Source organism: Phyllostomus hastatus, unplaced genomic scaffold (assembly GCF_019186645.2).
Source record: "Phyllostomus hastatus isolate PE091 unplaced genomic scaffold, TTU_PhHast_1.1 phas_contig_29, whole genome shotgun sequence".
NCBI lineage: Eukaryota > Metazoa > Chordata > Mammalia > Chiroptera > Phyllostomidae > Phyllostomus > Phyllostomus hastatus.
The window spans coordinates 29,047,159-29,118,504 of record NW_025333835.1 but is presented as its reverse complement, the minus strand read 5'-3'; the positions used below and the strand labels follow the sequence as shown (position 1 = coordinate 29,118,504).

At 44.2% G+C, this 71,346-nt stretch overlaps 2 protein-coding genes across 2 annotated transcripts; both read left to right on the top strand.

Moving 5' to 3' along the window:
* The first annotated feature begins 13,346 nt into the window (after nt 1–13,346).
* On the top strand, nt 13,347–52,071 carry OBI1 (ORC ubiquitin ligase 1). Its single transcript, XM_045839306.1, has 6 exons — nt 13,347–13,461; nt 24,061–24,196; nt 26,590–26,681; nt 29,893–30,141; nt 33,528–33,616; nt 48,446–52,071. Exons 1-6 carry the CDS (start codon nt 13,390–13,392, stop codon nt 49,956–49,958), a joined length of 2,151 nt encoding a protein of 716 aa, XP_045695262.1. The 5' UTR covers nt 13,347–13,389; the 3' UTR covers nt 49,959–52,071.
* Nucleotides 52,072–60,296: 8,225 nt separating this feature from the next.
* Nucleotides 60,297–62,387, top strand: POU4F1 (POU class 4 homeobox 1). The gene is made up of 2 exons (XM_045839230.1): nt 60,297–60,595; nt 61,245–62,387. The coding sequence occupies exons 1-2, from the start codon at nt 60,473–60,475 to the stop codon at nt 62,385–62,387; spliced, it is 1,266 nt and encodes a 421-aa protein (XP_045695186.1). The 5' UTR covers nt 60,297–60,472.
* Nucleotides 62,388–71,346: the final 8,959 nt, after the last annotated feature.

Sequence of the window (71,346 nt, the reverse complement as noted above, 5' to 3'; positions counted from 1 at the left end):
TAATGTCTTGCATATACTAAGAGATTAACAAACAATTCTTTCCAAGACAAGCTCCCTCTTGTCCTCCAAACAGAGACAACTGGGGCGGAATTTGTGAGAATTTGAGTCTTTGTCCCAATGTTTGCTAGTTCTGTGTCCTAGGGCAGCCATTTAGCCTTAGTTTTCTCAGATGTAAAAGTAAAATGATATCATCTTCCCCATCTTCTCACTGGGTCATAATGATGAGCTAATCAGATAATGTGTTGATAGAGCTTTGAAAAATTGCAAAATTCTACACAAGGCATACATTCCCCAGAGTTGGCATCTGGCATATGTGTTTGGAGTGCATACATTTTTATAACTGCATTGAAAACTTTAGGCACATAGAACCATTACAAAATTAGAGTAACCCAGTAATTTTACATCTGGTACCTGTAAGGCCAGAGAAGCTTGGGAACTTGCCCCAAAATAGTGTCAGAGACACAACTATAAGTAAGCCTAACTCTCCATCTTTTGCCATTCCCATTAATCCATGCACAGTAGACACCCAGAAAAACTTCTGGAACCAAACAGATTCTGTGACATTCTGACTTATGGTTCAAAAGGCACAATAGACTGAGGTTTCCCTTGGAAATTATGTGACTGAGAAAATCATATCGAAACAGTCGTTAGTAGCACACAGTCTAGGTCCTACCTTGTGCAAGGCCTCAACAGCTCTCTGAACCTCCGACAGAATGGAAACCCTCAATGGGTGGGGACTTTGTATCTTATTCATTGCTGTGCAACCAAATCCAGATCAGTGCCTGGAACCTATTATACGTTCAGTGTGTGTTAAATGAATGAGTGAGCTCCAGCTTTCTCAAAAGTAAAATAGTAACAAACTCATAACGTTGTACTACTGTGAATTAAGTGGACAGAAGCCCTAGAGCTCTGAGCGGTGACTGGAATCCAGTAAGTGGAATCCAGCACACTGGCCATTGTTACTATCCCAAGAACAAATCTCCCATCATTCCTTTCAACTGGCAATGGGTGAAAGGAGAAGGCTCGAAAACAATGGCTTCTCTAATCTAAACACCCAGCCTTAGTTACAAGGGATTGCAAATCTAGTGAGAATTAAAAAGCATATTCTGTCAAATGTTGACTTCCCAGATATGCCTCTGCCAAACCAAGCATCATCACCGAAGATCAGAACTTGGAACAACTAGAGACAAAATGAGCTAAGGAACAAAAACGCTAATCCGGGGACTAAAGAGGGCTCACTGATGCCATGCACTAACACGACGTGTCAATTGTTTTTCATGAATCAAAGGAACACCTTTTTTCCTACCAAATACCTCAGAAATTAAATGTAGAAGCAACTATATAAATTTGGCAGAAGTAGGGCATGTAGGTTATATTCTTTTTGTATTAAAAAGATATTTTATTAAATGCCACATTTATACCCACAGCTGATGACCAAAGGAGCATATTAACTTACTTTTTCACAAATATTCACACATAGAAAATGAAAACATAGTCAATTAACTATTTAGTCCAAATGACAGCAACAATGCATCATACAGAGGGATAACCGATATTCAAATAATATAATAAAATCTAATTAACAATAATATTGAATTTGACTTAATTTAATATACCCTTGAGGATTCTAGAGGCATCTCAAGATCCTTTCAAGTCCTAGAATCATCATTAAGTTTTTTAATTATAATTGTGTAATATTGGTAGCAGTTATCCAAGCTTCCTAATTATTTGAATTCCATATAATAGATATTTGTTATGTAAGTATATAAAAGCAAATATATGAATGGAGGGTATAAAAACACATATAGCATAAACATAGTATGAATACAGAATTTATACATTTCCTTAAGGCCTTGTTTTTCTTTTCTAGAACACTGTTCCATGTTTCCATAAAAAGAAGAGCATATTCTAAATAAAACATTTTCAACAGTTTAAAAAAGGGCTTTAGGCAGTGCTTTAAAGTTTTCCATTTAGCATACGTTTTGACTCCTAAAAACTTGTGCTTTTGTACTTTTAAAAGTTTATTTTAAAACAGCAATGTTTTATCCCTTGCAGATCCATCTGAATAATGGTTAAAATGACAAAACAATGACAGAACTACTCAAACATTACTAAATTCAAAATTCATTTTTAACAGCATCCTGTTATCATTCAATGAGACTGCATCTTCTGGTGATAATATAAGAACATGCTACACCTGAACTTTCCTATTTCATTATTGTTTAGATATAGATTTTAAATCAAGAGACAAGAGTCCTTCATGGAAAGGTTTGAAAATGAAAGTATACCAAGGTATACACATTGTTTTTCAAAAATAAATTCCTGCAAAACAACAAAAAAAACCCACCTCTTTTTACTTCTGAGCTTTTTCCACAACTTAGTTATGCATGACAAATATAAACTTTACATTTAGACAGTGTCTGTTCTTCCAGGAAGAAAGTTTCTATGTTAAAACCACAAAACTGAATCTTGAGTGGACTTATAAAATTCAGTAATTGCCTCTATATTTCACCACCATCAGCCCCCTTGCTGCCCAAGCTAGGAATTCTGGAGTTTTCCTGATTGCCATTCACCCATCACAGAGCCAAACCCTTACTCCCATCTCAATAACAACAGCAGGCTGTCACTCACCCAGCCAGTTCCTCTGTACACACACAGCTCCCACAGCTCTGAGGAGCCTTATCGTCCCCTTTGGCTGCTGGGTATTCTAACTACTCTTTCCTGGTGATGGAAACACTTAGCTGATCCTTACCCTGAAAGAGACTTTCTCCTTAGGGTTGGACACACAGCACTGGGTAAACTGGGACTCACAGCTCACCCAAAATAAGCAACCCATAAGCGGTGGCTGTCACAGCTATATTATTTTACTATATTTGATCGAGTTTAAATGGATCTCTAGGCCCAGAGCGAGTCAAGCCCCTTAAGGACAGACGCCATGTCTTGCTCAGCATAACATCCTCCAGGCATCATACACGTTTTTTGAAACACAGTGTATTCTTGACAAATGACTGTTGAATGAGCAGCCACTGAAACATGAGTTAGAAAATCCATTTATGGCATTTAATAGTTCTGCAGTTTGGCTCCCTCTCTGAACCTCAATGTTCTAACCATAAAACTGGAAGAATGGCAGGCTATCAGAGCGGTTATAAGAAACACGCAGCACCCACTCCAGAGATGTCTGCTGGGCTGAACCGCCATTTTCTTCAATCACCTTTTACGGCTCTGCTAGAGTCACGTGCCTGAGGAGGAAATCACAGTAATAGTCAGACCTGTTCCTTTTGCTTTCCCTCAGTTTTTGCAAAGCCAGAGCAATAAGGCAGAGATTATTTTTTGAAAACATAAAATGTTTAACTATATGCATTATACAGAGGTAAGAAGAGGAGGGAAAGGGAGCAGAGAAAGGAGTCATCAAAGCCTCTTGGGTTGGTAACATGCCTTCTTGCTTAGGGTGGGTGGGGAGGGCAGGACTAGAAGATTCATTCCTCCCAAGTCTTACCTTTACCACATGACTTAAATTTTGTCTTTTAACATTATCTCAGACAAAAATATAAATACTTCATCTTAGACACACTGATGATATTAAAAGGAGACATCCATCATTCAGTCTAAATATCTACATTAGGAGACTAGTTCTCAAACTTTTTACTATAAACCTTAGTAAAATATCTATTTTACATTGCAGCCCAGCACAAAAAAATATTTATTGCTACCATACTAATGTGTTATATATTTGTGTTCAATTGAGAGTTTCTTAGAATGTTGGTTGGTTGCAGCCATGACAGATGGAGGTAACGCGGAGGGGATGGAAAAAATGGAGAAAATCAGTATAAATTCCTGAGGCCCTGTGGGCTGGAAGGGAGTGAATACGAATGCTACACGCAGAGATTTTCAGCCAGTTTGCCCTGGCTAGAAGGAGAGAAGGTGAAGGAGTTTTTCATGTGTTGGTGGCCCAGCTCTTCACCCACTAATTGGTTTTATGATGCATTAATGGAACTCACAGATTGAAAACAAAAACAAAGCAATGATTTTATAAGATAACTGTGCCTATAATGGCAGGAGTTAATATTCTGTGATACATACTATAATTATTTTTGGCAACACAAAACTATATTGTATTATATTTTTGTGTCAAAGAAATTAATATGTTAAATGTAAATTTTCAAAATACACAGTATTTGTGATACTATACAGGCATTATTTTCATTTTTAATATACTGAAAAATATTAAAAATAAATAAAAACAAAGTGGCCCAGCCGTTTGACCTCTGAGAGGTTCTTCTCATACCCAATGACTTTAAACAAGGAAACTAAGTCACCCCCTGAAAGTTGAACTTGCACATCTGACACATCCACTGGAAGAAGACGGACACTCTCTGAGGCCCACAGGAGTACAGTTGACTGCAGCTAATTAGCAATAATGGCACATTTGCAGAACAAAATGAGGAAAGTGGGGAGCCAGTAAGGCGCAGGGACCCTTCGGCAGCATACATGGGTGCACGCCTGCACACCCCTCTCATTTTCTTTAAAGATTCACATGCTGCTGCAGAGTGGAACGTGCAGGAGGTTTGTCAGGAAGTGCCCTTGTGACCAAGGCCCGCAGAAGAGAAGGGAAGGAAGCAGGACTGGGTGAAGGAAGAGTCGAGCTGGGATGCAGGCCCAGCAACACCTCAGCAGATTCCACAGGGAGCTCTGGAGCTAAATGGCCCCGGAGAGTTGCTCTTCATTGACCAGGCCTTTATATCCCTACTTCCATCGTTGACCAGATGTGGGCCAGCCTAGGAAGGGTATGACCGTGGCTGAGACAGTTCTCTCTCTGTAGCTGAGGCAGAGTCTGAAGGCATGGGGGTTGAAGGATGTCCCAACCACTAGGACACCGAGAGCCCTCTGAAAGAGAGAACAGGGTGGGTTATCTCTGGGTCTATCACACGTTCAGTCTGAGAAAGAGCTAACCCCGGCTTATCTTCGGGCCCAGACAGCCCACAGAGTCTCGTGTAAAATGAGCACTTAGAGGGCGGGCTATTCCATCAGTGAGGAAGGGCTAGGATGTATGGCTATTAAAATAAAAAATAAGCCCTGGCTGGTGTAGCTCAGTGGATTGAGTGCGGGCTGTGAGCCAGGCATCGCAGGTTCGATTCCCAGTCAGGGCACATGCCTGGGTTGCAGGCCATAGCCCCCAGCAACCACACATTGATGTTTCTCTCTCTCTCCCTCTCTCTCTCTCTCTCTCTCTCTTTCTCTCTCCCTTCCCTCTCTAAAAATAAATAAATAAAATCTTTAAAAAATAAAAAATAAAAAAAGAGACTCCAAAATCTCAGTGGTTTATAACAGCAAAGACTTATTTCTAGCTGACGTTTCAAGTCTGTTGCACAAGGTCTGAAGCTCCGATCCACTCGTCTTCACTGCAGGACCCAGACTTAGGGGGCAGCTCCGCGGAAAGGCTTCCAGCACCCGTGGTGAAGGAGAAGGAGGCGTGGGGAAGCAAGCATGGGTGGGCTCTCACAGCTTCAGCGTGGAAAAGAGCTGCGTTCCTTCTGCTCACATTTCATCGACCAAAGAAAGTCACCTGATCGAGCCCAGCTTCGATGCAACTTTAAATAGAATCCTTCTCCAGGAAGTGGAAGAGACACTGATTTGGTGAACGGTGCTATGTGTTGGACTCCGGCCAGCAGAGTCCGCCTGTTGTGGCTGGAAGAGAAAATAAATGCACAGGTGACTGCAATCCTGTGGAGAAAAAGGGGGCACACGGCTACTCTCTCAAGGGGAGAGTGCCTATGAGCGCCTCGGTGACTCCCTCCAGAGGAGAACGCCTCAACCATGCCTAGACTGGCTTTTATTGTTTTTCTCGGGTCTTACATCAGAGAGAGATTTATTATCTATTACATAGAATATTGTTGTCTGCACTTTAGGTACAATCAAGGGAATGAAAATAACATGCAGAGGGGAATGGCGACGAGGTGATTAGCTCTGTCCTTGGGTGAATTCACACAGGCTTTGGAAATTACCTTGAAGACAGACAATACACATTTGTTGTTTTAGACCAGGGTGGGGGAGTTTTAGCAAGAACAAGCCACAACGGTCAGAATGCATTTTCTAGGCCTGATTCCCGTGGGAAATCTCGGTTTGAAGGTCTGGCTCCTGCCCACCACCTCGCTTCTGTAGGTTTTCCACGCAGAGCTGAGTCACATTTGCCAGACTGAAACAAACCAGTCCCCTACTGTACTAGGATTTACCACAGCTAATCACCATTTAAGTTCATGGAGTACAGAAGTGATGGATATTACAACGAAGTCTGTAACAGCAGTGAGGGAAGATTGGACATTTGTGTGAGGGCTTCGGGAGAGTGATCACGAGAGCTGTGGCTGAATGCCTTGAGCTCCTGACACACCGGACAAGAGGGCCAGGCAGGGCAGGCCTTCTGTGGGCTCAGGGGGCAGAGAACTGGACGTCGCTGTAAACATTATTCACGGCAAGAGCTGCAGGTTGAATTATGTCCCCGGCCCCCAAATCCGTATTGAAGTCCTAACCCCCGTATTACCTCAGAATGTGAACTTTTACAGAAAGGAGGTCATCATGTACGTAATTAAAGAAGTTAAGATGAGGTAGGGCAGACCCCTGATCCAGTATAAAAGTCCTTATAAAGAGTAGAAATAGGGACACAGACACATGTGCAGGGAGAATGCCCGCCACGTGAAGAGGAAGGCAAATGTCAGAGTGATGGTTTTATAAGCCAGGAAACGCCAAATGTTGCCAGCAAACTACTAGAAGCAGGGGGAGAAACGTGGAACAGATTCTTCCTTACAGACCTCAGAAGGAACTAGCCCTGTCGACACCTTGATTTCAGACTTCCAGCTGCTAGAAATGTGAGCCAAGAAATCATTGTTTAAGCCACCCAGCTTTGGTAATTGGTTATGGCAGCTGTCGCAAACGAATACAGCTCTTACTGAATTCAGTCTCAGGGAGCAGTAACACTTGTCCACTGCAAGAAACAAATTCAATTACTCTGTTGATTTACGGTGAATTGGACTGCCTATGTGCTCACGCCCTTGCCCCCCTGGACAGTATCTTCCCAAGTCACGTGGCTGTAGCAAAGCCGCCGCCGTGCCTTCCCTGTGAAGCTGGAGAACGAGAGGACTCTGGGTAAAGTGTTCCCAGATAACCGTGATTATTCAACCATTAAATTACCTCAACTTCAGAACTGGTTTGTGGATGTGACAATTCAAAAGTACTCACATAACATCCTGCCTTGTTTGAATGGCAATCATACCCTACTCCTTAGAAGGAGTCCACTGGTGGTGTGGAGGCCCCTTCAAGTTTTGCGAATAGAAGGCCAGTACGCTAAGAGAGGGGAATGCAGACAGTGGAAGTGGTTGGTGGAGTTAAAGGTGAGGGAAAGCTGCTTTTATGCTATGGTCCTCACAGCTGTTTATGAGGAGTTATCTTCCATTACCTGTTCTGTGATGTGGACGCACCTTTTCTTCCAGGTTGAACTTAAATACTGTATAGCAGAAGGGGCCATTCCCCGGGCATACCCCGCAGGGCTCTTGACCATGACCTTGCTGTTTTGGATAGATCTTTCTATTTCTTGCAAAGAAACATAAATTTGTATAATAGTTTGAAAACATCATTCTCACATAAAAAAACACACACACATACACTTGTTCTTTAGAATCCTAAAATTAGATGCTCAAATAAGTTATCATACATTCTAAAATGGTGACATGGAAATCCCAATAGAACAAGACAGAGACACAGAGCTGAGGAAGGATTAGATTGCCAATCAGTCAGCCATCGTTTGCTGAGATTCACTGTGTGCTCAGCACTGAGCTGCCTATGAAAAACGGGCCTGCAGTCTCATTAGGGAGATGTTTTTCAAAAAAGCAGAGCCCAGTAGAGGCATCTGTGCCTTTGGGCATGGCTGAGGTGGGTGCTCCTCCTTCTCTATTCCTGCAGGAATTAACTCACTGTATAACTGGTGACTTCTTAATACTTTTGCCTTCCTGCACCTAAACAGTAAACTTTACCAGGACAAGGCTGAATCTTTCAACTTTTAACTTTAGCATTTGTGGTAGTGCTTGACCCACAGTAGATGTTAAATAAGAATTTAAAGAGTAAATGCATGAGGTAAAAAAAAAATGGTTGATCTAGATCATAAATGAAAACGAATTTGAAAGGCAAGGGGATTGCGAAGAGGCTGGAGCAGACAGGGAAAGCATGAAAGAGATGAAACTCGAGCCTTGGTTGTAATGAATGGTGTTATGGGGAACAGAAAGAAAAGTCATAGATCAGAGTTGAGGGTGGTGACGTGGGGAAATGAAGCCGTATCTTAAGTAACACTTGTAATAAATGACTCGGCTGCTAAAACAATGACTGGGGGAGTTGAGTGTGTGCAGGAGGTACTGATGCCTTACCTAGAAGAGGTAAAGCAACTAGTGGGACTCCAGCCAGCTGCTGAGGATGCCATTGCCAAGTGCAGGGTGATTTTGTGGAAAGGGTGTCTGTCCTCAGACAGAATACAAATATTTACAGGGCTTCAGTAAATAGCATGAAAACAGGGTCCTGACTTTGAGTTCCGGGGGGAGAATCTCACCTTGGAAGTCATGCTCACACCTGAACTAAGGGCAGGAAGAAAAGCAATGTGTTCTGTCAGGCAAATTAAAGACAGAAACAGTCAGGGCCTCAGAGGTGGGTCCCCTGTTCTGCTACTTTGGCAAATCCCACAACCTGCTAGTGTTCCTGTTACGATATTCCCAGAGGTGGTATTTCCTTCGTTTATTCTCTAGGACTCAACAACCATTTGTGAAGCACCACTTAGCCTTAGCTGGAACTAAAACATATTTTTAAAATTACCTAATTTAAAACATTCACTCAACATGCAACATTTAAAAATATTTAAAATGATAACTTGTTGTGTCCCAATCCCAGGGGCTAACCAACGGTAAGAGTACCGGAAGGTGAACGACTGTAAACATGAGCATGTCAGGGTGGGCTGGAAGAGCTGTGCCATTGATACAGTGGCTCATAACAGTGCAGTGACTGGCACATCACTGGTAGTCCATCAGACATCTGTTGGAAGGCCCTAACTGGTGTGGCTCAGTGGGTTGGGCGTTGTCCTGCAGATCAAAATGTCACCAACCCAGACGTTTGCTGCTTGGGGCACATGCCTGGCTTGCAGGCCAGGTGCCTGGTTGGGGGCATGCCAGAGGTAAGGGATCAACGTTTCCCATCCATGTTTGTCTGCCTTTCCTTCTCCCTCCCATCCCCCCTCTCTTAACATTAATAAATACAATCTTTAAAAATATATTTGTTGAAAGAATAAATGCAGGCAGGGACCTTGTCTTACAGCTATATTCTCAGACCAGTGCCTTCCTGAGCACATTTAAAAAATTATATTTTGGTGGAATAACTTATAACTAGTTACATGTGTTTATTTCTTCTGCAATCCTTACCTTGTGATTACACACAAACGTGATGTGTGGATTCAGGACTAAAACATCAACTGCTCCTTAAGGGACCAGGATTTGGTTCCAAGACAGTGTAGCTTACTTTTTCTACCAGAATGTAAGCTCCATGGAACAGAACTTTGATTTAGTTGTTCCTTAATGTCTTCAATAAAAACACATTAAATAAATGAATGCTCATTTCCAACAGCCTATTAAAAAAACGTGCAAGGAAAAGCCAAGTTCCTCTGCTGTAATAACAAACATATCTTCAGACCTTTTTAGCTCCTTTCCAGCCAGTGAGAAAATGGTACCATGTGAAGAAGACATCCACGCAACTGGGCCAGCACCTCTGATTAATTTTTAATCCAACTTTTATGAGTTTTCTCAGTGTTAACCACAATCCAAGTGGGGGTGTATAAATTTAAAACAAAACAAAATGAAAAGATGGTCTTTCAGGAATGAAAAATAAATGTAATCTGAAATCAATATTTATGAAGTTGTGATTAATTGACTGATGACCAAATGATTGCAAAATGTCTGTCTAAACAACTACTCAAATTTATTAGCTTTGATCAAAAAAAATTAAAAAACAATCTGAACTGGGTCAATGAAAGAATAATGCATTCCTAATCAATTTTTAATAGCACTTAAGATTTTATATTTTTTTAAACTTGCTTTTAAATAATTTATCATAAAAATGATTCTGATTTAAACAAGGGGTAAAAGGTGTTCCATAGCTATGTGATGGTTTTCTTAGAAAAGAAATTCAATTATGACTGACTTTTTATTACTGAGTTACTTTATTAATAATAATACATCTTGCACTTAACACAAAGGCAATGGGCCAACAATCTCAGAGTGTCCAAGACAGACCTAGGATTTAGCTCCAATACTACCGTTATCTGGTGGTTTACCTTGTCTGTGCCTCAACGTCCTCCTCTGTGCTAGGAAGACCTCTGTGAGAAACCCCAGGATCCACTCTCGTTCTAGAAGTCTATGATTCTAAGGGTTTAGGAGTTTTTGCTCATCCTCCGTGTGGTGTCTGATAGAACTCCTCAGGTCACGGGACTCGCCCTAGGCTGCCAAGGCTTTGAGAAAGTGACCAAGCAGAAAGTCAAGGAGATATAATCTTTGTTTTCCTGTTAGAGTAATGTCAACATTATTTAACAACTTTGGTCAAATAATGACTATTTATAACATTATTTGAAAAAAAAAAGAAAAAGAAAAAGAAGAGGGGAATCCTCTCCACAGAGCAGAGGGAAGACACAGTTCCTGGCCTTCAACCATCTGCATTATTAAAGGTGAAGCCTGGGAATTGGCCTGGAATCAATCTGGACCTGGACAGAGTCCTAATCAGCTGGTATTGCTAACAATATTATTTAGATGTGTATGTGTGTGTACTCATCCACAAAGCATTAGTAAGCAACAGATGTATGATACTATTTGTGCTTATGCATACAGTAATATATGAATTAAAGTGTTTGTAAGGATATGTGCCTAGAATATTAATAGTGATTACCACACAGGCTAGAGAGGAGAGGCACAAGTGTAGAGGAACTTCTCATTATTTTACACATGATTGGGTAGCTTAATTTTCATAAGGTGAACCTTACTGTTTTTATACTTAGCAAAAAGAAATAGTCTTCCGTTCTGATGTGAAAAACGAGGAAGGGCAATATTTAAAAGAGCCTGGGCCTATTAAAGAAAAGCAGTTTGTAGCTAAAGAAAATTTGGTTTGTGAAATAGTCACTTAATACAAGATACTAGATAAATCAGATACAATCCCTGACCTCAAGAAACAGAAAGTTTGTTATGGGGGCAAACACATAAACAACCCACTATAATGCAATGTGATCAGCACAGAGATAGACATATGGACACAGTGTTAAACAGTACTGAGAAGCTGTAACAATGATAGTAAATGTGGAAACAGATGTTGGAAACACTCTAGAATTGTCACATTCTACCTAAAATGTAGGTTGCGTTTTTTCAGGTTTATCTTTGTGATTGAGTGTTAACACCAATCACCAGGATGATTAACAAGAACTGAACTAGTCCCAGCAGCAATGAAAAAGTCTTTTTAAAAAAAAATTGTCTTCAACACATCTTCCTGCTGCACTGTTTCCAGGGATGGATGCCAGAGGCAGAACATTCTCAGTCCTACACCCCACTCAGAGAAGGGGAATGACAGGTCCTGAAATACCACCTTAGGTATCAGAAAGGTGAGAACAGGGAATGGGCAGGGTGAGAATGCAGAACACAATGATAGGGGGAAAGGAACACAGTTAAAAGGGGGAAACTTTAATGACCTTGGGCAATGATCTGGAGCTTTCTCACTCTGAAGCCTGAGGTCTGAAGCCAGGAATGTGAAAGATGCATTAGCAAGCATGGGCCTTCTAGTCCCCATATGAATGTGACTTTAAACAGCCAGGAGATAGCCAAGCCAAATGACTTTTATGCAGGAACTCTGAAAAAGTGACTATTACACAGACAATCAATATGACTATTTTGTCCAGTTCTCTAATTCCAAGCACGTGATAGGCTCCAATGCTTAGAAAGTGAAGTTCCTGAGCTGGTTGGAAGAATTCTCTCTGTCACCCATGCACTTGTTTTGAATTGGACTTGGGCTTCTTCAAGTGAACTACTAGCTGCTCCAATATCATTACTGTCTGTTCCTTTTATAGACCTGATAATAGGCATACACCGACATCATTTAATACACACTCACACACATTTTACCAATGAGTAAGCTAAGAGGCAGAGGTTAAATAAATCCTCTGAAGCCAGGAGAGCCAAGAAATTGTTCCCGCAAGGATTTTCACCCTCACACTCCAGATGCAGAGCCTCTGTCTTTTAACCACGAAGCTGCTGCTGGTGATGTATACTGCATCTTTTCCCGAAAGATTAGTACATGTAATTCCATTGGTTTTGTTTCTGAGTTTCCTTCCTTATTGATTCTAATTGCATAAATTGATCACATTGGCTCTTCCTCACTTAAAGTTGCAGTTCAGTTTCAAATGTGTAACATTCAAGATTCATTTAGGAACTTGCAGTTTTTCCCTTTCGTCTGAAGGAAATGGAAACATAACCTCCCAGCGTTCTTTTTTCGGAAGGAGTTCAACAGCACAGCGGTACACTTCATCTCCAACCGCGCACCTGAAAGGAAGTCTTTGAAACGCTTCAAACTCCAGTGCGTCGCGTCGGGGGAGTGTGGGTGGTTCACACTCTTCGCGGCTCTGTCACCTGTGGATGTAAATAAGAGTCTGTGTCTCAGACCCTTAAACCTCCTTTTGGGTAGAAACCCCACGAGGGCCAGCAGTGAAAGTGCGCCTTCAAGGAAAGCTGTGATTAAATATATCCGCAACGTTCCAGAAACAGATACAGAGACACTCACAGTTTGTTGTTTCTACGTGACATTACATCATTTACGAGGACAAAGAGAGCCGAGAGTGGCAGAGAGTTGTTTTGAAAAACTAAAATGAGAGCTCGTCTTTTCTGTTTTGCCTGCACCGCCAGTTTGCGGACTAGAATAGGGTTTTATCCAATCTCCCCGACCCCACCCTCCGGGAAAGATTAGGGGATTTAAAATTGCCTTTACTTATTTCTTCTACTCTCACCACTATTACTTTTTCATTTAAACTTTCAAGATCCTCGATCCCTGTAGTCAACTGCCTTCCCTTCCATTCTCACAAATCTTGAAGCTTCAGGCTTCCGAACTGTTGGGGGGCGGGGTGGAGTTTTTTGTTTTGTTTCGTCGTTTTTTTTAAGCGAAAGGAATGAAGGAAGGGAAAAGCTTAGGCGACCGCGCGTCTCCAAAGCGCGTTTTCGTTTCCCGTCCCGGCGGGCCGTGGCCCTGCCGGGCCGCCGTAGCCGGCCTCGCGCCGCCCCAGTCGCTGCGAGGCTCTGCGGTCGGCGGGACTTCCGTGTTGGCGGGATTCTGAACGCTGCCATGGCTCACACCGTGCAGAACGTTACATTGTCGCTCACTCTGCCCATCACGTGCCACATTTGCTTGGGGAAGGTAATGGGTGATTCCGGGCACAGCTGCTGAATGGGATCGGGTGTGAAGTCGCTCGCCGGAGTCCGGGGCGGTCTCCGTGTGTAGCGGCGAGACGGGTGAAGACGCCAACCCGTGTTCTCCCGCGTTGGGAGGCTGCGTCCCGGGGGACCGAGGGACCGCACGCTGATTCATGGGTTCCTCCGTGCGCCTTTCGAAGGGGATGACGGCGGCCTGGGGTCTGAAGGAAGGGCGGCGAGGCGGCCCTGCCACTCCGGCGGCCTCACCCGGCCGAGGCCGGCGTGGACCGCGGCTTGGTCTTTAAAGGATCGTAGCAACGCTGTACGCCCCTGTGCAGCCCCGTGTCGCGGGTGGTGAAGTCGATGAAAGCACATTTCCTGGAGACCCCGCTTGGGATTCCTTCGTCCCCTGCACAGCTCGAGTGTTCCTGTCCGCGGCCCTGCAGTGCTTTTCCATTTCCAAGCTCATTCTCCTTTGCCTTGAGTTCCCTTTGCTCTAGGTTCAGCATTAGGAAAGCAAAAAGCACGTGCTGCCGAGTGGTGCTTAGAATGATAGGTACGGCCTCTAATTCCAAGAACAGATCTGTCACGAGTTAGAATCCCCTCTCTATGGATGCAAGAGGTGCCTAAAGTATGAAAGGAGGTGGAGAAAGTAGTTCTGCCGTCAGTCTTAGCCAAAAGGCCGAGAAGCGATAGAAAAAGCTGCTCTGAATCCAATCTGTAGTTTTAAATATTCTGATACATTCGTCTCCACTTTCTTTTCCGTTTGTGGCTCTGATTCGCTTTTTAAAAGAGCATTTCTTCACGGTGTAGATCTAGAAGAGAGAAGATACTGTGAACAATTAGTTCCCCCCTCCCCTGAACTGTTGTCATGTTTGTGGGGTGTGTGTTCACCCCCAGGTTCAGGCTGACTCTACAGCCACAGGTTTAGATTTGAGAAATATAAACTTCATAGAGCAAGTATTTGAGTGCCAGCCAATATGATCAACTTCGTTAGGTGTTTGGGGTTGTGTGGGAATTTACTGAATTCAGGAAATAGTAGGAAGTTAGACTTGGGAGCAACTAATAACTCTTGATGCCAATCAGTGAGATGCCACAAAGTAGCAAATGTGCTGTGAGGACATACAGGGGGTGGCTTGATCACGTCTGACTGGAGAGATGGATGCTGTCTTGGAGGGTGGTACTTGAACTGGCGTTGCTACCCCTGTCTAGTATTTGGCTGGGAGGAGGAGGAGGAGGTGAAGTTTCTGTTTGATACTGTCTGCATTTGGCCCTTAACATGAAATCCCCACAACTATGTGTTAAATTCTGAGTGAATTTCCTCCAACAGTAGCCTTAAAGGCTGATCCTTTGGAAATAATTTTTACTTGGTCTTAATTGTGTAGTTGTATTAGTTGTGTAGTTGTAACTACTTTCCATTAGTTAATAGGCTGTCTTTTGCAATTGTGTTGAAAATGTGTTCTCTCTGGTTGATATTCCATACTTGTATTTTTGTGTGTTTAACAAAACTTAGGCCTAATCGAGTACAGTGATTTGCAGATTACAGGATGCTTTCGTATGTGTTTAATTACTTCATTACTCATCTCACCAGGACTGTGCCATAAAGTGGGCAGGTTTCCCCATTTTTTTAATCAGAAAACCAAGGCTTAGAGTCTCTGGTGTTTGAACCTCTGTTGCTGCCACTTGTCTTGAGTACATTCTTAAAAACTCACTTAGCTCAACCAGGATGGCAGACCCTTTTGGTATCTCTTTTATTTCCCTGTATTAAGCTTTCTTCTAAAATTAAATCTGATAATAAAAGATTAACAATTTGTAAATAGGCTTTTTTTTTCTGTCTACCATGGAAGCGGAAAAGCATGGTAGTTTTAGGCCTGAGTTCTGTGTTCAGACTGCATGAGTTCCAACCTAGGCCCTTCCACTTACTAGTTATATGACCTTATATAGGGCAAATTACTTAATTTCTTTCAGAGCAGTTATCTATGACGCAGGAGTGATAATAGTATCAACACCCATCCCTTGTGGTTATCAGAGGATTAAATACAGCAATTTGTGTGCCGTGCTTAGCACAAAATCTGGCACATAGTACTATTCAGTGAATGTTATACTCTCCACCGTGGGCACGGAGGCAGGCCATCAGACTGAGGAAACCAGCCTTTTCTAGTGACTCTTCGTCCCAGGTGCTTTGTGAGGCCAGTGCACTCACTAGATGAAGATTTGCATTCCCAGCAGAGTGGGACCTGATTGTTCTGGAAACTGCCACAGGTCCCAGGGGCTTTCAGGGGGTTTCAACTGGGTCCATATGACTTTTGCCTTTTGCATAGCTGAAGCACGTCTCATCTGCTTTTGCTCCTCCCTGCCCCACACACACCTCCATCTGTGGGGTTCTGGAGACCGCATGGCCCGCAGCAGCAGCACGTTCCCAGTGCCACCTCACCTTCCCTGTGCCACTTCACCTTCCCTGACACAGCGCGTCTGCTGCCTCTGAGACCTGCCTTCAGGTGCCTCTTGCCTCGCCGTCTTCTAGATCATCATTCTTGTGCTGCCCTTACCACTCGTCCCAGAATCTTGCCATCGGCAACCTTGTCTTTTAGTTGTTCCACAGAATGAAGGGGCCATTATTTCTGGAGTGTCACTGGGTGGGGAAGGGTGCATAGTACTTTAAAGGAGATGGGGGGGGGGTGGTAGACCTTAAATATGAAGAAATAATGCACATGCTGATTGGGGTGAGGGGGTAGGGAAGAATGGGAGGAAAGTAGTGAGGATCCTGTAAGTATGCAGATGGTTAATACTTTGTCTTTTGAATACAAATGTAGTATTCAAAATAGGAAAGTTTAGAAAATTTGCATTTCAGCCCTGGCTGGCATAGCTCAGTGGATTGAGCGTGGGCTGCGAACCAAAGTGTTGCAGGTTCGATTCCCAGTCAGGGCACATGCCTGGGTTGCAGGCCACGGCCCCCAGCAACCACACACTGATGTTTCTCTCTCTTTCTCCCTCCCTTCCCTCTCTAGAAAAGAAAAGAAAAAAAAAGAAAATTTGCATTTCCTATCTCTGTGTCTGCCTCAGTTTTAAAGGTGGATTCTCTATGCCCCAAATGTTTAGTAGCCTTGCCAATCTGTGTGGCCTGAAGAACTTAAGTATCCATTCTGTGGGATGATTCATGTATAACATTTTTCTTGCCTATTTCTCCTTAATTTTTTTCTCATGTGTTGAGAAAAACATATGAGACCATTTGTGTTCTCATAGTGGGGCCAGCAGAAATATAGGAATGATCTAGCCCAAAGTATCTGTGCAGTGACATTTTTGTACTGCCACCAGAATGCTATAGACCAGTTCAATCTCACATAATTCCAAATATTTATCTCTTCAGTTAGGAGTCAAGCTGTGAAACCAACTTGTTGTTGCATGTGATACTTTTGTTGGCCGTCTCTGCGTTTTGCCATGAGTGACAGCTAAATGTGACCCACAATCAGTCTTATTAAAATGGGAAAAGTTACAGAGTTGTAGGATTAATCACTCTGTACCTAGGGCTGACCCCTGCACAAGCCCATTCCAGCGGGAGAGCCCACTTTCATATCTTGCTTTTATTTTCTTTTCCCCCTCCTCACTAGCCTCAGGGGCATTACCCTAGGATATCACTTCAACATGCTTCCTCCACAGGAGTTTGGAACTGTACATGTCGCTTACCCTTGCCATTGTCATCTTGCATTTTTACTTCATAAGAGTACTGTTTTATTGGCAGATCTCATTTGAAATTAAATTAGATATAAAATCTAATAGGCAAATTATGACCTTACGTATCTTGGGAAGATCTTATCAAAGGACTTTATGTGTGTGTTTTGGTGTTGGACGTAGCAGGACCTGGACTGAGGAAGTTGGGTGGACAGGAATTGAGAGAGGGGATAGATTCTTTGTATTTTGCTCCTGTAGATTACAGTCAAATAAGTAACCTTATATTGATAAGGTGTACTATAATTTGGCTTAGTACTTCCTTTTCCTGTATAGGTTTCTCTACTCCTAAGTTAAATTTATCATCTGATAAGCACTTGATCCAAAGAAATGAATTAATCAACTGTTTCAAAAATCCAACACAATGACAGTGACAGTACCAGATATTGAACCCTGAAAACGAATCTCCTGTAGATGACATCGCCAATGGCTATCAGTAGACCGAGTCAAGTAGTCTGCCTGCTTGTTCTTGTGCATCATGTTGACAGATTAAATGGAAAGATTAAACTTCCGTTTTCTCACAGTTTCACAGTGGCCATTGACTTTTTGCTCCTTGAAATGCATTTAGGAGCATTACTCAGGCTTTCATTTTAATATATCAAAATGTACTTTTATTTTAGAGTGTGTGAGGCATTGTGTCAGGTGGTGTAGACGAATACAGAGATGAACAGGACACGGTAGCTGCCCCCAAGGATCCTGAAATCTAATCCTGAAGGCTGGGTGTAGACAGTGTTCTCGGTACAGCACAACATGGGAAGGACTGAACATTAAGTCGGTGTATAAAGAGTCCCCCTACGGGGGTCAGACAAAGACCCAGGCACTTCTGTAAAGGATTAGTGAAGGCCTTGCAGAGGAGATAGCATTTTATTTTCATCTTCTAAGGTGGGAGGGGTTTTATTTTGGTTGGGGAAGCTGGAGACCAGCAGGACAAATCAGGGTAAGAAATGAGAGCACAGTAACCCGGGGAGAGGCGCAGAAGGGGACCAGATGCTGATGAACAGGAAGCCTCCCCTGTTGGTACCCTTTTCGGAGAGCGTCAGGTTGACCTAGGTGGTTGAATTGCAGGTTATGGCAAGTATTGAAATGGCGGATCAAGGGAAGTAACTGTTTAAGAACCAGATTATGTTGCTCTTGGATGCTGTATTTAAAACTGAAGGGGGACTCCAGAGTCACAGATTTACCTTCAGTCATAGTCGACAGGCTTAAGTGATGAATGCATGTGGGAAGCTGTTATTCCAGGAACTGGAATGCGTGACCTCTGTGATTCCAGATAACAAGCAATTCAACCTTTGTGCCCTAGGAGATCTGCAAGAGATGCAGATGGGATGGAGATGGTTTGTGAGCCATTGTGTTCCAGGGGGGGAAGTCTCAGACTCGGAAAAAGAATTCTTGACCAGCAGATACAGAAATACTAGGAAAATTGCCACAGTACAAGATTCTTATCTGATTAACCTTTTCCCAAACCCCTTACTACCCTTTCCTTCTCCCTATAGAAAAGATTGGGGGCAGGGGGGAGGTTAGGGGGTGGAGGGATTGAGCCAAAAGGAAAAAGGACTCGTGGACATGGACAGCAGTGTGGTGATTGCTGGGGGCAGGGCGGGGAGTATAAGGGGACTAAATGGTAGTAGAAAAAATGCAATAAAGATTAAATTAAAAAATCAAATAGAAATTTTAAAAAGAAAAGATTGAGATGAAAAAGATTGAGAAGAAAATGAAATTTAAAAAAGAAAAGAAAAGAAGGAAGCTTCAGATGAGATGTTAAGATGGTTTTTGAGGGTACCTAACCCACCATCTTAGATGGATGGCATCTGAATAAAGCACCCACAGAGATTCAACCCTTGTCTCTACTTACTGGTTCTGGTAGTGACAGGCAACGCAGACTCTGGCTTTTTCAGTTTCAAAACTGCACACAGCAGAATCGCTGTTTTGCGAAGAGCAACTGTGAAAGCTGCTTACTCACATTTTAGGAAGGTAGCTCTTGCATCAGTATGAAAGATGGCCAGAAAGGAAGAAAGGAAGCTTGGGAGGGGGTCATTATGATAGGTAAAAGAGCATGTGGAGGCAGATTTACCGTATTTCAACTATTCTGATGTATCCACGTCCTGCTACCTCTGAAACCTGGGTGTAGCTTACAAGTAATGGCGTCTTAGAGGTGTAAATGGCAGCATTTTCATTCATTTTACTTATTGGTGCATCTTAAAGTCTCTGGCTTCTTAGACTTGACCAATGGTAGCAGGATTTGGTAACTGATTAGTTGTTGAGGAGAAGTGAAAAAGATGAGTCAGACGAAGCTCTGAAGATTCTAGCCCATGTGGAGGTGGTGGTGGGTGGGGTGGGAGGAGGGTGGTGCTATAAACTTAGACAAGAGGGGGTGTGAGAGGAGCACATATGTGAAGGAGGCTGGGTTTGAATTTGGGTGTTATGGTTGAGGCAGCTACAAGAGCCTTATTTGGATTAGCCCCTTGGCAAGTGGATATAACAATATTATTACTTTGTGTTCCTCCTTTAAAAAAAAATCCTTACCCAAGAATATGTCCATTGATTTGAGAGAGAGAGAGAGAGAGAGAGAGAGATCTATATGAGAGAGAAGCATTGATCTCTGATTGGAGGGGGTATTGGACCCACATCCTAGGTACGTGCCCTGACTGGGGATCAAACTCACAGCCTTTTGCTGCATGGGACGGTGCTGCAACCAGCTGAGTCACCCTGCCAGGGCTGTTCCTTCTTTGTTTGTTTGTTTGTTTGAGATACTGCTATGTGGAGTCTTTGTACGAATGTCCTGACACTATTAAATCTTAAGCAACACCTGAATGGAAAGCATACTAGGTTAAACTAGTTTTCAGAGGCAGAAACTGAAGCCCCTTGTAACTAAAGGGCTTAACTGAGGTCAGACAGCTCAGTAAGTGGCAGAGCTGGAGTTGGGCCCAGGTTTTATTTCTCCATGCCCAAGCTCTGCCACTTACAAAGGATTCCCAGAAGTTGTCACCATACAAGATATGTTAACATCACATGATGCATGAGATTAAGAGAGAAATAGAACAATGTCAGATAAGATGGCCCAAGACAGAACATTAGAGAAAGCAGCTGCACCACCTCCAGGGTTTTGACTACAAGCATTTCAGCCTGTGATCCTCTTCCCATCATACTTCCTCTCTAGCAACACGCCAGCTTTACCCAGACGCGTCCAGGGATTCGATGACTCTCTCGAGCTTTCACTGGCATTACTATTCAAGTTCTCATTTCCCTTATTAGCCTTGGTCATTTGTTATCATCAGTCTCTTGTCTCTCTCTTCCTCCTTGGCAAAACTGCAACTCTTTTACTGTCTGCCTGAGCCCGAGTGGCTACAAGTTGGTAAGAAAAATACACACCTGATGTTAATTAGTCTTTACAGTCAAAACCACAGACCTCAGATTGGAACTCAGCAGTGTCCGGCAGTCCTGCTCCATGTCCCTAGTACGTGTACTTCCTCACTGTTTAAGGTAACTGCTTGGTTCTCCCATTTTCTCAAGCTGATGTCTTTCTCCGCTTCTCACTTTCAGCCAGTAACCTCATCTCATATTTCATGATAAGATATAAGCAATTAGAACAGTTGCAACACGAGTCTCTGACCTTTCTATCAACAGATCTCCACCACCCCCCCCCGCCGCCCATTGTGTTCTGCACCCTCAGTCTTCCTTCGTGTTCTAGTGGAAGACAGAGTCTCACTCCTGTGTGAGCCAGAATCCCGCCTTGTGCTTTAGGCCTTACTCTTTTTACCTCTTAGGAATTTGGCTGTCTGTGGCTCAGATCCGTCCCCCACGGGTAAAGGAAGGGCTCAGTCCCATGAAGACGGCCCTTCACTTTAGAAGCTGGTCTCAAGCGCAGTTTGGTACCAGTACTTCTGGCTGGCTGACCGTGAGTCAGAGGTTCCAACAACCCCCTCCATGGGTTTGAGTAATTTGTTAGAACAGCTCATAACACTCAAGAAAACCCATTTACCCAGTAGATCATCTATTTATTACAAAGGATATTAAAGGATACGAGTCAATAGCCAGATGAAGCGATACATAGGGTGAAGTCTCAAATAAAGGAATTTCTGCCCTCTTGAAGCTTGGGGCCTACATCATGTCACATGGAAGTGCTCTGGTGCTCTGAAAAAGGGCTGACAAGCTGTCCTCTGTTTTGTTTTTTATTTTAATTTATTGGGGTGGTATTGGTTAATAAAATTATAAGGTTATATAGGTTGCAGGTGTTCAGTTCTATACATCATCCGTGTATCATATTGTGTGTTCCCCATCCCAAGTCAAATCTCCTTCCGTCTGTCCTTTTGGGTTTTTATGGAGCTTTCTTTAGCAGTTATGATTGACCGAGTCATTGGCCGTTGTTGACTGATCGATCTGAAGCCCCTCTCCCCTCTTTGGGAATCGGGAGATAAGACTGACAGTTCCAGTCCTCTGACCTCAAAGTTGGCTTCTACTCGCAGCCAGCCCCCAGCTTGACACATGGAACAGACTGACAGCTGTCATGGGAAAGGGGGGAACTGGATGAAAGAAGGTGAAGGGATTAGCAAGGGAACATGTACATATAACGCATAGGCACAGACAACAGCGTGGTAATGCCAGAGGGAAGTGGGTAAGGAGGGCTGGGTGGAGGTGGGCAAAGGGGGAAAAATGGGGACAGGTGTAATAGTGTAATCAATCAAAATAATGTTAAAAAGAAAGTTACCTCATTGCCCTGGCCACTCAATTGGTTAGAGCGTTATCCCTGCACCAGGGTTGCAGGTTTGATCCTTAGGGCACATACAAGAATCAACCAGTAAATGCATAAATAAGTGGAACAACAAATCAGTGTCTCTCTCTCTCCCTCACCCTCCCTCCTTCCCCTCTCTCTCTTTTTCTCTCTCTCCCCTCCCTCTCTCCTGCACCTCTCTATCTAAAAAAAGTCACTTCATTAACATAAGAGACACCATTATTGCTCTCATCACTTACAAAATTCTTTGAAGTTTGAGAGCTGTGAGCCAGGAATTAGGGATGAAGACCAAATACCTGAGAAATGTATTTAGGTTAACTGAGTGACCAAACATATATCTAACAAATCACAACACCATACTTCCAGGTAAGCACTGACTCCTTGCTGTTGGTAGAGGAGTTCAGAAGAAGAGTTTGAGTGCTTTGTGGTCATTTACTTTAATTAGTCTAATCAATCAGTTGAGCTAAATGAAGTGCAATTGGTTTCTCTGAGAAGAAACTTACATCCATGCTGAATTATCTTCTCTGTGTAGATTTCTTATGCTAGTGTTCATAATCAAGGGAGCATCTAAATTTTGGAAGCCAGACTAAGACCACTGAGCACTTTGTAGTGAGACTTCAGCTGATGCCTGCCTGGCAGGGGTCACCGTATATACATCTGTGATTTCTTTGAGGGCAGGGACCCCTTTAAAATGAACACTCGTCTTCTGGGTATTTCTGTACTGAGGTGGACAAGCATTTTCTCTGTGGAAAGTGGTTTGTGGTGGTTCTGTCTCTTCATTCTTCTGCTTCTTCTGCTTTCCCTTGATCTTCCAGTCCCTAATGCAGAAGGAGTCTGCAATAGTATGGGTACTATTAAAACAGAAAGATATTGAAAATGGCTGTAAAGTGTTTTGAGTCCCACAGTAAAAGTACCATGCAAATCAAATGAAAGCCTAAGCATTTCATTTTTTGTTTTTATTGTTAAATTGGTGCTGTTTGAAGAATATTAAGTCATTATTCCCTCTGTCAAGTCCCCCAACTTGAATGTTAAATATTGTCTTAATAGGAATTACTTCGTTCACCAAACTTTTACTGAGTACCTGCTATATGCTAAGCTGTCTTCTGGGCACCAGGGATTCAGGAATGACTGAAACTAGGGAAGCTCTTGTGTTCATGGAGCCCCCATTTTAATAAGGGAGACAGACAACATACATGTACACGAATATGTAATATCAGGTAGAAAACCAAAGCAGTTTCTCTCTTCTATTTTCCCTGTGGAGAGACAGAAAGTGAATATGTGAACAACCCAAGTATAGTGTCAGGTAAAAACTAAAGCACTTTCTCTCTTTAGTTTCCCTCTGAGAAAACAGCTAAACACAGTCAAACCACCTCGTTAACCCTGAGCAAGCCACCTACGTTTTTCACACCTGGGTTTTCTTATTGGTCAAGTATATGTGCTCTGTTTACTTCATAGGGTTACTTAAAAACAAACCAAAATAAAAACAGAAAAAGCATGTGAAAGCCCTTTGTAAAATATATGACTATATAAATGTTAATTATCATTACTATTTGTACTTGTTTTAATGGAGTCAGAGATTTGTAGATGACGATACCTTTCAGCATTGTGTGCTGTTTAGACTACGTGCCACTGAGAGTGGTACTCGTGGCTTGGAGGGTTGTTTCGTGCCTACTTGGTTTGGGAGACTTTCTAGTAAGATGTCAGTACTTAATTGTCGGTTGCTGCTGCTCTATAATATGGTATCAATTGAGGGAAGGATTCCCATGTTGGGTGGGTGCTTGGATTAAATGATCTTTAAAGAACATTCTGTTTTTCTTTTCATAATTCTAAAATAGAAGAGTTGAACATAGTCCCAGCTTTAGTGGAACAAAATGTCTTTTCTTTTTGAACATGAGAGTGGTTTGGAACAAAATAAAACCATTTCATAATACAGGGCAAATGTAGGTTTACAGTTGTGAGTACATGAAATGTAGTGTATTCCTGTTATTATATATTAATTATTATATTGTCCTTACAAATGACTGTAAACCTACTTGTGCCCCACCCTGCATGTCAGCAGTTTCAGTCTCTGCGTAGAACCTGTTGGGATTCTGACTGTGGTCGTTGTCCTGTACTAAAACTATTGTTTTTGTTTTTGTTTTTTTAAAGGTACGCCAGCCTGTCATATGCATCAACAACCATGTATTTTGTTCAATTTGTATCGATTTGTGGTTGAAGAATAACAGCCAGTGTCCAGCTTGTAGAGTCCCCATCACTCCTGAAAATCCTTGCAAAGAGATTATTGGTAAGGGCCTATTTTATAAACACAAAGAAATAGATCTGAAGCAATCTCTGAGTAGTGTATATTTGGAGGAAGACTGAAATAGTTTTCAGTGATGTTATTTTTACCAGCATCATACTGGATGGATTAGTTGCTTGCATAATCTATCAGTGGAGCATCTGAGGAACTCAAGGCATTATGAGAAATCTTAGAGCTTCCTGGAACTTACATTCTGGTAGGGGTTGTGCATGTGGAGCAAAATACTACTAGTTTAAAGCAGCAGATGCTAAAGGCAAAGGAAAGGCCCAGAGTGTTCAGGCAAGAGAGTTCACCTAGCAACATCGAGAGAGGTTTCAACAAGCATGTGGACTTTAAGTTGGAGGTTTAAGGACGGATAAAATTTCAATTGGTAAAGAGTAGGGAGGGCATTTTAGGTAGAGGGAATATGGGTAGCATAAGGTACAGTTTAGAGGTAGGAAAATAAAAAGCATGTTCTTGGAAATTATCAGTAGTGTAGTTTGGGTATGACTAAAATAAGACTGAAAAGGTAAGTTAATTTTACAGTGCAGAGAATCTTGAGTGACAAATTAAGTCTGGGACTTGCTCTTTGATGAGAAGGGTGAGGTGGGCATGATGGTTTTGAGCAAGGAAGTCGCATGATCCAGAAGGTGCTTGAGGAATATTACTTGGGGACCCTACGTAGGGGTTGAGCTGTAGTGGAGAGAGAGAGCATGTGAGAAGGAGGTTCTTGCCCAGAGAAAAGGAGGTTCTTGAGAGAGAATGTGAGACTGGATTAAGGGTAAAAAAAGAACATTTAGTGCCATAATAATGTAGGTAAGAGGGAGAATAAAACTTAAACTAGAAGATCATTGAAAAATAAAATATTTAAACAGTTTTTTTCCTGTTGGAGTTTTATTCTGCAAATGTAAGTTATTTCTCTTAGATTACAAAAATTAAAATGATTTGTACTTGTTTTTGCTTTAGGAAGAATTGAAAATGAATCTGTCATTAGCTATGTATAGGAAACACTTTTCAGAAACCTTAAGAGTTTACTGTGTTAGTCCCAAATTGGTGCAAATGGATTTAAGTAAGATTTTTGCAATGGAAATGGAAGGGAAGATACGTGCTAGGATGAAAGAACTGGTGGGACTTTGGAAGTGAGAGATGCGAAGGAAGAAGCAGAGATGGCTCCCGGTTTCTCCCTTGGGCCCCTGTAGAGGAACATTTTTCTGCTGCGCTGCTTACGGTAGTGCTAGTCGCTCTGCCTTTAGTTTTGTACCTGCACTGAATGTCTTCTCTTGCAGAATACAAGGTTAGATCAGCGATTTTCAGCTCGTGTGCCACAAGAATTTTTAAAATATGCGATACCTAAAGTATGTGAAAAGAGTCAGGGGCACTGACCTCTTTTCCCTTCGATCGCCCAATTAAAAAAAAAGGCAACAGCCAACGCAACAATAGCTGTCCAGTGTGAATGGATCAAAATTCTACCTATTTTTTCTTTTGTCAGATCGGCAAAAAATACAGTTTTTGGTATACTGCAGAATTCTAGTAATTAGAGTATGTGTGCCATGAAGCGAAAAAGGTTGAAAATTGCTGGGTTAGAGCACTAAAAGAATTGTAGTGTTTTCTCTGGCAGCTTCTCTTCACATCCCTCCTCCTGCCTTCATTCATTCATTCACACCTAAGTGATATGTCATAAGTTCTTTCAAGTATAAAATCGCTCATCTATCCTTGCACTTGGATAGAATGTCCTGAAAAAGAACATCTTTGAAGTGCCTGTGCTACCACGATGCTAAGAAGGGCCAGAGCATAAGAGCAGAGCTCTCGGGAAGAATTCGTATTGGCACACAGTGATGCTGCGATTCATAGTCCGTGGTGGCTCAGTTGTTAGAATCGGTGGTGGGACACATTAATCTTTTCAGTGTGTCACCAGTAATTAGGTATGTTTGAATGAATAAATTGATTGTAATAATATAACATGTATATGTATTACATGTTATATGGATAATATTCAATAATTATGTATGGAAATATAGATGCATTATTTATATAATATATCGGTTAAATATAAATATAATCATTGGTTTTATCATTTAAGAATTGTCTGGTATTCAAAATTTACAGTAGTCCGATTGTGATCATTAATAAAATACAATGTTTACCTTTAACAAGTTTACTGTAATAGGATACACAGGTAAGTAAACTCAACATAATACTTTACCAAAGGAAGGTATCGCTCATAGTGTTGTTTGATATTTGTCTTTTCTCAGGGTTGAGGTAGAGAAAAGGCTTAGATGGCAGCCCTAAGTGTGTATAAGTAGAAATCAAGCTGGGATACTGTATAAAACAGTAGGAAAAAGGATCATTTTCATTCTGCCCAAATTCAAATGAAAAGTTAGATTCTTCCCCCCATGTAGGAGGCACGAGTGAAAGCGAACCCATGCTAAGCCACACAGTACAGAAGCACCTTCGGAAAACTCGGCTTGAGTTACTCCACAAAGAATATGAGGTAAATAGTAATAAAATCTAAAATGCTGATAGCATTGAATTCAAGGTAAAATTGAGTTATCTCCGTCTGAACTCCTTAGATTAAACATCCAGTGAAATCGTATTTAAATGCCAATTTAAAAATCTCTTATATGATAAATTCTTTCTCTCTTACCTATTTTAAATAGAGGTAAGGAACAGATAGAAGCCTTTCCTTTTTTTTTCTTTCCTTTAATTTGAACTCTGTCTTCAGTAGACACATCATTTTGTAAGTATGTGTGCCCTCTGGAAGTTGGGAGATAAGAGAAACCCTCTTTTGCAAGTCAGTCTTCCAGCCCCTAGGAGGTGCTGTGAGTACTCCAGTAAACTGTGATTGCAGTCCTGGTTTTGTTTTTGCTTCTGTCTGTAAATTCGCTGATCACTGTACAGCTGATCAGTTCTGGTAATGTAAAGGTACCTATGTCAGCGACTGGCAAAGAGATTTCTGGCCGGAAATACGGTGTTTCCTAAATTTGTTTGCATGTAATATAGGGGGTTTTCTTAAAATAAAAATTGTATATATTTAAGGTGTACAGTGATGTTTTGATACACATATGTAGTGAAATCATTATGTCAGTCAAGGTGATGAACATGCCCATCTCCTCAGCAAATTCCCTGTGTACAACACAGTATTATTAATGTAGTCAGTATGCTGTATATTGGGTCTCTAAACTTAATTATCCTACATAATTACAGCATTGTGTCTTTCACCTGTCTCCCCACTTCTCTGACCTTCCCTTTTCCCCTTCCTCCCACCACTGCTTAACTCTCTGCTTCTGGGTATTTGACTTTTCCACGTTCCACATACAAGTGAGATCATACAGCAGTTTCCTTTCTACAAAGGTGCTTTAACATGGTGATGGAATTTTTCCAAATTAGCTTCATGCTCATGCAATACATACACTTTTGAATAGTAAACATTAAGCCCAGTTCTTTTATGTTGACTGAAGGGAAGACATTATGTATCTCTTTTTTTAATACAAAATATCTTCAAGCTAAACTTACAGTCAGAGGTGTGCAACTTTTTGGTGTCTCTGGGCCACACTGGAAGAAGGGTTGTCTTGGGCCGCACATTAAATACATCCTTAACGAAAACAACAAAAAAAAATTTCATGAGGTTTTAAGTAAATTTATGATTTTGTTTTGGGCTGCATTCATAGCCATCCTGGGCTGCATGCAGGTTGGACACCCCATGAAAACTACGTTAGCTGCTTCAAAATTTTTTTGAAATAAATTGGGGTGTAAAGAAATGACTAAATAAATGTTCATTCAGATATGTGTTTTTCTGCTTATATTTATGTATTCGTTAATATATTCTAAGTGGTTTTATCATTTATAATGCTATTTAACTTGAAATGTATTGTAATTTAAAATTGTACATAGTACTGTGTAAGTTAATTCTAAACTGTATTCTTTTTTTATTTTTAAGATTTTATTTATTTTAGAGGTGAAAGGAGGGAGAAAGGGAGAGAAACATCAATGTGTGGTTGCCTCTCACATGCCCCGCACTGGGAACCTGGCCCACAACCCAGGCATGTGCCCTGATTGGGAATTGAACCAGTGACCCTTTGGTTCACAGGCTGGCTCTCAGTCCACTGAGCCACATCAGCCAGGGCTAAAATGTATTCTTAAATACTTAATATTGGGTTGGCCAAAAAGTCCATTTAGTTTTTTGTATAAAATAAAAGACACATTTTCCATTTTCACCAATAACTTTATTGATTTGGATGTTTTGAGTATGTCTGTTATCTCCAGATACTGGCTTCTAGTGGGAAGGGGCCAGGGGTGCTGCTAAACATCTTCCCATACATGCCCACAGCAAAGAATTACTTGTTTCTTTATGTCAATAGTACCAAGAAACTTTGCAGACCACTTTTGACACATTCTATCAGTTACAACACCTCCTCCATACACTGCACAAATCTTTTTTTTTACTTTTCAGTTGCATTTTTACCCTTCTTAAAACAATAAAGCATAATATGCTAAAAATGTATATTTTCTTCCATCTTTAATATTAAAAGACTGCACAAAAATTCCCCAATTTTGCTAACTTTTATTTTAAATGCACGCTGATATGGTAGCTGTCACAACACAATCTAACAAAATAGTTTCAAATGAAGTTAAAGACAACTAAGCACTCCTAGAGCCTAGTGTGGGAAACAAACTAACTTTCCGGCCAACCCAATAAATATCCATCATACTAGGTACTAATCTGATTGACCTTTTAAAAACTCACTGGCATACTGAGGAACTTGGAGTTCATTTTCTAATTGCAGAATTTCTTATGGTATTAGTCTAAAAAGAAGTATGTCATAGATGAATAAATGGTATCACAGGAAAGAATTCTAGCCCAAATGTTTAATTATTGGTTTAAGATAATGAGCAGTTCTAGATGGGGAAGTCGACTGGGAGTAGTCCCAGTGGTAACTGAAGAACCAGAAGGTAGAGAGGTGAAGGTTAACTGCAGGTGTTACTCTGAAAGGGAAAGTGGAAGGAAACAGTATATGGTTTCAACTTCTACTTTCAATGTAGAAGCAAAAATATAAATACCAAACAGAACTATAATAGATTACCTTCATCAACACTGTATTTTTAAATTTCCCTTAGTAAGGAAAGCAGTTAAATATGCCTTAGAATTTCGTTCTGAGGAATCAACTTTCTTGTTGAATTCATGTCACTTTTGTTTCCTGGATATCTTAAATAGAATCAAAGATTTGACATTTTATTTTTTAAAACAACAAACTAGCATTGAAAGTTTTTGTTTAATCCTCACCCAAAGATATGTTTATTGATTTAGAGAGAGAAGAAGGGGTAGAGAGAGGCAGACAGACAGACACTGATGTGAGAGAGAAACATCGATCGGTTGCCGCCCATATGTGCCTTTCCCCAGGATCAAACCTGCAGCCTTCTGGTGTGCGAGCAGTGCTCCTCCCACCAGCAGAGGCACCCAGCCAGGGCTGTCCCTGAATTTAAATGAAAGCAGTGGGAATGTTGGATTTTATGAGTCAAAATACATTTGGAGAATTTCAACTGTTTGTGACTTCCTGCCTGCAAAACTATTCTGATACATAAAGAATCTGTGTATCTACGGAATTTTGAGTATAAAGTTAAAGTAACACATTGGCCTCAGGTTAGCATATGTGTGTGCTTACTGTTTTATCTACCTACCTAATGGCTGTGCAATCCTTTTCCAGGATGAAATAGATTGTCTGCAGAGAGAGGTAGAAGAGCTTAAGAGTAAAAATCTCAGCTTGGAGTCACAGATCAAGACTATTCTAGATCCTTTAACCTTGATGCAGGGCAACCAAAACGAAGACAAAATTCCAGTTGCAGATAATGCAAGTAAAGTTGACCCAGGAACTGTAGTGGAGTGGAAGAAAAAACTAAGAACAGCGAATGAAATCTATGAAAAAGTGAAAGATGATGTGGATAAGTTAAAGGAGGTAAGTTGTGATTGTTTTTAAGAATTCTCTTATATGTAGCTTTTTTCTGTATTTTGTATATTTTTATTGGTGTCTTATTTTCATAAAAAATAAAAATCACCTTTTGCATATAACAAAAATAAATAAAATTCTATCATATGTAGTTTTAAAATGTTCTATTATAGTTGTTTTAAATTCTATAATATTGTAAGTACCCTCAAACATATAAAGAGCATATATCTTGACTCATTCATTAGATACTTGCTGGGGAGAGGACAGAAATCCCTGAATGAGCATTTGTAGGCAAGAGGAAAAGTTTTTCTTCTTAAATGTCATTAGCTGCCAAGAAATATCAGGTGGTTCCATTTGTGACTATAATTGGAGACTGTAATGCTTCTATATGAGTTTGCATCTTCTTATGGGAGACTGACATCCATTTAAAGGATGTGTTTCTATTTCCCTTCTTTGTGGTTTACCTTACCTTGTTTTAAGCTTATGTCAGTGACTGCCCTGTATGCATAAAATGAAATACATAGCCATTTCCCTACCTATACAGTGAAAGTCTTGGACCATGTTTTTTCTAGTGCTACCATTCTCTGATATTTCAGATTGTAAATAGTTAAAGGCTTAATGGCTAATTCTAAGGTAGCTGATTGTAGCTCTTTAGACTACCTTATGCAAAAGAATATTGTGGCTTACGAAACGGGTTCATTATTAAAAGTTATTCTTCCACCTGTTCAACAAGGTAGAGAAAGCATAGGTGAAAAAGCCAAGCCTAGGATTTTCCAGTCTAGGAGATGAGATGAGGTACACGCAGTCAGCACCTGAGATTGGGATCAAGTGCCGTTGGAGCCTTGTTGGCCAAAGGGCCCATCCTTGATCTTGACTTCAAGTGTATCAAGTCAAGTCCAGTTGTGCTGAATGGGGAGATTTTATGGTCCACAGCCACCCCTTCAATCTGCCTGCATTTCCTTAAAATACTGTCACTGTGCTGGATTACTGAAGCCTGCCCCGTAAAATCATGAATGAGCTCCATATGATGGTTAAAAGTACTACCACGTACTCTCTCAAATCCTTAGGTTAAGTAGCAGAGAAATGTATGTAACCTAGTGTAAGTAAATACTGAGCTATTTATCCCTTCCCCCCCAAAAAAAGTGCTGATTGGGCTTAGAAAAGGCCCGGATAAAAGAAAGAAGAGCATATGATGCTTTTAGAGAAAAAAGGAAACTGCAGACAGAATTGCACTGAGTTTATTACAAGTTCAGGGGAAGTGTGTAGTGTCCTCGGTCCTGGTGGCCAGCATTAATCAGCACGTTGGTTTGTCTAAGAAGACTAGAGGGCCCAGAAGGAAGGACAGCTGGGGGTTATGGGTTTATCAGTCTACCGTGTCCCCTTCAACTTCCCTTCTTCTTGAGCCATCAGTAAGTTGTGTGTGGTTTCCTTTATAATTAGTAAACTTGATTTAAGTTTTTGGCAATAAATGTTTCTTAGAGCATGAGGCTTGGGATGAGAACTTTACTCTGGGCTCCTAAGAGTGGGGTAGGGGTATGTGAGTATTTAAAACACAATTTTCAGATTTTCCTTGATTTTTGTTAAATGCCGCATGTTAAAGTTAATACCCAGAGCTACCCTGAGACCTCAGAGTTATTTGGGATATTTAATAAGCTCATTTTGGATGCCTAGTGATGATACTAGGCAGTGCTGGGCAGTAAACCAGGGCATAAATGAATTTAAAAGCATGGACTATAGGGGAAGTACAAACAGGACTACAGAAGATTGAGAATAAAGGACTACTTAGAATGAGTGAAATGAACTTTTTTCCTGACATTTTCAGAGTGTTGAACCATTATGAGGCTGCATTACCCAGTCAGTGTTGAGAATGCAAAGTAGTTAGCTGAAGACTTCATTATTTTTTCAGATGCAACAAATAGGCAGGACTCTGCCGTTTGTAATCTTGACCCTCCTAACCTTCCTGAACTTGAAAGTGTCTCCTGATAGTTGAGCAAGTAGCCAGCCCTTAAAGAGAGTATTAGAGAGGCACGGGACTGGGGAGAGACCCTGAAGTGTAGTGATACAAAACCGAAGGGATGGGGAAAGGTAATCTCAGATGAGTTTCTAATTTAAGCTTATCCCCAGCAAAAAGCATTCACTAAGTGCCTCCTCCTCTTGTGGTGCCCTCCTTGAGAGCTTAATTCATTGTCCGTGTCTATGAGGAGGTAAATGACTTTCCTTCCATCTTCAGAGGGGCAGTAATGGGGTTTATCAGTCACTGAAAGAATTAACCCCCGGCAGTCCTGGTTGGTGTACAACCAGGAAGACAAGCACGTCCTGTTCAGAGCCCAGAAGGAACCGGGATGAATCTAAGGGAGTTAGGCTTTGTGCCCAAAAGAAGTTCTCTGCCTTGCTTTTCTTGTCCTTCTCCTGGGTCATTTGCATGTGGGTGGGCAAGTAATTCAGACAGAAGTTCAGGAATTTAGTCAAAAACATTGGTCAAATTTTAAAAATCTGTTTTTAAGTCTTCTTTGTTGGCCACAGCTCTTGTGCCCTGTTCATTTTGAATGAGAATGTTCTAGTGTAACAAAGAATTTCTCCTGCCAGGTGGGTGAGATTGGTTTCTACTCTGGCGAGTCTTATTTTTCTTTGGAATTCAAAAATGCAATGACTAGAGAAGTTAAAGGGAGTAACTTTTAAGAAAACCATAAAATCTAGGCATCCTGCTTTTCAGGTTGTCCAGAGCTAACATTGAGCTTCTAGATTTTCTAGTAATTGATATTTTGTTAAGCAAATTTTAGGTATTATAAAATTTAAAAAAGAAAATCATTCTTAGGGTTTCTTTTTCAGCAAAAGAGAATCCATAGAATTTATAAGAGAAAATTAACTCAATCTTAAGAGTCCCAGAAGTTGTGAGCCAGGACTTTGGGAAAGTTTTTTTTGGGGGGGGGGGGGGGAGCAAGGTTTTTAATCATATCAGATTCATTTTCACTAAAGAACTTTTTAAGTAGCAACCAAAGATCAATCTTATAGCTCAAGAATTAACTCTTGGCATTAGTTTTGCAAATAATTGCATATGGTATAATGTTACCAGGCTTAGAATATTCAGTTATGTGAAAAAGGAAAAAAAATTGCCATTAGTATAGTCCCTTAATGACTGACTAACATAGCCCCATTTATTTCCCTGGGTAGGAGATTTGCAAAGTGCTTGGGGAAAACGGATTAAAAATGCTTGGTTTTAGTCACAGTTTCATAAGTCATTCCCAGTGGTGATTTTAAGTTTCTAAAGGCCATGTTTCAGCACTCAGTTTTCTGATAGTATCACTCTAAAAAATACTGATGGCTCATATTAATAAGTTTTACAGGGCACTTTTATTTTAGCTTGTGCTTAATTATTTTTAATTCTTTTTTTTAAGGCAAATAAAAAACTGAAATTGGAAAATGGTGGCCTGGTGAGGGAGAATTTACGACTGAAGGCCGAAGTTGATAACAGATCACCCCAGAAGTATGTATTTTGTTCATAGAACGACATTTCAGATCATATAAATGTTTTAGAATAAGCCGTTGTCATCATATACATTTTTCATTTGACTCTTGAAACATGTAGGTTCCAGTAGAATGTCTTGCCTCTAAAAGTCAAGTGTGTAGTTATGTTACTGGTAAAACCCTAGCCTCGGTTAAGGCTAATTTCCTTGTCTAATTAGCAAGCACATTGTTTTGTGGCCTAAAATTGATGAACTTCATTTGGTTTTATGTATAAATGCGTAATAGTAGCCCTGGCTGACGTAGCTCAGTGGATTGAGCGTGGGCTGCGAACCAAAGTGTCACAGGTTCAATTCCCAGCCAGGGTACATGCCTGGGTTGCAGGCCATGGCCCCCAGCAACTGCACACTGATGTTTCTCTCTCTCTTTCTCCCTCCCTTCCCTCTCTAAAAATAAATAAATAAAATCTTTTAAAAAAAAAGATAAATCTCTTTAAAAAAATAAATAAGTAAATGCGTAATAGTGCTAACAAAGAGTAAGGAGAGGAACACAATGTCCTTTAGAAGTTTTCTGAGATGATCGTAATATTAGCTAACATTCATATAGTGCTTTCTCTTTCTCAGGTGTGGAGGCGTAGAGAGATTACGTTAATTTATTGGAGTCTGCACAGCGAGTGTGTTGTGTAACTAGGACTCCAACCTAGGTGGTCCAGCCCCAGGGCACACGCTCTGTTCCATGACCCTGAAACCCGCTGTACTTGCACACTACCCATGACAGGGAAAAGCCTACCTGAAATGGAATTCAAGGCATTAATCGCTGGCTTTTGAACTGATTTGAACTGTTAGGTGATTGCGTTCTTCCATTATCATGGGATAGTTTTCATTCCATTCCAAAATGGAAGAGATTGCAAGTATTGGCTATTTAACATTTTGTTTGTTTATAAGAAACAGCAGAGACTTAATAGTTGAAGATGGAGAAAAGTTGGGGGATAGAGCACTTAAGGTTTTTCTTCTAGGAAGAAAAATGACAAGTGAAAAAAGAATATGATCCCCATCCCTGTCCGGGGAGTGCACATCAGAACTCCACACTTTCTTCCCATCCAACCGCTAGACCTCCTTTCTCCCTAGTGGAGAAGGGCAAGGCGGAGTGGAAATGTTTCCTTCCAGAAATAGCTCTCTGCTTGTCATTTGAAAAGGAGACAATGTTCCCTTTAGTAAAACAAAAATGTGGTGTTAGGAGGTGGTAGCAGTAAACCATAATTGCCCAAAACAGAGATAACCAACCAATAGTGAAAGAACAATAGCTTTTACTTTTAAATAGTTCCTTCCCCTGTGCACTCCAACCTCATTTTGCTTTCACTTCTGATAATGTCCTCCTTTGACAAATTAGTGAAATCAGCTTAGGAAGTGTTGTTGTTATGTAGTGGTTTTGAACCTCTGCTCCTCTCATTTATTGGCAGCTCGCCTTGCCAGTCATAGTAATGCTTGTCCATTAGCCATTTCCCACAGCATGCTGAATGGAACCAAAGCTATTTTGTTTGTAGCTTTTATTTCTTGAAAGGTTGCCCAGTAGATTTCAGATTTAATGCCGGCCAGTGTGTGTTTTTAAATACCGTGGTTCCAGCCTGCTAGGTAACTGAAGGACCTCACCCCGAAGAAGCCTGGCCTCTGTTCTAATGCACAGCCACCCATCTGAACCCCACAGAACATTAGGATGTGCTGCCTTTAACTTCCTTGCCTTCCCTTCACGGTAAGGGGACAGTTTCACTTAAAAAAAAAAAAAGGATTTGAACTGACCCCTATTTCGGATCAATTTGCAATGCATTGAGGTATTAAATGCATTGCATTTGATTTATAGCCTTGTTTACGCTGCATCACCAAACCCTAGTGGGAGTCAGAGGGAAGCTGACCACAGCTGAAAATACCAGATCTGGTTCATCTGAGGAGAGCTTCTGTTTGTATTGAAAAGAATATGAAGATTCAAGAGTTTAAAAGTACATGCAGGCAAATAAAAGCCATTCGTTCTGTTTTAGTCCCTGGGTTAGGAAGCCCCTCGACCAATTATTTGCCCCCTTTCTACTCAGTGAGATGTCAAGGCATGCTTTTAAACACAGCCTTCGTTTCTGATGTAGCCTTCAAGTTATGCAGATATGTTTTACAAATCATTCAGGAGAGCTTTAAAATTTAGACTAGATAGGAAAAAAAACTAGGAGAGCATATTTGTCAGCTTGGGCTGCCCTAACACAATACTGTCAGTGGGGCGGCTTAAACCCAGGGTTTCCGTTCTCTCTCAGTTCCGGAGGCTAGCAGCCCCAGGTCAAGGTCGGGCAGTTTCTGTTCTGGTGGGGGCTCTTTTTGGCCTGTACACCTTCTCACTATGCCTGTCAGAGAGAGAGACCCTGGCCTCTTCTTTTTCTTATGAGGATCGGTCTTATAAGATTAGGGCCCCATCCCTGTGATCTCTCATTTAACCTGAATTACTTTCTCAAGGCCCTGTCTCTAAGTATGGTCACATTTGGGGATGGGGCTTGGACACAGGACTTTGGTGGGATGGGAGTGGGGAACACAATTCGGTCCACACCAGAATTCATTTCTTTTCAAGACACTCAAACTAGTTTGCTGCTGCCGCGTCGGGGCTGTGCCATGTTGCCAGTTACTCTGAGGCTGTAGCAGAGCAGCTGTTCAGCCATTGACCCACCTTAAAGCTCCGTGTACAAAACTTCACAGGTCATTTATATCAAACTTGGTTATAATTGGATTAATGCCTTATGTTCTATAAATGCGATTTAGGGGTGTTACATGTTCTTGTCATCGTGTCCTTAGCGAGATGCGTGGGTTTGATGATGACTCCTTGCCTGCCGCAGCTCTTCCACTGCACGGCACCCCCAGGACTGTGGTTGGGAACCAGCCTTCTTCACCCACGTCCCAGCGCCCCTGAGGGAGCGTAAAGACTCCAGACGCGCTCTCTGGACAGTGAGCAGTGTTTCCCGTTTCTAGTATTTGAAAAGGAGTACTCGAAACAGGAAAGAATAGACTTCGTAGATTACAGTCTGTGCTTTCCTCCTTTTTTGCTGTATTTGTGTTTCTCGAGTCATTTCATCTATTCCCGTGACTTTAATAATAATAACACTTACCTGTATGTGAAAGATCACAGAAGAAAATGTAAATCTTTGGCCTTGCCTTTCCTCCTGAACTGTGGGCTCTTGTTTCTGTGGGTCTAATTTACATCTTAAATTGAGAGTGAATTTACATCTTAAATTGGCAGTTACAGACATGCGCTGCATAAGGTTGCAGTCAGCGTTGGAGCGCACATGTAACAGGGGTCCCATACGGTTACAGTGGGGCTGGGAAACTCCTGTCGCCTAATGTTACAATTACAGCTATTGTAACACGGCAGCAGTAACACATCACTCCTCTGTTTGTGGTGGTGCTAGTGTACATGCTTAGCTGTGGGGACAGAATACCTGGATTCCTGTTCCCCTGCTTTCTCTCCGCCCCCTTTCCCCTACCCAGCTCATTTTCACCATACTCAAAGTTGTCTTTTTAGAAAGTATAAATCAAATTATTTAAATCTTCTACTGCAAATTATGCAGTGTTTTCCTACAATTAAATTCAAACATTTACAAGCTAGTCTACACGTACCCATTTCACTTCATCTTATTCTCATTTCCCCAAGTCTTCCTGCCCTAGCCATGATAGCCTTCTACTGTTTCTGAAACATGCTGGACTTATTTCCTCTGCTTAGAACGTTCTACTTCGGGATCTGCGTGCGCTCTCTCCTCTCATGTCTGATTCAGAGAGGCCTTTCCTGATCCTTTAGCCAGAAGCTGCCCTCTGCTCCCACACCCTCTGCTTCCTTCCTCAGCCTTGCAGTGATGGCACCAGGATCGAACCAGGATGTGGGGCAGCAGCCTGGTGTGTGCTCAGGAGCTCCGGAGCCAGGCTCCCTAGGACTGAACTCTGGGTTCGTTTCCTTACTCCTCTGCGACTCGGCGGAAGATACCTAACCTTTCTGTATTTCTGTCTCTGTTCTGCTGCGAAATGGGGACGGCAGCACCTCCCTACTTGTAGTAAGGGTTAAATGAATGGAAACTTGAAATGCACTTAGAGCCCATGATTGCCACTCGGTCTGTTTGTTGTCTGCCTCCTTCATTCTAAACTTTGAGCTACACAAGGGTAAGGACCCAGCTGCCATCTCCTTCTCTTGGAAAACCCTGGCACCTGAAAGACGTGATAAATATTTGTTGAGTAATTAAATGAATAGATAAATAACATTCAATAAATTAACCTCTTGGAGCCATTTTCTTTATGTGAAATGTGGATAATATGGTATTGGGAGGAATAAAAGAAAGAATGCTGTATTTTTGGCACAACATATAGCACAAAGAACTGGCGGGGCGGGGGCGGGGGGGGGTGTAAATAATTGCATCCATTATCCATCCCAGCCAGTCTGTTTATCCTCTTGCTTTGTTCCTAGTCTCTTTCATGACTGGACTACTCATCGGGTTGCCTAAGGTAGAAACTGCAGCCTCCGGGTTTCCCCACCCCTCTCCTTGTGCCACACCTAATTGGGCCACATCCTCTATCTGTCCTGCCTCTTAAATGCCTTTGTAATCCATCTTCTCATTCCCACTAGTTTGGACCCATGTGATTTCTTGCCTGGCCTATTTAACAACTTGTCAACTGCTTGCTCTTTTCTACTCTGAGCCCTCAAGCATCTTCTCTACTGTTGCCTTAATTCCAGAATGTAAACTTGATCAACTTACTCCCCTACTTAATAAGCTTTGGTGGTTCCACATAGCCTGCAAACTAAAACCCAAATTTCTTAGTGTAACATGTGAGACTCCTTATTAATATGGTCTTAGCTTAGCCTTCTTGTCTCCTCCCCAGGCTCCCCCTTCTTGCACTCTGCTCTGGCCGTGCTGAATTCCTCCCTGCGCCCGGGCTTGCCGTGCCCTGCCGTGTCTTCGTGTGTTTGCTCATGCCTTTTCCTTTGCCTTCCCTGGTCCTCCCCATCGGCCTGTTCTTTTTATTCTGCCTGGTTAATTCCTGCCCATCCTTTGAGGTCTAGCCCAGTCGTCATTTATCTGCGAGGCCCTCCCTGATGTCCCTTGACAGCGGGAATACTTCCTCTTGTTCTTCCCACTGTTGTTTTGTCACGCGGTTTTAAGGATCACGTTGTATATTGACTAGTTCCATGACTGTAACACTCAGTTAATCTCTCAGTTTCTTGGAGCTAAGACATAATTTTTAAATGCATGCATATGTGAATGTATATAAAATAGATGTGTGTGCGCAAGTGTGCCTTCTCTGGGGCCTGGCAGAAGGAAGGAGTCCTTATACTTGAATGCTCTGTATTGCCGCTTGGATGGGAATGAGCAGGAACTTAAGATTTTGAGCTTTCTTGAAACTTCAAACATGAAGAGTTTAAGAGGGCAGGAAGTCAGATCCCTGGCATTTTCTCCCAATGAGAGCAGAGGGGTTTCCTGAAGTTTTCCTAAGCTGTACTAGAGGTGTACTAGAGATTGGGAGTTAGAAAGGGAAAAGAGGAGGCAATGCTAGGGCTTGCCTGGCTCCTGGACAAGGTTTCTTGTCTGAGTCTCCTTTTTTGAACCGACTTTTCCTGCCCTTGTCTGTCTCCATGCTGACTCGGAACCGTGGCCCCTTCCCGTTCACAGGTCTGCTCTTCCTAAACTGTGTTTAAAGATATGCCTGTACCACTGCCACTGCTCCTGGCTCTCGGCTTTTTCAGCAGCACCTCTGGTCTTGCTGGCCTTGGCTGCTGGCCCTTCTTGACCTGCTGTGGCCTTTTTTGTTTCTCATGAGTCTGCTCTGACAAATGCCATGATTCCTGGTACTTGACCCCAGCCTGATCCAAGGAGTGATTCTGCTATGCCCTTTGGTTTTCCCGGAAGGGGAACTTGTAGACTGTCAGGGGAGCCTGATGATACCCTGGGGCCAGACTGTGACAGCCCGCTGTGCTCAGGCCCCTCAGCAGCCTGAGGGGCCCTTCTCTGGATATTCAGCTAATTGGGGATGGACAGTTACTGCAGTTTTCTGTCAACTTGTCTTTATTGTATCGATAAGATATTTTAGGAGCCTGCAGTGCATGCTAATGACTAAGCAGTAAGGTTGTCAGAAAGAGTATGAACTGCTTGAGAACAGGATAGTGTCTTCTACTCCTTTTGCTTTCCTTCCTTAGAGCCCCTCAGCGTATATGAGTCCTCAATAGCTGTCATCTCAGTAATAATTACAGGGTGACTGGATCACAGTTTTTTGTTTTGTTTTAATTCCGATTGTTCCTCATGCTGAGAGTGGTTGGATTAACTATAATGAAAAAATGTATATGTAGATAGATACTAGTCCAGAGATTTTAAAGTTTGCTTCTTTCACTCAACAATAGTTGTACTCTTTTACACTATTGAGATTTTTTTGTTGTAAAGAATATTGTATTTTTGGAAAAGATGTAAGTCCTTTATTCCCCTTAGAACTGTAAAGAAGAAATGACATAGCATATTTTAAGGTTCCCTCTATGAAAGATTAGGATCCCCATTAATGTCAGGCAAACTTCAAGTCCGATCTTTTGGGGCAGAAAATTAGGGCACTTCTGCATGGAATCGTAATGAAATATACTTATCAAATGGGATGGAATGCATTCCACAGTAAAAGCGAGTACTTACACGCGGTCTGGCCTTCTCAGAGACTTGCCACAAAGGAGAACCTGCCCCTCTACAGTTCACATGCACTGCCCGGTACTTCGGTTGTTTCTGTTAAGAATTTCTGGGTATCTTTGCAAGAATTTTCAACACTACAATTTTTTTGCACTACAAATGCCTAATTAGTTTAGTAAACATACACACAAATCTTTCCTTAAAATTGGGTTAATAATATAAGCTATTATATTTAAACTCTGCTCTCCATTTGGAAGCTTGCAAAAGCAAATTCTACCTTAATTTCTCAATACAACTTTTGGTGGGTGGAGGGGGAATGTTTTCAAGGGCCCCGGTGCTTTGTCTTGTTCCACGGTGCATGTGGACTTTGTCTTCAAGGGGGAAATTGTGCCATTTTTTTCTCTTACAAATACTGAAGCATTTTATATTTTGTGATTAAGTGAAGATGCAACATAACATAGCTTGTATTTTTGTATTTACATTTTTGCTCACTTCGCCTAAGTAGCCTTGTTTCCTTGCAGTTGAAGATGCCTGCTGATTGTGCATGAGGTAGATAAAATGATCGTATATACTTTCTATATTTAGCACACTAAAGTTGGAGATTTCAGTTCATAGTTCTGGTTCAAATTTAGTCCTCATATCTCTGGTTAAAAGAGATACCCCTTGGGGGTTGGCATTTGCCAGGATGATCTATTTGGGCTATAGTTTCTTGCAAGGCTCCTTTAAAAAGATGATCTTTGGAAGTTTCAAAATATTCTTGAGCTCGAGTCTAAAGCACAGTTGCTGTTGGATAAATATCTACTTTGTGCATTCCAATCCTGTCTTCCCACATCTTTTTTTCTCTCCATGTTTCTATTAGCAAATGTATGTATTAATAAATATTGCAACAATGCTGGTCCCTTGATTATGTGTACAGGCTTTGTTCTTAGTAAACCGAGCTTGCATTTTATTCTTCGCCACAGTATAAATAGGTGCTGATGTTACTTAAGAAGGGATCTCGTGTTCATACCCTTCACACAGGTTCAGACATGGTCTTTGGATTCAGACAGACTTGAATTCTAATCCTTTTCCTGCTGCTCACTTGCTGCACAACCTTGAACAAGAGACAGCCTTTTAAAGCTTCTCATTTCTCATTTCTCATTTTTAAAATAAGAGTAACAGGTTTTGCTTCAAACAACTGACATGACGATTAGATTAAATAAAATATATATCAAGCATATGGCCGCGTGCTTGACGTAAGAAAGCATTCAGTAAGTTGTGGCTGCTGCTACTATTACTGTCATCATCATCATCGATATTTGTCACACTGCTGTTAACTGTTTCTATGCATACTCTTGGCAAGTTCATCCCAAAGGTTCACTTTTCTTTTTTCATTATAGGCCAGGGAACAAAAACCTTATCTTGCATCTTCAGGATGAAAGAATGCCTTCCTCTTCTCTCTGAGTATGCTTCATGTTATTTATAATATATTTTTGTGGAACCAACTTACATAACTAGAACTGGCCATAGACAGTACATTTATGAATAACAACTTCTCTAGGAATATAACATTTTCATAGCTGCTTAATTTTAAAAAGAAACATCTCTGGAAATGCTGGCAACTCATTTAGCTCAGCAGTGGATAAAAATGTACAGGCCACTTGTTAAAGGTCCCTCGTAATTTAAAGACAGATGTTCCCTTCACCTCCACGCTCCTGACACGAGGATGCAATGGACATGGTAATGCACACACAGCCCCTTGGAAGCAGGTGAGAGAGACAGGCCCCCACCACCACTCACTGATCTGATCTCCTTACAGCCCCGATCTTCCTCTTTCCCTGAAACGTGCCCCCATCCACCCTGTACACAACGCAGGAGACAGAGCACAGCCCTGGGACCGCCCCTCCTTCTTCCCACTCCTATCAGAAGTCAGGTTCCTGAAAAGCTCATTTTACAAGCTGCTCATTTAAGTTAGGTGTAATCAAACAGAGGAGTTTGCAGATTTAAGGAATATTTAACTAGTGGTTTATGCTTTAGGAGAAAATTCTTAGGAAAGGGAAAAGAACGATGGGAAGTTCTTCCCTCTGAAACTCGACCTCTCTTCATGGTTAACATAAAGAAGGTACTTTTCCAGTGGGAATGAACAGACAGACAGGCAGCTGTGCAGACAGGCAACCCACAATAAAGTCCACCCTGTGAGTGGGTCATTCTTTCCTAGGATGTGTGGCAGCTCTTTAAAAAAAACATTAAAGACTCACGTGAATGTATGTGGTTTTCGCACATGCCAACCGTTGTTACTATCGTGTAGGTAATCCTGTGCTCGCTTTGGCCGCACATACAGTAACACTGGTGATCTCACTTTGAATAATTATACAGGAGCATAAAAATGATATTTAAGCTAAAACTGTGCAAAGCAATCTTAGTCATCAGTGGGAAAAATCTAATTGTTCTATAACCTTTAACAATTTTTGTCAAAACATGAAATCTGTTATTGTCGGTTATAAATGTATATGGAAATGAAAAAATAGTAAAACTAGTATTTATTTAGTAAGCTAATGTTTATATAGTACTGTTTAAACCAAACATTGAGAAAGTCTTTTTTCCTTTTTTAAAAAATTTTTATTTATTGATTTTAGAGAGGGAGGGAGAGCGAAAGAGAGAAAAACATCGATTTTTCATTCCATTTATTTATGCATTCATTGGTTGATTCTGTGTGTGCCTTGACCTGGGATTGAACCCACAACCTTGACATATCAGGATGATGCTCTAACCAACTGTGCTAACCAGTCAGAGCCATGTTTAATTCTTTGTAAAAAAATTAGGGAGTGCCCTGGCTGGTGTAGCTCAGTGGATTGAGTGGATTGCAAACCCAAGGGACACCAGTTTGATTCCCAGTCAGGGCTACACCCTTGTGGGCCAGGTCCCCAGTGGGGGCCACGTGAAAGCCAACCTCACATTGATGTTTCTCTCCCTCTCTTTCTCCCTCCCTCCCCCTCTCTCTAAAAATAAATAAATAAAACCTTTAAAAATATTTTTTAAAAAATTACAGAGGATAATCTGAATAGTACTTGCTGCCTTATCACATAATTTATATATTAGTCTAGCACCTTCTCTAATGCTTTAATGAACTGTCATACTCCCAAGTTTGCATAGCTTCCAACATTGTATCCTTCATACTTTCAGTGTTGTGAAATACCTCCATAGTGCTTCAATGTGAAGTTTTTTGCTAGCTCGTCACTTCCTCTAGATATCTTTAGCTCTTTCATCACGACCACTTTTCTCATTGATGTCAGTAAATTTGCCTCTCCCGAGTTCCTCTAGTATGTCCAGGAGCCCTCAAATGGTGACAGTTTCAACATTCCCATGATCAGCTGTCTTCCATAACTACATTACATTTGATTCTCATTTCACTTCTGGTGTTAATCACTTTCTCTTTCTTCGTTGCAGCTTCAACTTTGTAGGCTAATTCTTTGATTGTCCATTTTCATAAAATGCCTTATGGTAGCACAACTACATGTTCTGTTGTCTGTACGTGAACTGAATGACAGATCGCAGTGACCAGTCACTTTCAGACTTTGAAAGAAGTGATCTGATTGGCCACTGAACGTGGTACACATCTGTTATTTACATAGTGTTTTGTGAACTGAAAAGCTGGCAGTCACTTAATCATGTTGTTGAATGACTGGTGTTACTTAATCAGACTGCTAACTGAAATTTGTGCATATGAGGACCATGTAGAACAAGGACATTGACACTGAAGATCTGTCAGGCTAGATCACAAAAGCTGGTCCAGATCCAAAGGTTGCTTTCACTTCGTTTCACGATTACTTTAGCTGGCAAATAAGAAAAGGTGTAAAAGATGCAAGGGAGGCAGTGTCCCCTGTTTCCTCGAGATGATGTTTCTGGAGTGTGGTGGTCTCAGCAACGCACTGCGCTTGCTGCATTTTCTCTTTTGTTGGGGGTGCCTTTGAGTACTAGAGAGGCAAAATGAATCACTTGTTTTCACAACTAATTAATGGCAGCATAGCACGAGCTGTTTTTTCTTTTGATGCTTGGTTCTGGCGTTTATTCTTTTACAACATTTGCTTTCTTCTGACGCCCTTCAAACATCATTCTGTTCCTCCTGTGTGGTGGACTGTAAGTAAATGTGGTCCTGGGAACTTTTCTTTGTTGGAGATGCACTTAAAATAGTTACAGTGCCTCAAAGGGGAAACCAACAGCACTTGCATTTCTCTTACTTCCAGTAAGGACAAGAGCAGTCTTATTCTCCCGTAGCTTATTGGACAAGGGAGCCCTCAACCAGAATGTACATATCAGTGAACACTGCAAGATGGAAAATCCTTTAAGCTTCTCCTGGATTCTGAGATTAGCTGTAGCTCCCACATTGCTCTACAATGTTTTCTCTAACATAATGAAGCCTTTGGCCATCACTGCTACTTGGAAAATCAAAGCCTTCTGGTCTCTAATGGAATGTTTATGAAAATACTCCCATTTTGAAATTTACTCAGGAAAAGGAAGTACGGTAAATGATGTTAGAAATCCCTCCGGCGTGCCTTGTCATTGCTGCATTTACTGACATGTACACTGGAAGTGGTATCTGGAATTAGTGTGGAGAAGAGAGTATTAAAACTCAAAGTTAAATAAGCTCTTATCCTCATTGTCTTCTTCCTTGGAAGTTTAGCATCATATATGCGTTCCTGATTGTTATTTCTATATGATCAAGTGAATTGCTCTTTGCCAAATTTAATGTGGGCATCTCGGGTAAACTAAAAGTTCATGCTACCCATACCAGGAGTCTCATCTACTCGCATTCTTTTGCTAAGGTGAAAGTGGAAGGGTTTGTTTTTGTTTTTCGATGGAGCATGGTATAATGGCAAGTCTGTAGGTAAAAGAACTACATTGTATATATGTCATACTTCATTACTTTCCTTGGTGTCAGTGAAAAAAACAAAACAGTGGGATGTATTAAACATTTAGTTTGGTAATACAGTAACTCATAATACATGTAAAAGAGGCCCAAGGACCTTTGGCTTTCCCCACGGTGCTGGCTCTGTCTTTTTGCTTTTGTTTTTCCTGTCTTAATGTAAAGCATTGAAGTTTGTTTTTTTTTTTTTTAAGATTTTATTTACTGATCTTTAGAGAGAGGGGAAGGGAGGGAGAAAGAAAAGGAGAGAAACATCAATGTGTGGTTGCCTCTCACACACCCCCAGCCGGGAAACCTGCCCTGCAACCTAGGCATGTGCCCTGACTGGGAATTGAACCAGCGAACCTTCATTTCACAGGCTGGTGCTCAATCCACTGAGCTACACCAGCCAGGGCAGCATTGATGTATTTTAAAATAAGAAAAAAGTAACATTCGTTCAAGAAATATTTAATGAGGGATTGCTGTATACCAGGAATTGTTCTAGGGAGCTAGCTATAAGTGTAAGATGGTCAAACTCCTTGCTTCTGGAGCTTGTGCTCTACTGGGGAAGGGAAGGACAGCAAACGAATAAATTACATGGACTGATTAATTCAGTGATCAGTTGCATGGCTTTCACTATGTATTTCTGTTCATTCGTCCCTTACTAGCATGGAAGTATGGAATTGGAACTGTGGGGACTGGAGGGCAGTGACCTTCAGACAGCAGCCAGCTCCACTGGTGACTTCCGCGTGAACCTTCTCACGCGTGTTCTGTGGCTGGCCTCTGCTGTTAGTTCTCATGGCGCTTCAGCTTTATTTCAGAAGTCACACAAAACATACGGTTAGGGCTATCATTTTGGCTTCAACTCAGAACCATTTTTAAACTCCTTTTTAAAATGCGTAGGGACAAACATAGCATCTTACAGTTTGAAATTCTAGGCTAAAGCCTGAAATAAGAAGCTGCTAATATTTTGAGAAATGGTCCTTATTTGTCACTCATCTTTCCTCATGTAAGCTTCTGAGTTCCTTTTGGTAATAGACCTACTATCTAGTAACATTCTTTGATTTTAAATCATTTGATATTTTTCATCTGAGGATAAAAATTGCACTTAAGAAAAACATTTTATCTTGGTAAGCAGATGTAAGGCTGTTGCTTTCACTGTGTGCATTAAATAAACCGCTGCTCAGTTTTCCCTTAAAAAATATGTGGGTTATTTGATTATGCCAGAGTAGTTACAATCAAGAACTCACATTTTGTGCTGAATGCACTAAAAAGCTTTGTCCACTTTTAAAGTTTTTCTTACAGAAACTACAGCTCTGTTAAATATGACACTTGTAAACCAAAATATTTTTCTTCAGCAAAGAAGGAAAGACTTCCATCTTTCATTCAACCAAATACTCATAGCCATAGTAGAAAATTTTGTCCTGGCTGGCATAGCTCAGTGGATTGAGCTTGGGCTGCGAACCAGAGTGTCGCAGGTTCAATTCCCAGCCAGGGTACATGCCTGGGTTGCAGGCCACGGCCCCCAGCAACTGCACATTGATGTTTCTCTCTCTTTTTCTCCCTCCCTTCCCTCTCTAAAAATAAATAAATAAAATCTTTAAAAAAATAAAATAAAAGATGTAGATATTTATTAAAAAACTTTGTCTTTAAAACAGGGAGGCTCGTTATTGTAGTTGCTTTCGTTTTTGTGTATCGTATACCTATGGCTTTTTGCTTTGCTTTTTAGAGGTTGAAGGGAGTAGGCTCTTTCTGAGAGTTCCGTTAATTGCAGTGAGTAGATCAATATTCAGCAACAAGTCTTTTAAGGCCCTTTCTAACCTTGAGATTTCATGAGTCTATATTTACTTTTGCCCCTGCTTTCTCCCTGGAGCGATGCAGACCAGGCTCTACTGAGGGCCAGCCAGCCGAGGGAAGTGAGCTGGAGGGAAGCGAGCTGCTGCGGGAGGAGGTGGGAGGTGCCAGTGCAGCTTGCAGAGCAGCGGTGGTGACCTAGAGGTGCAGTTGCTCCTGTTGTTGCTTCTCTTTGATCCTTGTTTTCAACACTTAGTATGTCTTATTCATTGTAATTATTTTTGTTATTAGGGAGAAAACGAAAGAAAGATAAACCCAGAGATAAAATCAATTTCTAGAAGTCACCTCTTCAAGTACCTTCCTCCAAAGAGACAGCCCCTGAATTCTTCATGGATCAGTGTTTAATTAATCAAAGCAATGATTAAGAAGAGAACTTTTGTGGAGCGAAGTTATTTTTTAGGGTGTTAGAATATAAGGCTTATGTTTCTTGGCTCATCGGAGCAGTTTTCCGAAAGATAAAATTTTCCCTGGTGGTCCAATGGAGTTTAAGGGAGACATTGTATGTCCCTTCAAGCTGGAAGAGTCTGTCGGTCTCTGTATCCCCAGCTCCAGACACCCCACCAGCCCATGCTGCGTGCTCAAAAATGGCTTTCTGAGCTGAACCCAATGCCCATTCTTAAGGAAATATTGAAAACAAGATATTACCGAGTAAAAGGAATGGACTTTTGATGTGTTCTTTTTCTGTTGCTCTCCAGAATGTTCCTTCTCAGAAAATGTGAAAATGTTTTTATGCATAACATATTGGAACCACAAGCACTGACTTTATATTTCAAAGTTGGAGGAAATGAGATTGATGTTTCACATAATTGTAAAATGCCAAAAATAAGTAGAACTGAAATGAATTAAAGCCCAGTGTTCAGAAAGGCCAAGTAAAAGCTTCAGATCAAGAGTGGCTATAATTGAAAGGGTCCAAATAAGTATTTAAAACCATCCCTGCTGTGACTGCTAGGATTTCTGAATTTCAAATTGGCATTTTATGTTTGACAAGGTGACATTGTATAAGAAATGTATTATAAAACACTGCTGTACGATAGGAAAATGATTGAATGTAAATATTTCAAGATGTGGACCACTGTTCAAATGTTATCATAAATCTTTGCCATTGTTTTAGGGGATAACTCTTCATGCATATATGAGCTGACTTGATAGGGCTAGCTCTCGGAAGGGAAATCTTCAGTGGGTTTCTGCCTCTCTGCTACCACTGGTCTGATTAGACCACAAAGTATTCTATTAGACCCTTTGCCATTATTATCATGTTTATTATTTAAAAAGTGGGAACCCCTCTCCCCCCGCACTTTTTTTTAGGATGCTATGTCTGGCATTGCTTTTGTCCCCTTCACTGAGTGGTCTGAAGTATCACTTAGAGTGTGCTGAGAAATTGGCATTCTTAAACTTAGAGAAAAAAGCTTGAACTGTAAGGTTAACTGTTCTCCCATTCCTTGCAGGTTTGGGAGGTTTACAGTAGCTGCTCTTCAGTCCAAAGTAGAGCAGTACGAACGTGAAACCAATCGCCTCAAGAAAGCCCTGGAACGAAGTGATAAGTATATAGAGGAACTAGAATCTCAAATTGCACAGCTAAAAAATTCAAGCGAAGAGAAGGAAGCTATGAACTCCATTTGCCAGAGAGCACTTTCTGCGGATGGCCAGGGGAGCAACGGCAGCGAGGAGGATGTGCCGTCCAAGAATCCAGGTGACGGTGCCAGAAAGCCGCTTGGCTCGTCCACCTCGAGTTCTCACCTGGCACAGCCTTCCAACAGCTCTGCCCGGCAGGAAAGCACCAGCAAAACAGACCTGAAATGTTCTAAGAACAAGGACCTATATCAAAAGCAGGTGGAAATAATGTTAGGTGTGACAGACACACGCATGGATACTTACTTGGACAGAGAGTGGGGCAGTAAGCCCAGTGACTGTGCCCCCTACAAAGATGAACTTTATGACCTTCCGGCTTCTTGTACTCCTTTGTCCCTGAGCTGCCTTCAGCTCAGTACCCCAGAAAATAGAGAGAGCTCCATGGTCAAAGCAGGAGGTTCCAAAAAGCACTCACACCATCTCAGAAAATTGGTGTTTGATGACTTTTGTGATTCTCCAAATGTCTGCAGTAAAGATTCTTCAGAAGATGATAAAAGTGAGACTGAAAAGAAATCAGAATGTTTTCCTTCCCCAAAGACAGGGTTCTGGGATTGTTGTTCCACAAGCTACGCCCAGAGCTTGGATTTTGAAAGCTCCGAGGGGAACACAATTGCGAATTCTGTTGGAGAAATTTCTTCAAAACTGAGTGAGAAATCAGGCTCATGTTTATCCAAGAGGCTGAATTCTCTTCGCTCTTTCGAAATGAATCGGACGAGAACATCCAGTGAAGCCTCCATGGACGCGGCTTACCTTGACAAGATCTCCGAGCTGGATTCGATGATGTCTGAGTCGGACAACAGTAAGAGCCCGTGTAATAACGGCTTTAAGTCACTGGATTTGGATGGGTTGTCAAAGTCCTCCCAAGGCAGTGAATTCCTTGAGGAACCAGATAAGCTGGAAGAAAGAACTAAGCCAAACCTTTCCAAAGGTTCTCTAACTACTGATCAGTTAGAAAATGGAAATGAGTGGAAACCCTCTTCTTTTTTCCTCCTCTCTCCACCTGACCAAGAGATGAGCGAAGATTTTTCACTCCATCCCAGTTCTAACTCAGGAACTAATGAAATCAAACCCCCAAGCTGTTTGTTTCAGACTGAGTTTTCCCAAGGTGTCCTGCTGAGCGGGTCACATCAGCTGTTTGAAGATCAGAGCTTTGGGTCGTCTTTGTTTAAGATGTCCTCAGAGATGCATGGTCTCCATAACCACCTCCCGTCTCCTTGGTCTGCTGCTTTTGTGCCTGAGAAGAGAAATAAAAATGTGAACCAGTCAACAAAGAGGAAAATCCAGAGCAGCCTTTCCAATGCCAGCCCATCAAAAGCAACTAAAAGTTGACTCATTAGAAAGGTGTCATTTATATTTTTGTCCTTAGAACAATATAAATGTTTAAAGTTACTTTTCCCCTCATAAAGGTTCTGTATGATTTTGAATCGATAGTCTTTAGTCGAGTGTCCAGTCAGAATATGGCGGATTAGCCTGTACTGGCCGGGGGTGTCCAACCCATGGCCTGCAGCCCATGGCGGCTGTGAATGCAGCCCACCACAAAATCATAAATTTACTTAAAACCTTTTTTTTTTTTTTTTGCTCATCAGTTTTCATTAGTGTTTGTGTATTTAATGTGCGGTCCAAGACAACTCTTCTTATACTGTGGCCCAGAGATGCCAAAAGGTTGGACACCCCTGCCAGTGTGCCCAGAATACCTTTGTTCATTCTGAAGAGTTTGTTCTTTTTCATTTTTGTTTCGGAATGTTTTTGACCAGAAGATAGGCAGAGAGTTTCTTTTCAATGACTGTTACCTATATCTGGTTTGGATATATTTTGTCTTCAGTCTTGATTTTTCAATAACCATTAGATACAATGGTTATAACCAATAGATACAGGCCTATTAATGAGCCTCAGTTGTCTTCAGAGCTAGGATTTCCTAAATAACACTGTAAGTGTTGTCTACACACTGCCCACGGGACACTTGAGTTTCTTTAAAGCTTCTCCTAGGTTGGGCATTATTTTGCCTGCCACCTTTTATTTATGGGTAGTCGTGGCCTAACTTTTATGTAAGGCCATCATGGAGAAATAGTGTTCTGACCTTAGACCAACATTCACTTCTTTTTTGGTTTTATGTGTATGTTTGCATTCTTAATGTTGTGTTTTCAGTTTTTGTAAAAAAAAACATGTTTGCTATTATGAAAGATGACATTTCTATACAAAAATATCTGTTTCACGTGAGATAACTTTCATTTGCTCATCTTTTTGTGTGTAGTGTAGTGAAAAATCGAAAGTTGAGTCTGCTTTGGAAGGAAGGCATGCACCAGTTGGGTTCCGAGGGGCCTAAACTAAACTGGTGGTTTTGCTGTTCCGATGGACTTGCACAGAAGCACTCACTAACAAGCCCTGGACCCACTCCTGTGGTCTGCCAGGGAAGCTTTTTGGGGGTGGTCAGAGTTCTCGTTTGCATGTGAAAACTATGCATGATAGCATTCTTGCTTGCACTGTTTTTCTTACATAAGAAAAAGAAGTTTCAATTGGCTAACAGAGTATCTTTTACGTAGGACAAAATTTTTTTTTTCATGAAGAGTGTTGGGGGGGTGAGAAGAGGTGAGCTAAGCACAATTTATAATGTAGGCTCTAAAAAAGTATATTCTCACCAAACATGTGTTTGGTGCGCCTATATAGTTTTTTTTTCAAAATGGTTTGTATGCGAATGACTTGTCTAGCAAATGTGCACTGAACATTTTACATTAATGCCATACTGTTTTACATGAATACTGCATGCTTTTCTGTGGGAACTGAATAAAGGATGTCATAAACACTGTAATCCTTGATGTTGTCTCAGATATTGAATTAGCCTATAAAGACCAGTCAAACTTACCATTTTTTAAATTGATCTTGTAAGAATTGACAGGGGGAAAAAGGCAGAAAACTGTACTTAAACAACAATAAAAAAAAGAAAAAAGAAGAAGATTTGACAAACTATGACTCATGGACCAAATCTGGCCTGCACCTGTTCTTGTGAAAGGCCTATGAACTAAAACTAGTTTATACACTTTTTAATTTTTTTTTAATGCTAGGAATATTTCATAACACAGGAAAATGATAAGTGATTCAGATTTCCTTGTTTCCGAATAAAGTCTTACTAGAACATAGCTGCGCTCATTTGTTTACAATATGTGTGGCTGCTTTTGCACTGCTGCTGCATAATTGACTAGTTGCAACAGAGACCATATGTCTCACAAAGCCTAAAATAAAGGAAAATTTGCTGACCCCTGTTTTAATAGACTTCAAGGAGTCAAAACCATAAAAATATAGCAAATCATTTTTATGACTTGGAGAATCATGCCCTCCACTAATCAAGCCAAAATAAAATTTTTAAAAAGCTACTACAAAACATTTTTTTGGTTTTGTCATAGACATTTTTCAATAAGTATGTGTCATTTTATCTCTCTGATATGTTAAAAGCTCATGGGTACTTTCAGGGATATTAGCAGTTTAAACTTCTTTGACAATGTGGTTATACATTTGAAATTTTATTAAGTGTAGAAACCTCAGTTTTTCTGAATAGAATAAATTTGGGGGTAAGTTTTTTATTGTGTTCTGTGTATAATAACTTCTGTACCATGAATGTATCAGTTTTTAATGTATCAGTTCCAAATGTATTCTGACACTACCATGGAACCCAGTGCACACCCTGACTTACTATTGCCTACCTGGAGTGAGGGCATCTGTGTAGGACCCGAGCATTTCCCAGCCGCTCCGGAAACCCTGCTGTATCCTCCCCAAAATAGTACTTCCTGTATTAAATTAATCAAACTTGGAATTCCTCAGTTGAAGGGAATAATCCGTGCAGGATTTTAATCACGCATCCTTATTTGTCTTTAGCATCATCTGTATCATGAAAAATAAAATGTTATCACATTTTAAAAAATATATCTATTATATACATACCGTAAAAAAAAACCTATCTTTTGCTGAAACCAAGTACTTTGCTAACCTCTGTCTCATCATCCTCTCAAATTCTGCGAACCAGCCACCACCCCTGGGTCACACGCAGATAAGCGAGTTGAGGTTTTGTCATGGCAGGCAGAGCTGGAATGCGTCAGAGCTGTGTTGGGCCTGGGCGCTCAAATGTCTAGGCCAAGGAGTGAGTGGGTATGAAGTTCCCAAGGATTCTTTTAAGCATATTTTGGAAATACTAGCAGGTTTCTTTTCCAAATAACATTAAGTTACCAAGTGGAAGCTCAGTGGCGGGAGAATGTGTGTGTGCCCCTTTTTATCAACATGCACATGAACTGACATTCACATGGGCTTACAAACAGCACTGAGGCCCTGGTGGGCTAGGGTGCACTGGTGACGAAGGAAGCGGACTCTTCCCAGCTCATGTCTTTCTGAACAAAATCATCTATTGACTGCTCGTCTTTCTAAAATGCAATGGCTAAAGACATGCTTATTTTTTTGACATGACCTTTGTTCTTTTAATTTTCAAAATCTTCATCCCATCCCAAACAACAAGTCTCCTGTTTTAATGGATAGAGACCAAAACTCAAAGTGATAGACTTTAAGATGGATAGCCCCTTAGTTTCAAATTTGCATTGTTTTCCTGTAATCTCTTCTGTGTTTCCCTTAGTTTGAAACAACTAAAGTTAACACTCCACAAGAGAAGTACTTTGGTCTTGAACCCTCATTGTGGCAGGAACTTGTTAGCAAAATGGTTTCAGTTTTCCCCAGTAATACTTGCATTACATGCTTTCCCTTGCTTTTGCCCCTGTTAATGATATTGTAGAGAACATCAAACTAACAGTTTAACTTCATTGAATGTGGCCTCTTAGATTAGAAGAGTTTCCCAAAGCCTCCTAAGAAGGTCTTTCCTTTCCTATTTGTGGGAGTCCTAAAACCCAGCCTTTGCCTCGCATGGTGTAACCTGATCCTTCTAATAATACTTGGCAGAGAGAAAACCTTTTAAGCAATGATCTCAGAGTGCACAGCGAACATTTATTGCCTAATTCTCGGAACCCAACCCTGAGCGAGGAAGCATCTATTAAACGCAGAATTCTTTTAAGAATTCATCGGGAACTCAGGCGAGGGTGATTTTCGGTTTTAGGTGAGAGGCCGTCTAGAATACCTAACTTGAAGCTCTACTTCTTCAAAGACGGTAGATTCCTAGGTCTGCTGTGTTCCCACGCGGAGCAGACCCCCCACTAATACATGTGAGTTGGACTAACCTAGTGTGTAGAAGCGTGAGCTTCTGTTTGTACTGGGTCTTTAAGGATGAATGAGAGTTCAGTGCGGAAGAGGGACTCTCTTCCGCGGGTCCGCTGCGCTGCATTGGGCGCCTATTCGTCCTGCCCTTACAAGAGGTGCAGAAGGAACCATTCCCTAAGGTCCGGACCCGATTGGAAAAGGTTCTCCGACGCTCCAGCCTGAGCTTGCCAGTTTGCCTTTGCCCCGCCTCCGCCCTCCGAGCGTCCCCTGGGGCGGCCGGCTGGCCCTCGCTGCGAGGGCCGGCGGCCTGATGGCGAGACAGTGACTCCCTGGGCGCTGGAAGGATCGGGAGGTGGCAGGACTGGCCCATCATCTGTCCATTAAGCCGAGGCTCGGTGCTCCGGAGGCCAGAAGGCGCGACCTGCCTGGCTCGCGGGGTCATCTCTGTGCTGGCGTGGGGGTTGGGGAGGGCGGGTGAGGTCTGGCCCGCCGGCCCCGCTCGGCGCTGCCTCCCTCCCTCCCGCTCCAGCCCCCCCCCAGCCTTCCCGGAGTCCCGCCGCCAGCGCCGCTCCCTCCTCCCCGGCACCGGTCCTCGGGGCGCGCAGACCCGCCCGGTGCCCCTGCGGCCGGAGTTTCCAGCGTTTTCGGGGGCGTGGGGGGGGGGGGGCAGCTCTCAGTTGGTCCCGCCCAGTCCCCACCGGAAGAAACGACTGACTCCGCGGTTTCTTTTCATTTTATTACCACTCACGAACCTGGCGATTAAGACGCGAAACCAACAAAGAGTTTTCTTCCCACCTTAACCTTGCACACAATCCTTTAACAAATTAATTAATCCTAATGAATTAACACTTCATTTATTTAAACGCGCTACAGTCCATGAATTAAATTTTCATGCAGTGATTAAAGGCTGTTAAAATATGCATGATTTCGTTAAAATTTTATAATAAATCAGGGCAATGTGTTACATGACAAGGCAACTATTTCCCAGTCCCTCGCAAGGGGCTTTGATTTGTGCGGGCGGCGGGAGGAGGGGCGGCTGGCGGCGGCGGCGGCAGGACCGGCTCCGCACTCCGGGGTCGGCACCCGCGCCTTCGCGCTTCCCTCCGCGGCTTCCGGACCCTTTGGGGGACCCTACTCCTGCAGTCAGAGCTGAGCCTGCGGGGGGGCGGGGGGCGACGAGGCCCGCCTCTGCGTCCCCGAAACTGCCCTCCCGGGGCGGGGTGGGCGGCGGCGGCGGGCGGTGCTGGGGGTCCTCTGCCGTCCGCCTGCGCCGGCGGAGCCTCCTCCAACCAGGGCGCGCGTGCGTCTGGGTCGCTGCGGCGGGCAGGCGGCTCTCTGGGGGACGGGCCGGCGACAGAACTTCGATCTCGTCGCGCGCGCGCGGGGTCACGGCGGGAGCGTCTGGTGTCGAGTCGGTGTGTTCGTCGTTGTTATCCCGGGAGCTCGAAACCGGTCCTCGGGCCAGGGCGCTCTGGCAGTTGTGACGGAGCCTGGTCCGGCTCTGCTCCCCTCGGGACCTAACCCGCAGGGGCCTGTGGCCGAGCATCTCAGCGCTAGGACGGGGCTCTCGGGGACAACCAACCGCCTCTGGCGACGAGCCAGCGGGGGAGACTCCCTGTTAGGCGTCAGCTACCGCCCGTAGGGCTTTCACCAGGTGGGTGGGTCTCAAGCACACGGAGGGATTAGGCTGGAGATCTACGAAGGGGTGGGCAATACTAGGTTTACAGTTTTGAGTACGCGAAGCACAGCTTATTCTTGTGTTATTACTTATTAATTATTGCGTTATTTTCCATAGCAACGGCCGTAAATCTACTTTTGTCCAGCCCTGCCCATAGAGTTCTACATATGTGGCGCCCAGAGCGGCAATGACCCGCAGTGAACTTGACTGGGACGCATCGTCCGTGTTGCAAGGGCATCAGTCAGGGAGTTGCATTTGGATTAAACGGACCGAAGGAGGACAGCAGTGTTTTTTCCACCCGCTGGCACTCAGTCTGAATGCGGCGCTAAGAGTCTCACTGGAGACCATCCCGTCTCCCCAGTAACTCATTGCCCCTCCCCGGACCTTGGGGACGGACGGAGATCAGGAGACCCGGGGCGCAGGGAAGGGCAGGAGGGGCGGGCAGAAAGGAAGGACAGCGGCCTCCAGGAAATCCCTGAGCCCCAGCCAGCAAGAGTGTGACTCCGGACGCGCGCCTTGGGCTGAGCTGGGCCCTGCGGGTGGCAGAAGGCAGGGCCACTGCCCAGAACCGGACAGTGTGGGCCTGCCGCCTTGTGGGCCGTGTAAGGAGGTCCCAGGGCCGCTGGCAGGGTCGGCGAGGGGCCCAGTCTTTTCGCCGAGGGAAGGACTGAGCCCGGGTGCGGAAGGGGTAGCGCTGAGACCAAGGACCAAAGCAGCCCAGGCAGCCCGGGGTCTAAACGAAAGTACCGCACGAGTCCCTCCTCTAGCTCACCCTCCGGCAGAGTGTCCACCCCGGTGCGCACGGGGGCCGCCCTAGTGCAGCCCCCCTTCCGAGAACTGAGCCCTGGTCGCCACAGACTCTCTGGTTCCTGTCCGCCCCCTCCCACTGCCTAACACAACCTAGCCTCTTCTAAAGGCTGCTCACTCTGGGCTCCGGGGGCTTCACCTGAACGCGGCGAAAGCCTAGTGTCGACCTACCCCGCCCCCTTGCAACTGGTAGACTGAAACCTGGCGTCGAGAGTCTGGGACGTGCAGGTAGCGGCTCCGGCGACCAGCGCTCACTTTCCCCCTAGTCCCTTTGGAAGGGGAAAGGCAGACCCAGCGACCAGCAGCTGTCAGGAACGCTCTGCCGAAGTGTGTGTGTGTGTGTGTGTGTGTGTGTGTGTGTGTGTGTGTGTGTGTGTGTGTGTGTGTGTGTTGGGTGGGGAGGTAGGCCCGTCAAAGGCGCGGAGACTTCCCCCGCAACAGTGCGGGCCCTTGCCCAGTGCTTCGGTCTCTGGTCCTCACTCCAACCAGCCAATGTCTGCTCCCTGAGCTTGGGAAAGAGGCTCTGCCGAAGGAAATGTTCAGTGGGTCTGCCAAAGGGGGAGAAAATTAATTAATGAGGGAAAGAAATGTGTCTCTGATCCAGATGATAGACTCCCTATCCCTGGGGGGCGGAAATTCCTTGGAAATCAATAGCTGTGCATTCATTATCCCCCTCTTGATAAAATGCAAAGCTAGGAATTGGGGGGGGGGGGAGGAACCTGGGTTGGTCGTTAAACAGGAAAAAGCGGGGGGTGGGGGGGATCTGCACAGGAATCTATGCCAAGGCTCAGACCCCATGTGGGCATCATTATCACAGTCAGGGGCCACCTAGTTACCGCACTTGCCAGACTGGGAGCTCAAAGCAGTGACACGCTGGTGGACTGAGCCCTGGTCCCCCACCCCTTTCTTTCACCACTGCCCTGGGGTCAAGTACTGGGGAAGGTCCAGGGAGCTGCCTTCAGACCCACCACAGTGCTCCACTCTTCAGCCTGGGTCTAAGGCCCAGCAGGGATATGGCAGAATAATTCTCTAAGCATCATGCCCACCCCATTCCATATTTCTCTGCAACTCCCTCATTGCACCTGCCACGCTGCACCACAAATACTGCTTCACCTGTAGCTCACTCACTCTCAGAGACTGCCACCTCTGGAAGGACAGATACCCATGTTTTATACCTCATTTTTAACTCCAGTATCTTGCCCTGGCCCAGACTGGTGCTCAGCATGCATTTCAGGAAGCAGGGTAAGGTAGAAAGTACATGAGGGACGGATGGAATCATTGACTTTGGAAGGAGAACAGGCTAGATCTGAGATTTACGGCTGGGTGTGAGGACAGCACACCCCTCCGGCCCAGTCTCCATTTCCTTTGTAGGGCAAAAGGAGACCCTTCAGTGATTTTCCTGCCTGCCCCTCCCATTAGCCTTGGCTTGTTGAGCTCTCGGGATTTGCTTCTGACCCTCCCCATCTGCCTTCCCTTCCTTCCGACACGTGAGCATTGTCTTATGGAGCATGTTCACTGCGTGACAAGTCCCTTGCTAAGCCTCACGATGAACACTGATGTGCCCTACCTAAATGGACTTCCAATCAGTTGGTTGGGGAGTGTGCTGAAAACTGTACTCATAGCCCTCATATTTCTAGCCCCGGAAAAAGTGAGATATTCCGGGCAAAAAGAAGGGATCCCATGTCCAATAAGCTAAGACTGGAGTCTCCGCGGGTCAATAAGTTCCTGACCTTAAGCCAGGTGCCTCCCCTCAGGGTTCACTGGGGCCCTCCAGGCGGTGGAAGGGAAACCGAGACGAGCTTCGCGAGGGATTCGCCTCGCTCTCTGGAGGTCCACCAGGGCCCACATCTTTGCTGTTGGCGTTTCTGTCTCCCTGCACTCTTCAGGGTTCCTAAAGTCCAGCGTTTCCCTTGGGGGGTGGGGCGGTCCACAGTATCCAGTCGCTCGCTCGCCCTCAGACGGGCCCTTTCTTCCCCCGACGGAGAGCTCAGGGAACTGCCGCGAAGGGTGTCAGGAAGGATTAGGTTAAGCCTGGGCACTCGCTGCGAAGACTACGTGGGACTCACTCGCTCCCTCCAGCGATGTCCTGCCCGCCGTCCATTCCTCGCAGAGATAAAGTTGCATTTAGCACTCCCAGGGGACCGCGTAATGGATGGCAACGCGGCTCCTTCTTGCACCAGCAAATGAACATCCCTCCTACTCCCCTCTCCGGCTGCAGGGGGTGGGGGTGGGGGCCAGAGAGAGAAGAGAAGAAAGGAAGGAAAAGGCATGGTGACGCCTGTGGGCTCCTCTTGGAATTTGAGTAGTGAGTGGGTATACTAACTACACAGGCGGTTTGTCCAAAGAAAAGATAAAATAAACACCAACGCAAATTTAGGTTTGTAGAAATGAGATCCTGCTCTTTGGTGGAAATGCAGATCTCTTTGGTGTGGGAGAGACCTGAAAAATTATCTGTCTGATCTCTGCCTCCCAGAAGCAGCGCCTCGCCGCTCTGCAGCTCTCCCGCCTCAGATGTGATAACATCTGGGCCGTTATTATCACCCGGGGCTGGCGCTGCCTCCCCGGGGACTCGGGCATCTGAACTGTGGTCCCCGGGGAGGCGCTTGATCTGTCCACCACTTGAGGGCCATGTAACAGAATGGGTAATTGATTTCTTCTTCTTCTTAGGGTTTGATTTTACAACAACAAAAATAAATACTGTACAAAGCTGGACCAGAGCTTGGGCCCGTTGTTTCAAGTTGGTGTGAATAAATATTTTAATCACGCTTTTCTGTAAACTGGTTTAATCCTGTCTCTTATTGAAGAAAATGACATCTATAGCAAAGAAGCCAAACCGATGGAAGGAAAAGAAAGTTCTCTGTCACACATCTTATTCCCTTCTCTCTGAAGCGGTTTCCTTTTCCTGGAGTTTTCAGGATAAAGTGTGCGTGTGTGTGTGTGTGTGTGTGTGTGTGCGCGTTTGCGTGCGCGCGGGGGAGAGGGAAGGATCCCAACTACACCCTGTTAACTGTTTCTCCTTTTGTTTACTAGAAGCCTCAGATCACCCAGAGCTCGTTCGAAACGCGGGGTTGTACTCAGTTAAAGGAGACAAAGAATAAGAAAAACGCACAGTTTCATTTGAACAGCCATTCCTGAGGAGGAAGCGCGCGCTCCTTGCGGCTCCTAAGTGGCTGTCACTGTCGGCGCCTGACACGGCTCCAGTCACCAAAACAACAGCAACGAAGTGCGCGGAGGAAATTAAATTATATGGAAATCAATAGCGTCTGACTGCTTCAAACGAACGTCTGTCACCGCGATTATTCTTCGGGAACGTATTTATAAACCTTGAAAGAAACAGGTTCTTGCAGCAAAAGACAGCACCTTCTGCATCCCCGTGCTGTGATTTATACTGTATACAGAGGAATGCGCGGGCATAATTTAACATACAAATGCCCCGCTGTATACATTATATAACAGCTTGTTAGACATCCCGGGGAGGAGGTGTGCCAAAGCAGCGCGCATATATTCCGGGCTCGCGCTGGGGCGGGGTCCGGGAGGAAGGGGAACCCGAGCAGCTGCGAGCGAACCTCTCGCCTTTCTCTGCCGCCAAGGTGCCAACCCGCAGACAATAGCTGGCCCTTTTGATCTCTTCCGACCCGCGGTGGGAAAGGTGCGGCGCGCAGTGCGCATGCCCCGCCAGCTACAGGTGCGTCACCTGCGCTGTCCTTGCTGGTGGTCACTATAAGAGCGGCTCCCACGCGCCGGTCGCTGCTGGGCTGGCGCGCGCGCGCGCGCAGTCGCCCGGCGCCGCCGAGCGGGAGGGCGCGCGTCACACCGGCGAGGACAACTGATGCCCGTCAGCGCGGCGGGGCCGCGAGCTCTCGCGAGAGCTCCCCGGGCCGGCCGCGAGAAGTGGGGCTCAGGTGTAAGAGGAGTACATCCCGTCCGCGCGCGGGGCTAGAGCTCTTGGAGAAGTGGGATCGCGAGGCCGGTGCGCGGCGCTCTGCGCGGCCAGAGGGAGCGCCAGGAGGCAGCGGCGGCAGCAGGAGCAGCAGCAGCCCCCGCGCGGCCGCCGCCTCCGCGCCGTCAGCCGCCGCGGCTGCAGCCTCCGAAGGGAGGCCGGGGGAGCCGGCGTGCGCACTTTCCCGGGGACTTTCGGAGTGTTTGTGGATTTACATGCCAAGCCATCAAGATGATGTCCATGAACAGCAAGCAGCCTCACTTTGCCATGCATCCCACCCTCCCTGAGCACAAGTACCCATCGCTGCACTCCAGCTCCGAGGCCATCCGGCGGGCCTGCCTGCCTACGCCGCCGGTAAGCGCCCCGCGCTCGCGGCCCGGCCCGCAGACTCGCCCCCTCCCCGAGCCCGAGACGCTGCATGTCGGGTGCCGGTGTGTGCAAAGGTCCCGGTGCGGGCAGTTGCGGGCAGGCGTTTTTAGAGGAACCCCGCGGCTTGGCACATTTTTTGTACAGTGGCACTTAATGTCGTGTTCCTGTCGCCCCTGCCTCCGTGCCGGGCTCCTGCGGTCAAAGTGGGGATCGGCGGGGCCAGGACTCTCGACTTTGTTCCACTTTCTCTGTTAATTTCACGCCTCGGAGAGGCGATCTCTGCGTGCTCGGTGCGCGACGCGGGTTCGGGACGCGAGTTACATCTCCGTTTCTTCTTCTTTCCCTTCCCTTTTCGTTCCCGGAATGTGCTCCTGTGTTCCCCTCTCCCCTCGTCTGTTCTCCTCGCCACGCTCCCTGCCCTTCTCCTCCGTCCCCGTCTTCGTGTCCCCAACGTGTCCCCATCCCGTCTCTCCCGGTTTCTACTACCCCCCACCCCCGTTGTTGTTGTTTTGGTTGCTTTGTGTCTGTTCTTTACTTGTTGTGCTTTCCGGCTTGTGTGTGGTTTTGTTTTGTTTTGTGTTTTGCTTTTCGGTTTTGTGGTTTTCCTTTTTGGTTTGGTTTGTGTCGCCTGCAGCTGCAGAGCAACCTCTTCGCCAGCCTAGACGAAACGCTGCTGGCGCGGGCCGAGGCGCTGGCGGCTGTGGACATCGCAGTGTCCCAGGGCAAGAGCCACCCGTTCAAGCCGGACGCCACGTACCACACGATGAACAGCGTGCCGTGCACGTCCACGTCCACCGTGCCGCTGGCGCACCACCACCACCACCACCACCACCACCAGGCGCTCGAGCCCGGCGACCTGCTGGACCACATCTCGTCGCCCTCGCTCGCGCTCATGGCCGGCGCGGGCGGCGCAGGCTCGGCGGGCGGCGGTGGTGGCGCCCACGACGGTCCGGGGGGTGGCGGCGGCCCGGGAGGCGGCGGCGGCCCAGGTGGCGGCGGCCCCGGTGGCGGCGGAGGCGGCGGCGGCCCGGGGGGTGGAGGCGGCGGCCCCGGCGGCGGGCTGCTGGGCGGCTCCGCGCACCCGCACCCGCACATGCACGGCCTGGGCCACCTGTCGCACCCGGCGGCCGCGGCCGCCATGAACATGCCGTCGGGGCTGCCGCACCCCGGGCTGGTGGCGGCGGCGGCGCACCACGGCGCTGCGGCGGCGGCGGCGGCGGCGGCGGCGGGGCAGGTGGCGGCGGCGTCGGCGGCGGCCGCGGTGGTGGGCGCAGCGGGCCTGGCGTCCATCTGCGACTCAGACACGGACCCGCGCGAGCTCGAGGCGTTCGCGGAGCGCTTCAAGCAGCGGCGCATCAAGCTGGGCGTGACGCAGGCCGACGTGGGCTCGGCGCTGGCCAACCTCAAGATCCCGGGCGTGGGCTCGCTCAGCCAGAGCACCATCTGCAGGTTCGAGTCGCTCACGCTGTCGCACAACAACATGATCGCGCTCAAGCCCATCCTGCAGGCTTGGCTGGAGGAGGCCGAGGGTGCGCAGCGCGAGAAAATGAACAAGCCCGAGCTCTTCAACGGCGGCGAGAAGAAACGCAAGCGGACTTCCATCGCAGCGCCGGAGAAGCGCTCCCTCGAGGCCTACTTCGCAGTACAGCCGCGGCCCTCTTCAGAGAAGATCGCTGCCATCGCCGAGAAACTGGACCTCAAAAAGAACGTGGTGCGGGTGTGGTTTTGCAACCAGAGACAGAAGCAGAAGCGGATGAAATTCTCCGCCACTTACTGAGGGGGGTGGGAGGTGCCGGCGGGGCAGATCGGGGAGCTGAAGGGGCCTTGCGGGGTCGGGGAGGGGGGCTTTTCCCGGGCCTACTCCCCCCCCCCCACCCCGGATTTGGAGTGTCCGTTATCCTGCTTGCATTTGGAGAATCCCTCTTCCAGCGTTCTCTTGATGCTCCTCCTGCTCTCACGCTCCTCCGACCTAGAGGACTGGGGTGCTGGGCGTGGACACCGGAGAGGACAGCGGGAGAAGAGGGAGCGTTTGGGTGAGCAGGGATTAAGGGGAAGGAAAGCGGAGACTGGAGGAGGGTTTTGAGGAGCAGGATGGTTCCAGGGGTTGGGGTGGGGGGAGACTCGGAAAGGGTAGGGAAATGGACTGTTTCGGACCAGAGACATTTATCAAAATCTCCCGGGGACCAAGGAACTATGTACAAAAACAAACCTACCAACCACCAAAAACTAAACACATAAAGGCAAACTAAAACAAAACAGAACAAAAGCAGATAAAACATGCGTTAGAATTTAACTCCAGGGAGCGGTATTCTGCAGCTTCATTCCTCCCCTAAGGAAGAGAGAAAAGAGCCACCACCGTTATTGCCACTGACCCAACCCTACACACTTGAGCTGAGAAACGAAATCCCGAACCAACCGGAAGGTGAGATGCTGGGGAGTGGAGCTAGTTCTGTGTGTTTAATTTTTCCCTCCGAGTCTCACCTCGACCCTCCCCATGTCCTCTCTGATTTATTTTCTGGGTTCCAAAGAGACTGGATGGCTGCTCTCCCGTTGCCAGAAAGTGAGTGGGGGGACCGCTGAAAGGGGGTGGGGGGCTTCACTACCTGTTAGGTGGAGGCCTCATTTTCCATTGACCTGGCCTGTGTTCCTGTGGCGCGAGTCCCGCTGGGTGGGGTGTTCAGGGAGAGGGAGGCATAGTCTTTGAGCTGACGAAAAGGCGGAATTTAGGAGCTTCGAAAGAAAGACTTTATTCTAGGAGAATAGAACACTTTTTAACAAGGGTTTTTCCTTCTTTTTATTTTTTGCTCTTATATCTAAGACCGAGAAAAGTACTTCAAAACCAGCTCCCCTCCCAGACTCACAGCACTTGCTTACCCTTTCATTTATTTCTCGAAGTGTCATTTATTTTAAACTACCCACTGAATTTTATTTACAATTGATTCAAATAGACTGCTGGGTGGAAAGCACTAGGAGAGATACACTGCTTTGCCTCCACAGAACAAGGCCTGTCTAAGGCTTCTAGGTCCCTTTCCCTTCTCTCTTGGAGAACGTGAAATTGTTGACACATGGAGAAGTTTCTGCTTTCAGTTGGGGCAGAGCTCGACTGTGTGGACAGTCAACCAAATCCCACAGGAGAGAAAGATTTAAAGTCCTCCATTGTTTCAAAAGGGTCTGCATGTTGGGGGGAAAAGCAGAATAACTGTATTTCATTATTATTATTATTATTATTATTATTATTATTATTATTCAAGAGTAATTTATTGCTGGGGATAAATGTTGGGTAGCAAGAACTTTAATTTGCACTACCAGTCTCCCTAATAGAAAATCATGTATAGTATTTCATAGTTATAATCAAGGTACTTTATGAACTGCTGATGGATTAAAAAATGAGAAAGACAGTTGAAGGTGGCTAGGTAAAATGCCTGCGTGGTGCACAAGATACTCTTTTGATCTCATGTGGAGATGGTTTATTACCATCCTTTAATAAGAACTAAAAAATTGAAAACAGAAGAAATGAGAGAAGAAAAACAAAACCCTGCCATTTAACAATACTAAAATCGTGCATGATCTGAAGAGTGCGGAAAGAAACACAATTAGGTCTCACTCTGGTTAGACATTGTTTATTTAATTACGTTGTATATCATTGTTTGCAGCGCAAACATTCTATGCATTGGAAACCGAGCACTAAACTGGGCTAGCTTTCTGATAGACCGTTTCGTGGATAGTGTGATTTCACAGTCTACTGCCTGTTTTCACCGAAAACACAGCATTCCTGTCATATTCTTGTATTTAGAGGAAAAATAAAAAGGAAGATTATTGTAAATATTTTCTTTAACACACACACAGTGGTTACAGACCGCCAGTGTCATTCCTGAAGTGTCTCAAGGGTTGATAACCTGTCCATGTGTGTCTGCTGAGCTTTCTCCTGGGTTACGTCTTTGCTCTATGACCTTTCCCCCTTCCCTCTTCTATCAGAACCATTTCTGTGAGCCAAAATACAACAGGGGGATGTGTCCCAGTACACTTACAAATAAAACATAACTGAAAGAAGAGCAGTTTTATCATTTGGGTGCATTTTTGTCTCTCTATTAGGCCAAGTCCTGGTAGAGCTGGTCAGCAAATGAGACTCACTTCAGCCTTCAACCAAAAATATGGGGGAGGGGGTGTTAAAAGGGGGATGAAAAGAGGGGAAAGGGTGAGAATGATGTATTTTTTCTGCTGAATCAGAATTCACTTTCAGATGACTCATGTGAAAAGTGGTGCTCTGAATAAAATGAATTCTAAATTAGTGGCCTGTGTTTATAAAAAAAAAAATTTTTCTAACTGCAGAAACTCTTAAACTACAGCCTTCACTTCAGAGTGGTGGAAGCTAATAAATAACCAGGCACCCCCAAATATTTAAATTGAGGTTCAGGGACAGAGACCTTTGGAGGTTTATATGTTTTGTCTGGCCTAAAAATGTTTCTTTAAAAAATGTAACTAAATGACTTTTCTTTGGAAGTTAATAGATACAAAAACCGTCCACTAATCTGTCCCACCCCCATGACAAATGCCTGTGTTATTTGGAACATGTTGTGTGCCGCCTACTGCTCCAGAGGGATCAGAGATTCATTTTTTGGTGACCTGGGACTAGGTCACATGCCAAATGTACACAGTCTCTTCATAGCTGGGAGTATATCTTCTGAAGTCATGCCACATTAGCCAGACCTTTTTAATTTCACCGGCAAATCTGTGAAACAAACACTTGATGTTCAAAAAAGAAGAGTGCATTTAAAAAGCTGTGATTTTAAAGGTGTTAATTTTTTAAAGCACTTAAAGGTATTTTTCAAAATAGATCTCTTCCATCAAAATTAATTTTTTCTGTTGTTATGGACTCAAAATGTCATCAAAGTTTTTAATAAAATGTATTTGTAAAAAAACCCCCCACGTTATTTTATAGGAAAGTATGAGCAATTTCATTGTTGGAGAACCAGGAATAAACAGATGAAAAGATTTACAAAGGCTGCTTAAAAAAGAATACGCCCCAAACGAAATGTTTCGAATACCTTTGTATTACATAATGATGACCAGTGGATGTAATAAGAACGTAAACATTTGTTCTGTATTAAGTAAACCCCTCACTAAATGAAAAGAAGACAGTATTATGTCAATAAAACAGATTATGAGAATACACGCTTTGCAGAGTTTCCTATTTTCTGTAGTAGGAAACTGTGCAAAGCAAGAAATGCTTTACTATCTGGTGAGCGAATCACCGCCAGCAGGAGTGGGGAGGCTGCTGTTCTCAGGCAACGCTGTCAATTCGCGGACAAGCAAACACCAACAAGCACGCGAATGTCCTGCTGGAGAAAATGCGGAGCTCGCCACGCAGCGGTTGTCAGGCTTCCCAAGTTCCCAGGTTCTGAAGAGTGGAATTATCCTGTAAGCGGATTCGTTGCACCCGTCAGTTGGTGGAAGTGCTACGATGTGTGCCTCCGGTTATTTTAAACAGTAATCTCAAAATAAATGGGAAAAAGTGGGAAAATTATTTTCTATATGCATTTCAGCTTCTCAGGAACCCCAGGCGGTGGTAGAGTAGGAAAGCCAAAAGAAAGATAAGACACCTGGAAGACACCTGCCACGTTTGTGCCATCCGTTCGTTTTAAATTTTCTCGTCCCCCCAGCCCTAACTCTGGGTCCTGCTCTTTCTGTGGGTCTAAGGAATGATGTCCTCGAGACGCATCAACTAACTTCTGAATAGGTTTTTGTGTAATGCGTGTTCTGAAATTGCTCTCAATTTCGATTACACCCTCATAAATAAACCGTAGGCACCCACTGCCGTGATTGTATCGATTTTTACTTTCTTGTGAAAAAGTGCTTCTTTGGTCCTGTTCCTACAAGTGCCCGCGCCTGGAGAGGACAGGTCGCCCTCACCCCGGGACTCTCTTGACCCGCTCGCGCCCTGGGCCCCAGCCTCTCCCGCCAACCCTGCGCCAGGCGTTTCTGCTCCATCTCCCACACGGAGGGGCTTTCACAGTCCGGTCCGTGAAGCTGGACTTGTGACTTCTGACCCTGGCGAAAAGCAGTTTCCCACCCCGTTCAAACTAGCCTTGGTGGCCAGCGGGATGATAAGGGTGATGACGACACCTATCTTGTAAGGTTCTGCTTATTGGTGTGATTGCCGCCGTAGTCTCAGCCCCTAGGAGACAGCCACCCAGTAACTCTAGGCGGTTTCAAAAAAGACCGCAAGCTTAATTGATTAAAAAAAAAAAGAAGTCAAATTCTAATTCTCACGGTGTGTGTGTGTGTGGGGGGGACTCTTTCCACCTGCACGATAAGCCTTGTCGCAATAATTACGTTACTTAATATTTGATCAAACCTTTGCGCCACCACCGCTGGCGGCGTCTGGTTCCCGCCCTCCGGGGCCTCGGGCGGGCGGCACGGCCTGGGGCGGGCCTGGAACCAGCGGCCGCACGGCTCAGGTTGGCTTGCCCTTTGAATAATTCATGACCTGAGACTTACGGAAATTAATAAAATGAATGATAACAAGAAACTAATTAAAAACTTTACTAATTGTTTCCAAGTCAGCGTGATTGGGGGGGGGCGGACGCCCTCTCTTTCCACCTCCCCTAAATCTGGTGCACCTACAAGGCTGGGCGCTGGCCGGGAAGGGCCTCGAAGCTCGAGCGCCCAAGCGGTCCTCGGACTCCGGCAGTTATTTCGGAGGCAGCCTCGTGGGGCTGCTGCCTGCCTTGCAGCCGCTGCCGTCTGCAGGTCGCTAGTCTCCCCAGCGAGACTTGGAGCTTGGGGGCGGGTGGGTTGGCGGGTGCCGTTTCAAACCACAGGCAGAGCTGATTGGGTCAGAATTGGCAGCCAGGAGGAGACCCGCCCTCCTTCGACCCACGCAGGGTGCTTGTTTGGCTTCGGGAACCCCCACCCACTCGGGGTCGTCCACTCGGGGAATCCCAGAGCCCCAAGAGCCTGAACCACAGCCAAGCGACGTTGCTGTGCTCGGTTTGCGCCCCTCCGCTGTCGCCCAGAGGCTCCCGGTTAGGGGGCTTTAGCTGCTGCAGGCGGCAGCTCCTGAAGGCCAGCGAGGCAGCCACCTGCCTAAGGGCTTCAGCCCGGACTCCGCCAGGCCTCCGAGGACCCGAGCGGGTCGACGCGCCCCGGCCCGGCCTCCGGCGCGTGCGCAGGTGTCGCTGGTGGAGCAAGGACCCAGCGGGCGCGGGGCGGCTGGGGCGCGCACGGAGCGCAGGGAGCGCGCCGAGCCCGCACATGCGCCCTGTGCGCGCCCAGTCCCCTCCTGGAGGTGAGCCTGAGTTCCGCCGCTGCTAATTAGGCGCTCGCGGAGGTCACCTCCCACTCTCTGAGTGCGTCTTGAGAGGCGAGTGCAGGGACCAGTGTCGCAAAGAGGTTGAAAATACTCCTCTCCCGATGGTTTGCCCGAGTCAACAGACACCTTAAACACCACAAAACTTTCGAAACTGGTTTACATTTTTAAAAAGAAACTTGGAGCAGTAATAGTCTTGCTGTCTAGGTGCACGTCACCAAAGCCCTGCTATGGATTGGAATTTATTAGGCAGGGGTTTATACCCGGGGCGGGAGGAGGGCTGACCACAGGGCTTTCGTCCCTCAAAATTCAATAGACTCTTGGATCGCAACACGCAGATGGGGTATCTGGGTCGAAGAGAAGCTGGCAACGCAGGAGCGCCGAGACCAGCATCCTGCTCCCGCACACCCAGAGGTGGGGCGGAAATTGCCCGCGTCCGTCCGTTGCTCCCAGCCGGAAGGCCCCGGAGGTCACTTCTCTCCCGTTTAGCCCAGGAAGAGGATTGGAAGAGGAGGACGGAAGCTGAAAAAGAGCTTGGAAAGAAAAGTGGGAAAGGGGGGATGGGGGAGGAAGAGAAACAGACTCTTTGCATTGATTATGTAAAATGAATTGCAAACAAAAGTTTGGTAGCTCTGACTGCTGGCTTCAGTGCAGCATAGCGTAAACAAACTTTTGTGCGCAAGGATCAGAATTAAACAAAGTGTTGACAATTTCCAGCCGCGGAAATTCACTTACACCAGCTCCCCCTCCCCCCTCCCCCAGTGTTGACAATAAACATTTAATGAAGGCAGGGACCTGGCCGTCTCCAGTCAGTGTCAGAATAGTTTAAGCAGACCATTAGCGGGGCTCCTTCCACTTCAAACATGGCGCGCTACACTCTAACATTATATATATATTAAAAAAAACAAAGTGTGAGACAAATAATATGATCATACAGATATGTTAAGTGGTCTGCAGTAGTTCTGATATCCCCTGTACTTAATAATAGAAACAAACTCATTGTAGATTACTCGCGCTTAAAAATGTTAAATACAGTTAATGCAATATTAATCGCCCTTTGGTGATATAAAATGCAATATTTTCAGGCAGCTATCGAGCTTTTCTAGAGGAAGAGCTGATGAAAAGAGTCACAGCTGAATAGTGCAGAGGAAAAGCCCGGTATTTATTGCTTTTGTTTGGCTTTTGGCTACAGAGACAGGAACCTTCTAATGGGGTAAGGACATTTATTTTATCTGCAATCTATTGCTGCGAGAGCAGGGGCGGCAGATGGGGCTGGTGCGATATTCAGTGTAATTTAGAGCAAATCCTAATAACTAATAATGATTTATGTTAATTTTGATCACTTATGCGACTTTCCCAAAGCGTTGTGATGAAAGGGAGAGAAAGAAGTAGAATGTGACGAGGAGCTCTGAGGCTGAGATTGGAGCTCAACTATCCCACTTAAAATGTGTTTTACGAGTTAGCAGTGTAAATAGGGGAGTTTTTTAAAAAGCAGGTAGGATCCATTTGATGCTGGGCAGAGGTGTCTCCGGGGGGGTTGCATTTCTTCGGAAAAATGTACCTAAATGAGAGGAAATTTGACGCCTTTGAGCGGGAGACTCTTATCCCAATTTTAAGGAAAGCAGATGTTTCAGTGGTTTCATTTGCTTATATTCAACTAAGGGTATGTGCGTGTGGAGGGGCGGACAGGGAGCGGAGAGGGGCTGTGGGGAGGAGAGATCAAGTGTGTGCCAGGAAGGACTGCGCGCAGCGCCAGGGTCGTCCCTCCGAAAGTGTAACTTGAGCCAGAGGTTTGAAATCGCTTTGAGCTTGAGAGCTTGCTGTCCCGCTCCGCCGCCACGCTTCACGCAGAAGTTTTATTATTGGCTGCTTAAACAAGTTGCCATTTCTTAATCCTCACATCCTGTCTGATGCTTGTTTGCCTAGAATCAACTTTTGGGAAGCTTCGCCTTCTCTACCTTCCGGTCTTTACCCGCCCCCAAGGGATCCCAGGGCTTTTAAAACTTAAAAGTGACTCCTCTCTCTTCATCCCCCTGGTAACGTGGCACCGGTTCAGAACCCCAGAGGCTGCCGACGGGACGTAGTTCTGCACAGGAACAGGCGATTTTCGGCTGCCACGCCGTGCGCTGCAGAGGGTCGGAGCGATTTTGAAAGGGAGGGTGCGCCTTGCTCGTGGCAATTTACTTTTTCGCTTACCTTTTGCTCGTTTTAACGCCTCAAGGCTATAGTTTGAAAGTAAAACAGCATCAAAGCACCTCCTTATTAGTTCTGTGTTTGAGAAACCCGAAGACGAAACTGCCTAAAAGGTTTAATAGGGCGGAACAGCATTTATTTGCCAAGCAAACAGCCAGAGTATAGTTCAAAAGGGGGTACCGTGGTTTATCAGCAGGAGGCTGGAAGGAGAAGAACGTTGGGAAAAGTGAGTTTCAAGCTTCAGTCACGACGTTCAAGTGAATTAATAAGCTTCAAGTGGGATGTCTGCTTTGATTTTAAATTATCATCTCCCCTGCCAAAGTTTATACATACACACACACATGCATGTGTATATTTCACATATAGGCATATATGCACAGACTAGAGGCTTTCCTCACTTTTCTGAGTTGTTGTCAAGAGTTTTATTTGTTTGTAAACTTTCAGGTTTTGTAGAGCAAGACAAGAAAACTCCAGGGACTTGATCTGCCAATGTATCTAAAATATGATCAAATCTTTTAAAGTTAAACTTCTCTATTATTTTCTTCCTCTTTTTCTTATTTTAAGGCTGTAGATGTAAAAATGCACTTAATTTCTTGCACTAGAGAAAAATAAGCTACATGATTCAGAGCACTTTCTCTCTTAAATGTTATGTTGTATTTTGTTTTTGCTTTTGAATCATTTCTATTAGTAACTGTACTGTATTATACTGTTAGTATGCCCTGTCAAAAGAGGACTTTAAACAAAATAAATTTTTAGAAAAAATAAATCCAGGCACCTGACTTTAGCTGTTTACTGATAATACCCAGGAGCTGGTGCGCGTGTGTGAGCTTGAAGCTGCGCCTCCACGTGTGTATCCATACACAAACAGATGTAAGCACATTTTTTTACTGCTGTTGGTGAAGGGAACTGAGCCTCTCTCAACTCCGTTCCAGTTCTGTTGCAGTGTTTCAGCACCAGAAGCAACTCCCTTAAAATCGAAGACGGGTGCATTATTGAAACCCTCCATCAAACAGCTCTGGGGGGCTGAAAACACCCTGCCCTCGATGAGGTCTGGCTGTCTGACTGCACAGAAGCCCCTAATATGTTAATGGCCGTAGGGGATGCCTAAGGTACTATCTCAAGCTGCTTCGCACACCATATGTCAGGCCGTTAGCCACATGGATCTATTAATCAAAAAGAGCTGGAGAGGGAGAAGAGGGTCTTAGAAAGGGGGAGAATGAGAGCAATGGGGGAG

What these genes read in the sequence shown, in the direction of transcription:
- POU4F1 (XM_045839230.1), top strand. Translation starts at nt 60,473, where the DNA reads ATGATGTCCATGAACAGCAAGCAGCCTCACTTTGCCATGCATCCCACC. An exon ending in CCTGCCTGCCTACGCCGCCG is followed by an intron (nt 60,596 to 61,244) that starts GTAAGCGCCCCG and finishes TGTCGCCTGCAG; the next exon opens with CTGCAGAGCAACCTCTTCGC.
- OBI1 (XM_045839306.1), top strand. Translation starts at nt 13,390, where the DNA reads ATGGCTCACACCGTGCAGAACGTTACATTGTCGCTCACTCTGCCCATC. An exon ending in TACTCCACAAAGAATATGAG is followed by an intron (nt 26,682 to 29,892) that starts GTAAATAGTAAT and finishes ATCCTTTTCCAG; the next exon opens with GATGAAATAGATTGTCTGCA. An exon ending in GATAACAGATCACCCCAGAA is followed by an intron (nt 33,617 to 48,445) that starts GTATGTATTTTG and finishes CATTCCTTGCAG; the next exon opens with GTTTGGGAGGTTTACAGTAG.